This window comes from Megalobrama amblycephala, linkage group LG1, assembly GCF_018812025.1.
Source record: "Megalobrama amblycephala isolate DHTTF-2021 linkage group LG1, ASM1881202v1, whole genome shotgun sequence".
NCBI classification, from domain to species: domain Eukaryota; kingdom Metazoa; phylum Chordata; class Actinopteri; order Cypriniformes; family Xenocyprididae; genus Megalobrama; species Megalobrama amblycephala.
In genome coordinates this window covers 33220561-33292649 of record NC_063044.1, presented here as the reverse complement: position 1 = coordinate 33292649, position 72089 = coordinate 33220561, and the positions used below count along the sequence as shown (strand labels likewise).

The window sequence follows — 72089 nt, the reverse complement described above, 5'->3', positions numbered from 1 at the left end:
CGCTCACAGGAGCTGTAGCCAGTGTGACCTTTGATGCATTTCAAGTAGGCACGAGCAGGTGCATCACAAATAAATGCATCTGGAAGAGCAACATTGTAATGTCTTTCATTGTATTCTAGACCATCACGCATTAATACCTTCAACTCCTCAATGAAATCCTTCAGGTATTCATGAACCGATTGAGGCTTTGTTGGGCCTGCAAACAGACCAATGACACTAACATTAGCTCTGGGAAGTTCCTTGATCTTAGCCAGAATAGGCCATAACTCCTGTTTAGAGCTGCCTGAGAGGGGTATACCATCAATGTTAATGCGCAGTGTTATAGTGTCTACTGAGGAATGTGCTTCCTTTGACAGCGCTGAAATGATTAAGTTAGACACTCCAATATGGCAGTAGCATCCAGTTCCGATGTCTTTGATTTCGTAGGTTGTTGAGGTTGACAAAAGAGTTCTTGGATCTTTTGGTAACTCTAAGCCACACTGCACTAATAAGTGCAACAACTCTGACAGGGCACTATGTGAAATATTGTGATTTACTGCCCAGTCTCCCAATTTCCTACAAGGGTCTGATTTGTTACCTATGCTTTCCGAATCAGTCTGATCATTTGTGGCTTCAAAACTGTGTTTGGAAACAACTTCAGAATGTGAGTCATAACTTTGAGACCCCAACTCTTCACTATGATGTCCACAGATCTGTCTGTCATTTGAATTGTTACTTCCATGAGACTCCAACTCTTCCTCTGATGCAATTAAATCCATATTTGTTGGCACAATGTCCTCGTCATTATGGCAGTCTTCCAAAAACTTCAAGTGCTCCTGTACTTTCATTTTAACACGTCTTCGTTTAGTCCAACGACTGTCATCATAATTCATTTTTCTTTTTGATCTGTAACAGACAAAGCTTTTGTACTATATGAAACCGACAGACATATTGAGGTGTTTAAGTTAAAGACCTGCTGAAATTAATTGTGGCTCAGAGATAATATATTCCAATATCCAAAGATCGTGACACATCCCTAATCTGTGATGGTCTGTTTAAAGGAGTCATATGTAAGATTGTGGCTAGAACTGATACTACAATCATGTTTAATTGAGCAATATCAGGGTTTCTCCTTGGCCAAAAAATGAGAGTGGCGGTAACCCCTCGCGGAGCACGCAGCATGGTGAGATCATAGCTATGACGGTGGGGGGGTGCTAGCGTAACTGTAAGATCCAGAAATAGCATGGGTCACGCAGAATAATAAAAAAAACAGCGCACCCGACAGACAGCGCTTGAAGTATTTATTTTTGGATTTCCTCATCGTGAGGCGGTGGCGGCAAGAAATAACGTGGTGGCGGCCGCCACCGAAATCTCTATGGAGGAAAAACCCTTCATGTAAGAAATTGATAAAAATGGGCAAAATGGGTTAAATAAAATATCCACCCAAATTCTGAATACTTTAGAGCCCTCCTCTCCCTGATTGGGAACTTTCATCAAATATCAAATGTAAACAATATCAGTTGTGGGCTGCACCTCTGCTTTTGAAATGAGAATATCCCAGTTAAACTACTGTGATATAAGTCATAAGCATTTTAAATTAACATAATTTGTCAATGTCTTGTAACATATCAGGAGCATTTAAAGGAAACTTTAGGGTCGATGTATGGAGACTTACGCCATATTTATGAACAACAGGGTACACCTCCTCCTGTCTGGTTGGCTCCTGTCTTCTGGCTGGCAAGACCTTAATGAAATTAGACAAAAATTGAGCAAATCAGTGTTCAACAGGAGCTTTCAATAAAAAGATAAGTAACCATTTAACATCAAATAACCAGCTTACATGACACTAAGTGTGTGTGTGCGCGTGTGTCTGTGTGCATGTGTATGCGTGCAGAGCACACAGGGACATTAGTGTGTGCAAGCGTCCACGATGAGCAAGGCTCACGTGTCACTCAGCAATATGCGTATTAGGGCTGCAACGATTCATCAATGTTTTCGACAAAAATCGATAATAGAAATAGTCGACAATGAATTCCATTGTGGACAATTGTCGCCAGACATGTTTTTCCAACGCATCTCACTACAATCTTGCACATGCACAATAGCATCTCTGCCGAGCGGTAGCATACAGTAATGGCGGTGTCCTGTACAGCAGCTAAAGTTTGGGAGCTTTTTAGCCTGGATACAGCGAATAATTTCAGACTGGTGAGAATTGTAAAGTTCTTTTGCAACAGACTGTGCAGTTGTCCACTGAATGTACTTCACAAAATTCACTTAATATTTGTTGTGTTCACTGTTTAACTGCTGCTATGTGCCTGCCCTTGGTTTACAGGAAACATGTTCACTTGATTTTAATTTATTTATTTTTTTATAAAACACATTAGCCTGTCCTTAAAAAATGGATATGTTTATTTGTTTATGGATTTATGTCTATACTGACCGAACACTGTGCCTCATTGGTTTTAGATTTACATTTGTATTTACTTTTTGTATGAATCGGCCTATCTCTCCCTCCTCTCGGCCATGTTTTACCTACATAAAAAGGGGGATGAGCCCCGGTCTCCCTGTGCATCTTGCTGGCTTCTATCGTTAGTTGTAGTGTTGCAGTTACAACTGCACTAATACAAAATGAAGGATAAATATTGACTAAGGTTGAATTTTGTTTGCTTGCATAACCCAAAGAGAAAATATAGCTGCAGATATCTTATTATTAAAATATAATAATTATTAAAACTCATAAAATATTCTGACAAAGGAGCTAAATAAATGATAATTGTATAATAATAATAATAATATAATTACCTACATTTTAAGTATATGAAAGTAAAACAAGCACAACCAATTTGATGGAGCTTAAATTAATATCAGCCTTATGACTCCAAGGAACATCTGAGTGGTTTGGCATCATGAGCATCAACTGTGATGTTCCTGGGATAAGGCTGATATTAAAGGGATAGTTCACCCAAAAATGAAAATTTGATGTTTATCTGCTTACCCCCAGGGCATCCAAGATGTGGGTGAATTTGTTTCTTCAGTCAAACGCAAATTATGATTTTTAACTGCAACCGCTGCCGTCTGTCAGTCAAATAATAGCAGTGGATAGGAACTTCAACTATAACAGTAAATAAAACACGACAGACAAATCCAAATTAAACCCTGCGGCTCGTGACGACACATTGATGTCCTAAGACACGAAACGATCGGTTTGTGCGAGAAACTGAACAGTATTTATATCATTTTTTACCTCTAATACACCACTATGTCCAACTGCGTTCAGCTTCCTGTTAGTGAGGTCAAAAAACGCGTTCTGATGACGGAAGTGATGTCTCGCCCATATACTTCAATGAGCGCGAGACATCACTTCCGTTGTCAGAGCGCGATCAGACCTCACTAACCGGAAGCTGAACGGAGTTGGACATAGTGGTGTATTAGAGGTAAAAAATGATATAAATACTGTTCGGTTTCTCGCACAAACCGATCGTTTCGTGTCTTAGGACATCAATGTGTCGTCACGAGCCGCAGGGTTTAATTTGGATTTGTCTATGGAAGTTTTATTTACTGTTATAGTAGAAGTTCCCATCCACTTCTATTATTTGACTGACAGACGTCAGCGGTTGCAGTTAAAAATCATCATTTGTGTTCGACTGAAGAAAAAAAGTCACCTACATCTTGGATGCCCTGGGGGTAAGCAGATAAACATCAAATTTTCATTTTTGGGTGAACTATCCCTTTAATTCAGCTCCATCAAATTGGCTGTGCTTGTTTTACTTTCATATACTTAAAATGTAGGTAATTATATTATTATTATACAATTATCATTTATTTAGCTCCTTTGTCAGAATATTTTACGAGTTTTAATAATTCTTATATTTTTATAATAAGATATCTGCAGCTATATTTGCTCTTTGGGTTTTGCAAGCAAACAAAATTCAACCTTAGTCAATATTTATCCTTCATTTTGTATTAGCTGCTAGTGCAGTTGTAACTGCAACACTACAACTAACGATAGAAGCCAGCAAGATGCACAGGGAGACCGACATTATGATGTTTACAAGCCCAAAACATTTGAGACTGTTTGCTTACACATTTAGTTTGATTTGATTTGTTCCAATTTATTCTTAGAGCAAAAGGTGGGGACAGTGCAATATGTTGAAGTATGTGTTATGCAATATGTGCAATATGTTTTTTATGTTTAAAGTCGGCATGAAATCAAAATTGACAATTCTTATTTTTTTATGGAATATTGTAGTATTTATTATCAATAATTTATCCGTGAACTTAATTATTTTTTTAAAATTAATGTGCCCTCATAATCTTTAATCAAAATCATTAACCTCCCATCCCCCTTCAAAACGACTCATCGTCTCTTTCTGTCACATGCTATGGCGCAAGGGTGGAGCTATCTGGAATTGCAGTGACGTATGGGATAAATGCTGTGCTTCACTTTATAGAGATTAATGCATTAAACACCGCTCATGCCAGTCATTGGGGTGTACAGTAAACATGAAACGGAACCTGCAACACGCTCAGTCAGTCAGGCTGCGTGTCCACTGGAGCAGAGCAAGCGACCAGAGCATTTTTAGATTCATTCCTATGGAAGTTGAGCGTCACACTAAACTTACGTGCGGCTCAACTTCCATAAGAATGAACCGAAAACACTCGCTCGCTCCGCGCCGACACGCACCGTCAGTCAGTCAGTCAGTCTCTCTCGCTGTTTAGTGCCGTTAACCGTCCTCGTCATCCTCAATAAAGCTCTTGCAGTAACGTGAGTGCTCGGAGTGAGTAATTCATATCTGCCTCCATTTTGTTAGCAACGCCCAACTTCCAATCAATTCCCGAAGAATGAAATCAAGTCCCACCCTCTCATTTCAGATGCCGTTTGACTTGGATAGACCAGTACAGAAGAAAAGACAAAGAAAAGAGGAAGGGTTCGGGACGGAACCAAACTCTGAATCTGATATTGACTCAGATGAATTTGAAGTGAAATAATGATGAATATATTTTATAATATCACCGTTATTGAATAAAAGTATATTGTGATATATTGATACTGAATTATTGTCCAGCCCTATAGCTAAACCAAACCCGCTGTTTTTCCTTTTGGTTAGATTCTACATCAGATTAAACAGCACAAACCAAAAACACAGACTACTGTACAATCTGCAGTGTTATTTTTATGGCAACATAATATTTCAACTTACCTTAATTTTATGGAAATTCGGCGTTGGTCGGAAGAAATATGCGCTTCACCTCCAAGTCACAGCCAGCTTGCTTTCCGATTCCGAATGGACTGTTAACGTTTTGAGCGCGAAACGGCATACAGGCCCCAGAGATGTCCGAACTGCCTGACCAAATAACAATTTAATACAGTAAAATTCGTAAATTAAAGGATATGTGAGAGAATTAACAAACGACTTAACTGCTTCGCTGGCTTCATTATGAATGAGCCTAATTAGGTGTTGTTGTGCATAACAGGCAGTGGTGGAGAGTACTGAAAATCTAGTCAAGTACAATTGACCTTTCGCCGGGAGTTTGATTGACAAGCGATCTAACCAATCAGAACGCCGAATCCGCCATATTGTCGGACAAAGCAGCCAGTAGTTAAAAGATTAACCTTGGTGGAGTTAAACTTGAAAAATTGTGTGTACTGACGTCTTTCCGCGTTTGAAACAACATTCATTCTCATGTTCATTCATGTTTATTTGATGCTATAAATGGACTAATAGGAAGAGATGATCAGTTCACGAGCGGTTGAGCTGAGGATCTACTGCAATCTGTCACGACCATGGTCACGACAAATTAAAGAGCAACAAAACGGTTTTTATTGTTTGAATTTCTTTAATAACTACACTGTTTGAAAGCTGGGACTTTGTTTAATATCATAAGTAACCTGCTCTGTCTTGTCTGTCGATGTCAGTATCCTCTTTGTTCCGCGATGTATTTTTCACTGCGTGTGGGGTGACAGCGCCACGGCTTGTCGGACAAAGCAACAGTAACTAAGGGGGGCGGGTCTTTGCGAAGGGTCAATTAAGTGCATTGCTAAAATATTACTCAATTACGAGTAAAAGTACCGGTGTTAGAGAAATACTGAAGTAAAAGTACAGTTTGTAAAAAAAAAATTAAAAAAAAAAAATTAAAAAGAACATATTCAGAGTATTAGTTACTTTTAACCACTGATGTCACCGTCACTTCTCCAGACTAGGGCTGGAAATTATGTTTTCCTTTACCAGAAGTTAACATGCCAACAATCTATTAATCAATTGATAAGATGCAAAACAAGTGTTTTTCCCTCATTTTTTTCTCATTTAAGATTTATTTCCTTAGGGATACTTCAGGATTTAGCATTAAGCTTTGTATTAGTAGAATACCACTAGTATTTTCGAATTACCATGCTTTCCCACTTCATATCAGCCCGAGATGAGAGATTTATGCATTTTTATTCTGTAAAAAAGCCTCCGATGAAGCAAAAATCGTCATTTTGCGTCATCAGAGGCTTTTTTGGCCAGAGGCTTAAAACTACAGCCAGTAATAGCAGGTAGTTCAGCATTTTTTCGCCACGCCCATAACATATGCGCGTTTGAGGTTACTCATGGACATAGATCAAAGATTTTATCAAAAGTGGGTGTCAGTTATATTTTTAAGCTTACAGTAATTAACATTATTTTGTTGTAGTCTGCACTACATCAGTGGTTCATCTCGCAAATTTATCGGTCTCTGCAGTCATCTCAACCAATACAGCAACAGGCTTTTGTGGTAACGTTAGCATAAACAGATAAATAGACTAACTCAGTTTTACAGAACAGTGGCTTTACTTTGATAACAGTCAACTTATATGTAATTGTCTATCTAACGTTACTTTGCTAAGTTTGCAGTTTCACTGCTACCTACAACCCTACATATAGGCTACTGCGTTATCAGAAATAGAGTCTAGTATCAGCGAGTCTTACCTCTAGGCGAATACGCTTAGGCCGTGTGTCCACCAGAGCGTTTTTAGCCAGCTGAAAACGCTAGGCGCTCTGCTTAAAACGTCCGTCTGTGAGCGCTTGAGAGCGTTTCTGCTGCGCAGCGTTTTTTTTTCCGTTGAGACCTTGAGACGCTTTGTGCTATGATACGGAATATCCATGGCACTGTTTACTTGTAAATGATTTTGCAGGAATTTGTTTCAGCCTTAGGCCGTGTGTCAATTTAGCACCATTTCGCTGTAAATGTATGAACTAACTCACGATTGTGACCGATAGGCGTGGTTTGGGCGTGGCCTCGCAAGGGCAGCGAAACAAGTGCATTCTGGGAGTTGTTGTCTTTCATCCACATTAGTCAAAAATACATTTTCTGCCTTTTCTCAGTCTAGAAATTAAAAAATAATTTCACATTTCTACTACATAAATGACCAATTTTAAATACACATTCTTCTTTCCAGGGGTGAAGTACCCCTTTAAGCAAATGTCTCCGGCAGACAAAAAACTAAATTACATGAGGAGCCACGACTATTGATTAAATATCCATTAATACATTTTAACTGGTTAAATTCTTCATTCAGAATCAATGAAAGATCAGTCATTAACGTCCTTTTTTTGTTTTGTTTTGTTTTCCGTCCTCATGACCCAGTTTTCATCAGCTTGTTTGCTATCAAATCACCTTACTGGCTACAAAAATGCAGATAAAAGGTTTGGATATGAATTAAAATTGTACTCAGTACTTAACTATGATTTTTAAAGTAACTTAGTAGATTACATGGATTAATGAATATTACAAGTAAAAGTACAGGCTTGAAAATCTACTCATAAAAGTACAAGTACCCCAAAAAACTACTTAATTACAGTAATCTGAGTATTTGTTATTAATGACTTCCACCTCTGATACCAGAAACCACTCCCCAAGCGGGTCTTGAATCTGGGTATCCGGCGTGGTAGATGGATGTGCAAACTGACCAAAAGCCAATTGGGTAGCAAAATGGGTCCTATGAGGCATCAGGGAGGGATTTACCCAACATTCTACAGGCAACTATATGTTATAAGCAACTTATGCTAAATATTCATACAATATAAATATTGTAAATATTCAAATGCCAGCAGTAGCAATGCTGTCTCCTTTACACTTATCCCCATAAATCTGTCCCAATCTGGGTCACTGCACCAATGAAAGTGTTTATGTGAATGCTCCATGCACTGTCGGAAGGCTTTCTGCAGCTTTATTCTTTTACTTAAATTGAAAGGGCCTCTGTCCTTACAGGCCTACTTCTTTAACTACCTCAGCCCCTCCCTTTACCGTCTTAAACCATAAACCATGTATATGTCAATGCATCCTGAAGATCTTCAGATAGCCTAATCAAACAGATCTACTGTACCTTTTACAGCCAACACATCAGTCATTGTTGGTGTATGAGCTACACCTTGATAGAAACACATGCTACTCCTTGGTCCAAGGACATCTAACAACACAGAAGTGGCAGACAGATTGATGATGAGGCCTCCTGCAAGTCTTTTTTTTTCTTTTTTCCTCTTGTCCTGTCCAGCATCGAAGCAAGCAGAATGATGCTCTGTCTGCCATGTTGTGACGAGCAGATTTTGCTTTGCCAAGAGGAGCTTGCATGATAAGGCTCCCCTTGATATACAAAGTTAAAGGTGCCCTTGATTCAAAAATTGAATTTACCTCGGCATAGTTAAATAACAAGAGTTCAGTACATGGAAATGACATACAGTGAGTCTCAAACTCCATTGTTTCCTCCTCCTTATATAAATCTCATTTGTTTAAACGACCTCCGAAGAACAGGCGAATCTCAACATAACACTGACTGTTACGTAACAGTCGGGGGCTCCGCCCCCAATATTTGCATATGCCAGCTCATATTCAAGCCATTAGAAAGGGCAGAACGTCTGGATGTGCACAGCAGAATCAACAGACTAGGTAAGCAAGCGATGACAATAGCAACAAAGGGCAGATGGAGCAATAATAACTGACATGATCCATGATAACATGATATTTTTAGTGATATTTGTAAATTGTCTTTCTAAATGTTTCGTTAGCATGTTGCTAATGTACTGTTAAATGTGGTTAAAGTTACCATCGTTTCTTACTGTATTCACAGAGACAAGAGCCGTCGCTATTTTCATTTATAAACACTTGCAGTCTGTATAATGCATAAACACAACTTCATTCTTTATAAATCTCTCCAACAGTGTAGCATTAGCCATTAGCCACGGAGCACAGCCTCAAACTCACTCACAATAAAACGTTAACATCCAAATAAATCATTTACTCACATAATTCGAAGCGTGCATACAGCATGCATGACGAACATCTTGTAAAGATTCATTTGAGGGTTGTATTGAGTGCCCCAGGGATGACGCGTTTTTGTAGTGTTTTGCGGTGTGAATTTTGCTCTTAACACCTTTTAACCTTATTATTTATTATTCTCAGGTTAGGTAAAGTAAGTCGAGTCTGGCCTAAATTATAAGCATTTTAAATTACTTACAATTTGGTCAGAAGACTCCTCTGTGGTACGTTCTCGTTCCAAGTCTTAAACCACTATAAATCAAGCTAAGGTAGGCAGCTTTTGTAATCAATTAAACTTATTTTAATTGGTTACTTTTCTTTTATAATAAACAAAAATGTAAAAGCAAATAAAACTTCATCAATAAAGTATAAAATACAGTAATCACTCTTGAGTCAAAGGTGTAGTCAGCTCTGGGCTTCCCATCTTCAGCTTGGGGTTTCTTGTCCTCAGCTCTGGGTTCTAGGCATCGGGGGTACTGACGTATCAGTATCCGAAGAGGCAATCAGCTCATCAGTCTTTTATACTCGTGTTGTTTATTGCAGACGTTTGGTTATCTTCTTGATTGACGTACGTTGTAACTTTCCCAAAGTTTCCAGACACTTCTCAAGGCCTCGCAGATGCAAGCTGTCTGGCTTTTGTGTCCTTGGACTCCAGTAAACTCAGCCAAGATGGCTGATGTCCTTATAAGGTTCTAGGAGTGGAACCACAGTTCTCTGTGTCCTTGAGCACACACACATAGAACCACACAAACTTCTGTGTGCTGCAGTCCAACTCTGCTCCTCCTTCTCGTAAACAGGCACACACACATATCCAACAATAACTGTACATCTCTGGCCATACAGTATAATACATTTCTTATAAACAAACCAATATAAATAACAATAATATTGTAAGCAGTCCCTAATATTTAATACATTGGCCAAATGTGTAGCAACAGACATTCAAACCCTTAACAAGGAGGCAGGGTAATTGCATTTTCTTGATATAATACAACAGTAGGCAAAACCCGGAAGCGAGTTAGTCTATGGGTTTTTTGAATGGGTTTTTGCTAAATCGCCTGAAATAAGGTCTGTGGTTAACAACGCTTCTAAATATTTTCATGTTTTGATCTATGACATAAAACACACCAGTTATAACCCACTTGTGATTTTTTAAACCTTTATTGTGTCTTAAAATCGGCGGTTGTTAACAAATTGCTAAAAGGGACTACTTCCTTTGGCGGGGACTTTAGACGTCATCATTAAAAACGGGACATTTGGACAGCATTCCTCATGAAAAAGTGGATAAGTATCATACACAGCGCAGATCATAATCAGCGAGCATGTTTTTAAATAACGTTGTTTTCTAAATAAAGTTTGAGGAAGCTTGGTGGTGATGACGTTGATCCGCGACCATGGTGTGCTGTAGTCCGTTTATAGCCTTTTGTTAGCCTTTTATATCTGACAACTTTATTTTGGCTTCAAAATGTATAAATGTTGTGTTAACTTGTAAAGATTATCTTGATAGACAAAACGTGTAAGTGTCATAATCCTTTGTTAAACACAAAGCTTATTTTCTGCGATTTTCCAAAAGTCTATGGGAAAAATGAATAGGCTTTCAGTCGAGGGAACCCGTGCGCCGCTAACTTCTGGGTTGGCCTACAAAAACGCGTCATCCCTGGGGCACTCTATTAGCTGTGTGAACTTTGTAAATGTGCTGTAATATAGTCGAGAGCTCGTGTGGCAGGGAAGATGAGATTGAAGGGGGCGGGGTCGAGTGAAAATCAGTGCATTGTTAATGATGCCCCAAAATAGGCAGTTAAAAAATTTAATTAAAAAAAACTATGGGGTATTTTGAGCTGAAACTTCACAGACACATTCAGGAGACACTTTAGACTTATATTACATCTTTTAAAAACATGTTCAAGGGGACCTTTAAGCTTATTTTATTTTATTTTATTTTTGATGCTTGTTTGTAGATGATAATTACATAATATTGCTGGACCTGAACCAATCACCCAAACCCATGGCCACTTGGCCAATAAATATGCCATGCAGGACCCATATATGTGTTCCCAGATCAAAGCCATGCCCATTCGGCCCAGAAATATGCCATGCAGGACTGGTTTATATGTACGCAGTTCAAACCCATGGCCACTTGGCCCATAAATGTGCCATTCAAGACCCATATATGTGTTCCCAGATCAAACCCATGCCCACTTTGCCCATAAATATGTCATGCAAGACCCATTAATGTGTTCCCAGTTCAAACCCATGCCAACTTGGCCCATAAATATATCATGCAAGACCCATATATGTTTTCCCAGTTCAAACCCATGCCCACTTGACCCATAAAAATTCTATGCAGGATCCATATGTGCATTCCCAGTTCAAACCCATGCCCACTTGACCCGTAAATATGCCATTCAAGACCCATATGTGCATTCCCAGTTCAAACCCATGCCCACTTGGCCCATAAATATGCAATTCAAGACCCATATATGTGTTCCCAGATCAAACCCATGCCCACTTGGCCCATAAATATGCCATTCAAGACCCATATATGTGTTCCCAGATCAAACCCATGCCCACTTGGCCCATAAAAATTCTATGCAGGACCCATATGTGCATTCCCAGTTCAAACCCATGCCCACTTGACCCATAAATATGCCATCCAAGACCCATATATGTATTCCCAGTTCAAACCCATGCCCACTTGGCCCATAAATATGTCATGTAAGACCCATATATGTGTTCCCAGATCAAACCCATGCCCACTTGGCCCCTAAATATGCCATTCAAGACCCATATATGTGTTCCCAGATCAAACCCATGTCCACTTGGCCCATAAAATTTCTATACAGGACCCATATGTGCATTCCCAGTTCAAACCCATGCCCACTTGGCCCATAAATATGCAATTCAAGACCCATATATGTGTTCCCAGATCAAACCCATGCCCACTTGGCCCATAAATATGCCATTCAAGACCCATATATGTGTTCCCAGATCAAACCCATGCCCACTTGGCCCATAAAAATTCTATGCAGGACCCATATGTGCATTCCCAGTTCAAACCCATGCCCACTTGGCCCATAAATATGCCATTCAAGACCCATATATGTGTTCCCAGTTCAAACCCATGCCCACTTGGCCCATAAAAAATTCTATGCAGGACCCATATATGTGTTCCCAGTTCAAACCCATGCCCACTTGGCCCATAAATATGCCATGCAAGACCCATATATGTGTTCCCAGATCAAACCCATGCCCACTTGGCCCATGCCTGTCCCTTATGGGGCCCATGTAATCAGCTCATATGGGCATCCTATGTAGGACTCGTACTACAAAACCTACATGGGACCCACTGATTTCACCCAGCCAAAGCCCATGCCCACACAGTACCCATGGAACCCGTAGTTAACCCATTTGGGCCCCACATGTCATTGCTGGCTGGGCAAGTACATTATAGAAAGAGTATGATGCCAATAATGTTACTGTACTATACACCATCACTCAGGAAATTAAGGAGGATAATTTTGTTATAGTCATAGTTCTGCAAGATTGGACACATCAATCAATGCACATATATCATGATGTTGTGAGTTTATATATATGTGAGCATATATCAGAGTTTAATGTTACATTAAAGTGGTATATGACAGGTAAACATAAAAGATAGACAGTGTATTAAGTTTGTTCATTCTTTAATTGGAGAACACTGTTACATACCTCATTATAATGATCACAACTCTATATCACATGTAATGCAAACAAAAAACACAAGTGGAAAAACAAGAAAAATTAAAAACCTATTACCTATTAACCAAATACATTGAACAAACAAACAGTAGATTAGTTGAAGTCAGTACAGCTGTCATACATTGTAGATGTACATTTCAGCTCCATGGACAGTGGCAGTGCAGAATGAATTTTCTTTGTTCCTTGTTCAGGCCTAAAAATAAATTGTGTAACGTTTTAAATCAAGGCAAGGAGAGATTTTCAGCTGAAAAGAATCCTTAGAAGGTTGTCATTAAAGTATCATGTAGTTTGTAGACGGTCCCTCAGAGAGTTCATGACGTCACATCTTTCCATAGAAAACAATGTGTTTTTCAGCTTTTACAAACGTCGTCTTCTGCATAAAAATGTGTTGTAGTTTATAGTCATAATAGTCGGTAATGATAATTAACTGAAATGATTACGTTTTAATGCATAACAACAAAGTTATTGAACCTGAAAGACCGAATGTGCGAATATCAAACCAACTTTACCACGGTCCACAACCCGAGAGCTGTCGTTCCAACCACACAAGTTTGCGATGCAGTTCGCGTATGTTCGTTTGAACAATGGTTTCGGGAAACACCAAATCGTTGAACTATGTAAGTAATGACGGAACTTGCAATGATAGCTGGCTAACGATGCTTTTGGGAAACGCACCCCAGTTTAGTTTTGGCCATAATTCGGACGGTACAACAGGCTTGTACTAATATAGTGGATAAAAAAAGACAATATAAGTTATAACCATAATATAACTAAACTATACCTGTTCTATCTCCATGCAGCATATATTCGCAGTTTCTGACATTATAGTGCGTCATGACTGAATCCTGACAGGGGAAAACGAGCAAGTGAGCTCTTGAAGCTCTGCCCTCTTAGGCCGATCGCAGCAGCTCATTTGCATTTAAAGGGCCCACGCTGAAACGGCTTGTTTTTGCTCAACCACTAAAAGTGGCAATTTTAACATGTTATTAAAAAATTATCTGTAAGGTATTTTGAGCTAAAACTTTACATACACAGTCTGGGGACATCAGAGACTTATTACATCTTGTAAAATGGGGCATAATAGGTCCCCTTTAATACATGCCTGCAAAAGCTATATGCTAAATTTGAATATATTCTGCTCACGTTACGACTTAAATTATCCATAGATCCAAAGATCAAAAAAAAAAAAAAAAAAAAAATTGTTGCAGAATGTTGAACATATTTGCAATTTATTATTGATTCGGTGTATATAGAGGTCTATGTTTGTATGAATATTTTGATGTAGCTCAGCCCAACCTGCCTATACAGACAAGCTGCTGCCTACAGGAGTAATGTTTACTGACCACTGGAGGCTAAAATCCTCAGAGAATCAGAACTAAAGACTGGAAAGAGTGTGTGAGTGAAGGTGGTTGTGAATGTGTGTAGATGTGTGTTAGTTACAGGATCAGAGAATGACACCGTTCCTCTGTCATAGTCCAGATACACTCTCACACGATCAAGCTTCTGTTTGACACGAAAACCAGAACCTGAAGACCATCCATCCTGATTATAGTGCACACTCCAGACATCAGTGTTAAAGAAATCACATCCCTTCCTCTGGTTTGATGCTGTAGTTACTCCAAGAGTCCAGTATAAACTCTCTGTAACCTCCACATCCCAGCAGTGTGTTCCTGAGTTAAAACCCTCTGAACCCAGAACACAGTAATAACAGTCGAATCTCTCTGGATTATCAGGAACAGGTTGTTTTTTCCCGCTTTCTGTCAAACTGGTCAGATCATCAGACAGGACGAGATGTGGATTCGCAGTGTTTGGATCCAGAATCACAGGAGCTGATGAAACACAATCAACAGATGTTTTTATTATTATGTTCATATAATGATCAGGAGTGAACCGCTCACATATTATCATGAATTATGACACTTGTCCTGTTGATCAAACACATCATTTTCCTCTGAACACTTTCAGTGTTATTAGTTTCACACTCATTTTTATCATCAGTTTAACAAAATAAACTACAAACAATAAATGTGATTCAAACATTTGTGTTCCATCAAGAGAAAAGTTGAAATAACAATAAATATGTTAGATTTGTTGAGATGTATGCTGTAGATGAAAAAACTGTAGGTCTGTGTCTGATCATCTGTATATTGTTTTTTAAAGCTTATTGTTCCTGCCTGTTGTGTTTGACTTACAGCCCTAACAGCCACCAAACTCAGCTCAGACTCACCTCAGACTTTTCTGACTTCATATTCTATGTTCACACAGCAGTAAAATACAATTGTCAGACCTGTATTTGAGTCCCTAAAGGTGCAGTATGTAGGATTGACAGCAAGTGGTTGAAATAGGTACTGCAGTCCAAATTCTAAATATTGGAGATCGTTGTTTCCTAGCAAGTTGGGTTACACACTTTAACCCAGCAGGTTGGGTTGGACAGTTCAACCCAAATTCTGCTCATATTGATCAAATGCCGGACTAATTTTACCTCATTAATGGTTATTTCCTTGCAGCAAATGCTATTTATATATTTTATTTAGGCTATATGAATTATTTAATAAGGTTTTATAAACAACTTTATGTCTCCTCTGTCGGACATTTCAGTCTCTCCTTCTGTTCAGCACGTGGCACAAGTGTCGCTTGCATAATCAACAGAGATGTTCACGAGGTAAGTATGGAAGTGGTAGCTGATTTAAACCCTGGTTGAGTCTAAACATGTCGTAGCTGTTGTCATATCACTTGTTTAACTGGAGATGATACTTAAATATGGCCACGTTGCGTCTCTCACTGCAATGCAAGCGAACCTAGCAGACATGAAATGATGTTAGTGGAGCAAATGGTAAATGTAATTGTATAAAAATGTCAAAACTACAAATGTTTTTTAGATAGATCATATAATGACCGAAGTAAGCTTGTTTCAAGTTTATTTTATTTATTTTTATAAGACATTTTTTATAGACATATTTCATAATCTATTGCTCTAAATATGAACCAGCGCACATATTTCATCATGTATTTTCAAATTAAATATATTATGTGCAAATAAGGACACTGATTCAGCCTTATTTCTGATCATAATTACGATCACATGATGAATTACTCTGATACACATAAGACTATGTAGACCGAAAATTCAATGAACAATAGACAAAAAGTAATCCAGTCTCATAAATAACAGACACTGATGCCTCGATGAAGTATTATAGTCACAGACATGGTGTAGATTTTAAACCCAGAAGATGAAAATAGTGGGAAAAAAAAAATCACATTAACCACTTTCCCCCTACAATTAAATCTAACAGATGCTAAAATTGTTTTGAATGATGTACAACACACAATCCTCCACATCATGACCCCAAAAGGACATCCGGTACCTAAATCCAGGGTCCCCCTCGTCATCACCGCGACGAAGGGAGATATGCTTCTTACTATCTGTCCATGTGTGGAAAATTTCTAATCTTGTCTATTTTTCTTAGCCAATCAGAATCATCAGGAAGCTGTTTTATTATTTGGTTAGGGCTGTCTGAGTGGAAGAGATTGGGGCAGGAGAACGGCAAAGCTTCACTCAGACGTGAGTGAGGAGTACCGTTGAACCGGATTTGGAGGCCGGGGAGGTACACTAATTATACTAGCTTTATGATATTGATGATCATTGAATTTGGTAGTATAAGAAGTCGCTGAAGCCACGTGACGGCAGGCAGCGCATCGGACACACTCCAATACAGGGACACAAAGTGATTAAGACACTGCGTGGTGTACAGAGGTACCCCTACAGGGAGTGTAAGGCACTGGATTTGGAAGCTCCAGTGGCACCGTGAACCTAACTCTGTCTCTTCCACATCAGATAGGGGTACCCCGAACTTAGTGATTCAGACAGTTAGGGACTAAAACCATTAGTTAATTACAAAATAAAAATTAAATAGAGATAGGGTTTCTTGTTTGCCTGGGATGCATCTAGAACGATTCAGAGAAAAGTAAAAACTTTATGACCCTAATTGGATTGGACCAGTATGTAACTGTGATTTTGGAGTATACTTTGCAGATTCATCAAGCAGAAGCCAAAGCTGTGTTGTTTAAAGATCGCCGCCTCCATCTCTTTCAGGTGAGTATTAACTTTGACTAAAATATGGCTGACAAATTGAGTAACTTGATCAGTAACTTGATCAGTTCTGATACAGATAATGAGGTTGAAGAGAGCAAAATGCTGTAAGCAGCTCACTTCAAAAACATTTGCAGAGATTATTAAGAAAATGGTTAGTCAGGGTTTTGATTCTGATTGGAAAATTAAACAACAACCTGACTGGCTACAAACAGGAAAGAACCAGAAAAATTCACTTTTTAGCCATTTGTGCTTATTCACATATTTTTAAAATGGTCAGGGTGCCATTAACCCCTGATGGAAAAATCCCAGAAGTAACTGAGGGATGGTTCAATTTGATTACCCAATGGGATAAAGATGACAAGGAGTGTTTTAATTGTGGTGAGAAGGACCATCTCGCCCGCAATTGTAAAAATCCACCTAAAAGGTGTAGACAGTGTGGGAAACTTGGCCATATTGCAAAATATTGTAAACAAAAGAAAGAAAAGAAAGAAACAAAAAAAGAGACTTCCACTCTGTCTGAGAGCTTGTGAAATTGAGAAAGAACAAGAGATAACAATAAGGTCAAAAGATTGTAGTCTTAAGGAACTCCTTTTGAAGGGAAATCTATAATAATAAGTTTTATATTGAATGGACAAATGGTTAATGTAAAATTACAGACAATGAATCCAAAGCGTGAGTTAAAAAAAATATATAAAAAGTAAATAGAGGATGAAAATAGGGATGACTGAATGTTCTGAAAGAATGTTTCACTTTATGGAGAAATATTTGAACAGTCTCAAGTATGTTATCTTGTGATTAACACATCACTACTGTGAATGTGAATAACTAAATAATGTAGGACCTCTAAGTTCTAAATATTTGATTTTTGATGGTCAAAGTGACCGAAGGTTTAAATGGCAAGAATGAGACTGCCGGTGTCACAGAGACTCAACCTGATCGGAAGTTTGTAATGTCTCAGTTCCTTGATATATGGGTGAAAGACAAATATAAAAATGATGTTTTTTGAAAACAGATGTCAATTCTGGCAAAGTCTTAAGCTGGTCCAGAGTTATAAGACAGTAAGTAATGTCTGATGTTAAAAGTTATAAAAAGGCAGTGTACCAGTCCTGAAATCTTCAGAGTCTCTCTCTCACTCAAAGTCAGCTAAATGCTGCTATCTGAGCTTGTGTCATAAGTGATAACAAGCTGTTTATAGTGAAGCACAGTGTCTAAGTTGAAAATCATGGACACAGAGATGTTAAAAGAAACGATTGCCATAAAGAGGGCCATTTGTTGTTAAATGTGTCAAAGTAAAACTTTTACACTCAATGAGAGTAAAGATGTCTTTAAAATGGTAATACAACCCTTGAATGATAGAAGTGACTATTTTGATGAATTTTTTTCTATGACCAGTAACTTTTTGTCTGATCTTTGTCACCACCATGTGCAGGGCCGATGGCTCCAGTTACAGATGTGACAGAACATTACACTGAATGGACAGTGAGAATTAAATTCACTGAGAACAATCTCAGCACTAATATGTTACTGCTGAGAGAATGCAGTCTAATGATTTTAGTGATTAAATACTGCTGTTATTAAACTGTCTCCATGTTTTAACACTATTAGGCAGTCCAATGGCTCTGGTGGCTCTTGAATGCAACTTCCCTAAGCTCCAGAAAACACCTGATTCTGTTGAAGAAAACTGTCAAAGATCTGGAATGGGAAAGAGCAGGTACCAGTGTGCACGAGGTGATTTCTCAAAGACGGGTAAGATCCTCTTTGGCCATACAGAGGACAACCTAAGGCAGGGGGTTGCCGCCGCCACTGGGCATCTACCCTGGAGGGAGGTGTTTATGTGAGATGGGTATGAGAGTTGAGCGGATGTCTGTGAGGCCAGCAGCATCAAAAGGGGGGAGCTGTCAGAGGTACAGCAGTCTGCCCCAAAAATGTTCCTCTATACCACTCACCAAAAACCGCATTCCTAAGATGGCTTGTTTTTCATTGTGACAAGTCCACAACTATGCCAGGGGACAAGACCCTGAGGAGAAGAAGATTATTGATAAAAAGCTGATGGGAATGAGCTTTCAAGAGCCGACTGAGACCATGAGGTGATTGTCCGTAATTTCTGGGGAGACCAGAGTAAAGTTTAGTAACATGATGTTGGTTGCCCTATTGGCAAGGACTGTAGAAGTTTTAGATTCAACAGTACTGCGAATCCCTGAATTCATGAGGCTGTGTTGATTTTGAACTAATTGTCTGTATTATAGTTTTTACTCCTGCAGGTCATTGGACATGGCAGAGAATAATTCGTAGACATGGTGGTGGTTAAAGATAAAGACTGATTTTGAAGAGTCAAGAGACAGATAAGTGCATTCAGCATTTAAACTAAAGATAACCTCAAAAATGGCTACTAGCATAACATTTTAGATGGTGGTAATGGCTTTTATTTGGAAGTTAAAACAAAAAAAAGTACATTTTAACCTTTGTGAATGACCAAGGTTTCCATATAATAATTTAATATTAAATTCTGTCTAAGTTACAGACTTTTGATTCTGTTGAAAAGATTATTAGTGCAGTAAGAGAGAGAGACTGCTTGAGTGGAGGAAAAGGATGAAGCTCTGTCTGTCTGTTATCAGTCTGCTAAAGCTTAAACAAAACAATGAGATTAGAACCAAAACAACCCAGCTGACCTTTCTGAAAACAAATTATAGTGAAGAGACATAATTTGAGACTCAATAAGAGTAAAACCTACAGGAAAACTGTTAAGTTCAAATATGTTTTCAGAATTAAAACAAAAAGCTAACATTGACAATGAGCGGTTCATATTCATGTGTCTAGTGTGTGTGAGGCTGACTGAACTTTATGTTTTGTATGTGTTAGTTTGGGGAAATAATCTGTCCTCAGTGTGTGTATGTCATTAACCTCTGGAATGAGTGTTTTATCATTACAGATGGGTTAAGTGAAATGACAAATTTTGACAAGCCGATATTTCGGATTGAATCTTATGAAAAGACGATACAGAACATGGGACGAGCTTTAAGTGGATTGGATATCCAGCTCTGTCTGCTAATGGTAATTATGACTTTTGTCATTTATGATGTTGATTTTAATTATTCTCTGGATTAGTATTTTAAGAACATTTATATAAATTGGAATTGTGTAATTGAAGATTGCCGTCCATGGGTTAAAAACCCTTGTCTAAATTCAACTGAGGGTCTAAATTTAAACACTGTCTTATTTGTTTGATCAGAATGATAAACGTAAATGTTATAAGATTTGATGGCAGAGACAAAGTGACACATTGGCTAAGTCACTAGTAAATTATCCAGAGAAACCCCTCAAATTTATGTCAGGCCGGTGGGCAAACAAAGGAGGAGTGAATATAACTGATAAAAGTTTTATTTTTCATCCATTAAATGGATGCATGACATTAGATGCCTAGAGAAATATAATTTATGTAATAAGGGTTGAAGGTGAAAGAAGCTATCAGGCTGTTTGTGCAACCTAGGGATTTGAGAAAAACAATAATTTGGTTTCTGCAAAAAAAATAGAGATAAGTGGGACTGGAGACAGTAACGATAATATATTTTTAGATCTGCAGACTAACAATTCAATGGGATAGAGTGACAAAATTATAAGCAGTTGAAATTATGATGATAAAAAAAAGGAGAAACTGTTTCAAAATCAGCTTTAAAGAAATTGATAATGTCTTATAGTACAAATTTGTATAATTTATAAGTGTTATGGAAGAAAATCTGTCCATTTGTGTTTTTGTTTGACAATTTTGGGGTAGTGAGTAATAATGAAAAAGATCCCTGCCAAAGAAGAGGGTTAAGATTTTGGTCATTAAGATTTTGGTCAGCCTATGCAGTTATAATTGACAAGAAACTTGAGTTTAAAACTGACTTTAAAGGAAGTCTTAATTATTATTAAATTATTTTGAATGCTGTACTTTTGACAGTCTCAATACTGTGAAATGTTGTGAAAATTGAGTTTCAGATTAATAATAATTAGGTATTGAGTATTATTAACAGTGAATGTCATGATAAAGATATCAGTCAAGACAAAGAAATTGTTACTCTAACTAAATTTATATGTTTTGATGATTATTTCATTTTGATGAAAGGTTTTTAACGAAATGTTTTGAAATTCAAAGGTTTAGGTTTATGTTTATTTTTATTTATATTGTTTTTTTTTTTTGTGGGCTATAATGGATCTGTTGTGAAAAGAAATCTTAACAAAAGGATTATTAAGTAAAAGTAACAATTCTATGTTTTATTGAAAATGATAATTGAAACGGTCATGTAAATTTGTTTTCTTTTATTTCTATTTTTAAAGGTGTTTAAAAAAAAGAGATTTAAAAGATGTTCTTCAATTAAGGTGGTACATGTCTGTAAACTGAACAATGATTTAAGAAACTTACAATACTTAGATGGATTATGATGGTCTTAGTTATTTATTTATTTTTTGTTGTTTATTTTGAATTAGACCACAATTTTGTTTTTAATATAAAAATTATCTATAAAGGTATAGTGAAAGGAGTGGATTTGCGATCCATCACCTTGTAATATATAATGAATTGGAAATTATATTTTTCTAAACACCAGTGTATAGATCCTGGTGTTTATGATTACAGGCAATGTCTGTATTTAGTATCTGAGGAGTGACTGAGGGTCTGGCCCATGCCAGGAATGCAGTAACAGTGCTTGCTCATTTAGCCCGGCTTCCAGAGAATAAATATGTATTTGCTTTGTAGTCAAGGAATTTGATGATAAAACCGAATAACAAAGATTGATAAAGACGACTATGTGTAAGTACTGAAGATCAATAATGCACTATGTGCTCTGTAGAATATTCTGTTCTAGTTAAGCCCTTCGAGGGAAAACCTATTGTCTATTTTATACAATTGTAACATGCCAGGGGAGCATGGGTGAGCAATGTTAAATTTTGAAGCGGCCTAAATTGTTAAGACCAGATGTGGTGTTTAAGACTTCACATCGGCCTTTTAAGGGGGGACTGAAGGGGTGGATTCTGTAATCCACTGCCGCTTCAGTATATATCTTTTAAGTTATTAATCAACATTTATATTTCTGTTAAAATATTTGAATGACTTCTTCAATGTATGTTAAAGCGTCTATTTTCCTCTGTATCTCTCACTGAGAGAAAAGAACATGTTATCAGTATGTTTTGGGGAAAGTTTCCTGCTCAGAGCAGAGCTCAGATCAACTTCAGCCTTGAAGAAGCTGTGAATCATGTGTATCTGTGTATGTGTGCTAAGAGTTTTGTGCAGGTCCCTTTGTACTGGACAACTGGCATTCTGCTTGAGACCAGCAGACGCCACATCATGACCCCAAAAGGACATCCGGTACCTAAATCCAGGGTCCCCCTCGTCATCACCGCGACGAAGGGAGATATGCTTCTTACTATCTGTCCACGTGTGGAAAAATTTCTAATCTTGTCTATTTTTCTTAGCCAATCAGAATCATTCAACCTGAAGTAATGACGTAGTTAGTTGACTCTGTTAGAGTATAATTGTTGTGGAAATGTGAATGTACGCAGAGCGGCCTACGAACTCCTTGTGAGACTTGAAGCTGGCTTCTGCTGATGAAACTGCAAACTATTCTTCATTAAATTTTTCTTCAATTTATTATTTTTTTTAAACTTTGACTCCGGGTCTTTATTCAACATATCTGGTCTCAAGGGTCCTAAACTGTTAATCCCCAACACTGCAAAACAGGACGTTCATAATGTAATTTGAGAGAGATGCTGATGGTTATCGCCTGCTGGTTAAACATAGTAAATGCACCTCAAAAATATCTGCAGTGATGTGAACTGCAAACCTTATCTTTCTGTAGCTCTTTAGCAAAAAAAAAGAAGAAGAAGAAGAAGACGTTTGCAGTAACATCAGCAAAGTCCACTTTATCAACTTTTTTTAATCTTACAGTTAAATACCAGCTCATTGTTCAACCCTTCGTCGAAACCACTAAAATGTGATGAAATGGAGACGCTCGCGCGGCAGCACAAAAGTGAAACAAAAGTGTCGGAAGCAGTCCGCATTAGTTATGCTTAACGTACATGTATTAAATGCTATTTTATGTAAAACATGCAGTCAAATGATTTAACGTCAATTTCTATAACTGTTCAAGTGAGTGTTTTCGCTTTCAAACGCGATGGGTGTGTTTTGGGAACGACACTGTTAGTGTGCTCGTGTTTCTGCACGGACTGTGAAACTGGTGCACAGCCGGAAGTTTGTTCCACGCTTTGAGACGGTCAGGCGCGAGACTCCACAACAAACAGAAGATATCAAAGAATTTAATCGTTTTTACGACATACGAGACACTAATAATGTCTGACAACGAAGACAAGTGAGTTCCGAGTGCGTTACAGTCGTTTTGAGATGTTTACTAGTTTAAACTTCATCAGGGTAAACAGCTCTATGAGATGATTATAAATCTGTAGTTCATCTGTTTTACAGCTTAGAAAGTTTAACACTGGAGAGTGTTTAATGACACGAGTTACTTCATCGAGATTCAGGAAAGCCTTTAGGACATTAGCTCACACTGTGAGATTGATCGTGTGTGTGTGTGTGTGTGTGTGTGTGTGTGTGTGTGTGTGTTTGTTTGTTTGTTTATTCATTTCGATGTTTGTTTGTTCAGTTTTGATGATGGAGATTTCGATGATGTTGAAGATGAAGAGCCTCTGGATGATCTGGAGAATGTGGAGGATGTGAGAACAAACCTGCTGTTTTTAAACTGATTCCTGCTGATAGTTTTGTGTTCTGACTAGACATAGTAATATGCTAACTATATATGCAATATATTGTTGTAATAGAATAAAGTCTTCATATTCATGTAATCTATTTAAGCACCATTAAGATTTCATTTACTACACTGTGATATTATAGTATAAAAACTCCTGTTTTGTATTACTTTAATGCAAACTTAATAACACTCAAATTAGGGCTGGGCGATATATCGCATGAGATTGTCACGCGCATTTCGTCAGTAAAGCCGGTTCCCTGATTACCGCTAAATCGCCATCACCTGCTTTCAAATGGAGCGGCATTTAATAGACAGAGCCGTAGTTCACTGAAAAGCCACGCAATATCGCGTTCATTATCGAAGGCGATTCATCTATTATCTCAGTATCTATTATCTCTGTTGATTGCTGATGAAGCACGTCAGTTCCAGTCTGTCCTGACAGTTTTGTCTCCATTTGTTCAGGAGGATCAGGAGAATGTCCAGATCCTGCCGGCGGGAGAAGGACAGCAGGCCAATCAGAAGAGAATCACCACTCCTTACATGACCAAATACGAGCGCGCGCGAGTGCTGGGGACGCGAGCGCTGCAGATCGCGTGAGTGACCTCTGACCCCCGCACACAAGATATTTCTGATATATCACATCGAGCGCTATCCACCTGTTTCCGCGGGGCGCTACTGTAAAAGAGAACGTGGGTACAACTTCCTGTGAGGCAGCGGAAATGGCATACCAATGGTATTTGGTGTGCTAATCAGTGTGTTTTTTGGATCATTGTTTACTTTGTAAAGTTGCAAACCTTTATGAGAGATGTTGTTATGGCACTTAGGGACCACATTTCAGTCTAGTACAGTCTAGTATAGGTAATAATATCTCAATACAATAAACAGTTTTCGTGCCCTTATTTGTCCTTTATACTGACCTTCCTCAAAAGTGCTGCTGCATGACCAAAGCATCCTGACCCTGCAACACATGAACAACCCGCTGTCTGTACTTCACCTGTCACTGATGATAGCACCAAAGCCTTACGATGTGATATTTTACTCCTCCTGGTGTCGTGCGTGCCAGAGCCAGTTGCGTTTCCACCGTCATGCTAAAGGCTTATGTTAACCATTAATAAATACACACGTTTATGGAAAATATCAGAGACTGCTTGAGGAATGTAGACAATTCTTATATGATTATAATTGTGTATTTATTTGGTTTAATGTTTTATCTGTCTCTTCCTTGTGCCTTTGTTAATACCGGACAAATGCATATGCATATCTTTCGCAGATTCACACACTCGTATAACTCATTACTCCTGTTTTCCTCTCATGAGCTCCCTCTATTGCTCTGGCTGAAAGGATAACAGTAAAGTGAGACGGTCCTCGGTTTGCAATCATCGCATAATTTAAAGGGAAAATTAATAGAAAAGCTCAGAAAAGTGACGTAAACATAGGGTATGTTAACAATATATTTCTAAATGTGAAAGCCTTTGGACTTTAAAGCCTTAATGGAGTTGTTTTGTGCGTTCTTGTGATCGCAAATAAAGGGAAGCAGGTGAAACTGAATAGGTATGTTTTTTCTTTTTAAGTCAATATAAATATCAGTTAGATTTAGCATGATTGATGTGCACTCCTGACATAAATTAATAAATTACTGTTATTGTAACATTTTTTTATTGTAAAACATTCAAATATTGATGCTGGAATCCAGCCTGTTTACTTCAAACCGGAAGACACTCCCACTTTTGATGCAAGGGCTCATGGGGCGTAGGAAACTTGTGGATAGAGCTGAGATTTGCTATGCTAATGCTGCATTAATGATCAGTGACATCACTTCCTGTGTGACAGAATGTGTGCGCCGGTGATGGTGGAGCTGGAAGGAGAGACAGATCCGCTGCAGATCGCCATGAAAGAGCTCAAGTACGACGACACACATTTTTATCAGTGATTCTCAACATTTTTCACTCGAGGACCTTTTAACATATATTGCTTGTGGTATAAAAACATCAGCTGAATGAATTAATGTAAATGTGTTGGTCATGGATGAGAACAGCTGTCTGTCCATCTATCTCACAATATCTGAAATGAAATCTTGCTATCAACGTTCATATGTGGCAGCAACATGTTAATACATGCTAGCAAGATGTTAATTCATGTTAGCAGTGTGTGAAATCATACTAGCAATGTTTTAAATCATGATTGCAACATTTTAAATAATGCTAACATGTTAAATCATCTTAGCAACATGTTAAATCATGCTAGCTGCATGTTAAATCATCTTAGCAACATGTTAAATCATGCTAGCTGCATGTTATTTCATGTTAGCAAGATGCTAATTCAAGTTAGCAACATGCTAATTCAAGTTAGCAACATGCTAATTCAGGTTAGCAGCATGTTAAATCATAATAGAAATGTGTTAAATGCTGAATCCTACTACCTATGTGTTAAAGCATGTTAGCATCATGTTGAATCATGGCAAGTATGTGTTAAATCATATTAATTCATGCCATCAACATGTTAAACCATTTTTGCAGCATGTTAATCATTCTTCCACCCTTGTATGGATAAAAACAGACATTTCTCAGAGTAATTGTGTCCTAATATGTTGCTGTTATCGATGTGTGTTCCTCAGGAGCAGGAAGATCCCCATCATCATCCGCCGGTATCTTCCTGACGGCAGTTATGAGGACTGGGGCTGCGACGAGCTCATCATCACCGACTGACGTCCACACACTCGCTCTGATCACGTGATCGTCGCTGTCAGACGTCAGATCTGTGTGTTACAGCAGATCTCATCTGCTCTGCTCTGGTTTATAGTGTGGAGGTTTAACTTCATCCTGCAGTTCTGGTGTTTGTCCACATGAGGGCAGCACTAACACACCATAAACGCCCAGACTCTGAATCCTTATTTAATGTTTATTTGACTGTTTTATTCATGCGTAATTAAACCTTTTTGTAGTTAATGATATCCCTGTGTGTTTCTCTTTGCTGTTGTGAAAATACTGTGATGTCAGTCGATTCACACTGAATTGCTTCATTGTTTAAAGTGGAAACTGAGTGAAATATCACGAAGGGTTATAAATGAATTAAATACAGTTTAAACTCTATATATAACAGGCCTTGTCTTTATGATATTGAAATTAATCTTGATGCACTTGAAATTTTTAGGAAAGCAAACATTAAATTAAATGTTGCTGTTTTTGTTTCAGACTCTTTGCAGAAATGACAGTCATTAATAGACCTCTGTGAATCAGGAACAGGTTTAAGCTATTTAACCAGCAAGGATCAGCAATTCCTTTATACACAAGTTTGGTATTCATCAACATGAGTGGATTATATATATATATATATATATATATAATGTCAATAATTTATACCCTGTATAGCCACATACACACCTTAATTCGGTTGCCGATTCACCTTTGAGTGCTTAATCCGGTTCTGTTCACACACACTTCAGTAATTCCAGAGTGACAACCGCATTCTACAGCCGGATGAACCATATAATATGCCTTAAAGATCTGTTATGCACTCTCATGTGGTTAACTGGACTGATTTACCATAGTAAATACCTGCAGTTTTAAAGTAGCACTTTGGTTTCTGTTTTCTGATATTTCCTGAGAGACTGAAATGCTGATGCAAACATGAGTTCCTCTATGAGTGAAATACAGGTGAGGCACATATTAAACCTCAAACGCAGCTGTGTCGTGTTACTTCCTGTTTTATTATTATTATTATTATTGACTCTCTGATGTGATGTCTGAAGCAGAAGAACTCCAAATGTTACATTTTGTTGAAAGTGCAGTAGTAGCATTAGTCATTCATTATTATTATTATTATTATTATGCTGAGATAATCTTAAAAATCAATACATAAACCGTCTGTGCATTTTTTCTCTAGATACCTGCCCATAAAAATTGGGCCTATATAGGGTTAAGATGAGCCATTTTTTACTGGGGAAATGAGGCAGAAGTACGATGAAAGTATTTAAAGTTAATTTCAGGATGGGTTAAGATGAGCCATTTTTTACTGGGGAAACGAGGCAGAAGTACGATGAAAGTATTTAAAGTTAATTTCAGGATGTTTTCTATCATTTTAAATGATCAGAATACATCTAAGACAAAGGGTTATAAAAATATGGCTTCTTAAAAAAAAAAAGTGTTCCTCTGGCACAGTTTACCCCAGGTTAGGGGTAAGTTGAGCCAAGTCAGTAGGTCGGTGTAAACAGACCATCTGACTGAATCTGAATCAAATCCTTGTGAAATTTTAAAGTTAATGTACTTATTCTAAAAAGCAATTTAATAATCAAATTTCCTTTTACAAATATTCTTTGTAAAAATATTTTACAAATATTTATTTTTTAAAGTTAAATTTAACAACATAAAACCAACCAAATGAAGTTGAAATTTCAATATCTTTAATTGTTTGCATTTCTGAAACAATATGTTGAACATTAAAAATGTAAAATTCCCATAAACAGACTAAACTGAGAGTTTGTTGAGTAAAATTAAAACTAAGAAAGAATAAATGTCACTGAAACTAATAAACATTTTAGTCAAAATGTTCTTGACATGGTAGTTTTTCTGCAATGTCGACCATGTTAGGCCATTAGAGACTACAGGTGAAAAGATATATATGATTAAACATCCTCTGGTCCGTATCAGAGAAGGATTTGTTGTACTTGTACACTGTTCCTATCAAATAAACTCGAAAATAAAGATAAACTAAACCAGTTGTGTAATATTACATTGATATGACACTTCAGATTTAACTTAAATTCATTGCCATATATGGTGGGATAAGTTAAAACACTGGCTCAATTTACCCCACAGCATGTGGCTCACTTTGCCCCATAGCTGACATTTTAGGAAAAGCTAGCTAGCTAACCAATTCATAATAATATTTAGCTAAATGACTTGCATTGTTTTATATGTTTCTAAATCACTATTATGCATCATAAATATTTTTAGACCTGGACAAATTTGCTTTGATGAAACAGCCATTACATCTGTTAAAATTTTACTTTGACAAGCCAAAAACAATAACCGACTTCCACTCCTCACATGTGCTTCTCCTTTTCAGAATCTGGCAGAAAGGATGGGTGGTTCTAAAATATATGGTCACATGACAATAAAATGGAACAGTTGCCAAGATACAGGGGGTGGGTCAACTTACCCACTGGCTCATCTTACCCCACTCTCCCCCACTGCAGATCAGCGGAAAACCTCAAGACAGCCACAAAATGAAATTGATTAAAATCACTAAAATAAATTATAATTTAATATATGATTGGAATTGGAAAGAAACTATTCCACCTAATCAGTCAAAAAAAAAAAAAAAATCTTAAAGTCTCCACAAGGGGCCATAGTAGAGTTTCCTATGTGTGTAACGGGAGCACTTCAATCGTATTTGTACTTTCAATTTAGGAAATATCACCAACGCAGTGACAAATGGCGTACAGTTCAGGTAAGATTTTAATAAAATATGTTAATTTCTTTAATGATCCATATTAATATAGTCTTAAGCAACTAAGCGTCTCACTTGATCATGAAACGATGGAGATATTTCAGGGGGCCATTCAAAGGTAGCAAAGTAAATAAAACATAAGTCTACAATTTAGATGCATATAGTAAAAATCATAAAACATATGTACCGTTTTCTGTCATTACTATGAGTTCAGGGATCACAGCGAATTCTGAATATTTCATGATTCACCTTAACAGTTTGTGTTCTTCTGTGTTTTGTAGCGGGAAGAGAAAGTCCAGAGTTGGATCGCCCAGAAAGTAAGTCATTCAATTGTTTGGCAGCAACAGAAAAGTATTTTTTATTTAAAGTCCTAAGTGCTGTTAATGTTACTGTGACATATTTATCCTATATCAGTGTTATTTCATTGAAACATCTGGCTATTTAAAGCTGCAATTTAAAAGATTATTGCAGCAAAATATCCCAAAACAGTGTTATATATTTTGTTCCGTAGGCTTACAACATCCCAAATGTTTCCAAGTTCTATTTGTAAATCGTGAGAAAATGCTATTTTAAATGTTTGCTATTATAAAAGCTGTTTTAACCAAAGGCGTTTCTCAATACCAAGTTCAGACTTGTGTCCATTGTAGTTCGAGCTGCAAGCTCGTCTCAGGAGAACAGATTGCTGTGAACGGGAGGATTTGATAATGTCCGGTGATTGTGCAAATGGAACAGCAGCGTAGCCTGCTTGATAACGTCACTCAGCTCGCTCTGCATGGCTTGGTTATCTCTGTGTATATAAATTTTAGCCAACAATAAATCGAAATGTGTTATAAAACACCACTCCTCCTCTTTTCGTTTTATTTAAAAAAAAAAAAAAACTAACTAACCTTAGGCAACGCCCAGATAGCACAATACACTCGGGCCAGAGCTGTTTACCCCTCGGCCCGCTTCTGTCTGCTGCGATCGGGCCAGATGCTTCTGCACTCACGAATCAACCGGGCCAGACGCGACACTGCCGCAATCAAGCAGGTATCAGGCCGTCACTAATGCGCACAGCGCGCCCGACACGGGCCAGCCCCGTTTATAAATCTACTGTAGGCTACTGTTCATTCATTTTTCCATTCAAATTTGATACGCAGCGAAAACGTTTACTTACATTTGAATTATATAAGCTATAATACATAAATAACATTACTTACATTGTACTTAAAATAAAAACTTCTTATAGGCCTACTTATCCTTTCACTTCCCCTAATCCCTCTATTTGTAGTTTCTGAGCACTGACTGAAACTTGTATTTTGAGCACTTTTGTGTCTATTTGCCTCGTCATGACGACTCGCTTGCTGTATCCCTCACTTGTAAGTCGCTTTGGATAAAAGCATCTGCCAAATGAATAAATGTAAATGTACTTATATTACATAAATTTACAGTAGTTGTTATACAAATTGCAGTACTGTAAATAAAATATTTACCACATTTTGAAAAAAAATACACTTGTATTTACTTACAGACTGTAATAAGTATAGACAAACTTAAAAAGTGTTTTAAATAAACACATTGGCAATGGAGAAAGTTAATTTATTACTCACCCTCATGTCGTTCCACACCCGTAAGACCTTCGTTAATCTTCAGAACACAAATTAAGATATTTTTGATGAAATCCAATGGCTCAGTGAGGCCTCCATAGGGAGCAATAACATTTCCTCTCTCAAGATCCATTACTAAAAACATATTTAAATCAGTTCATGTGAGTACAGTGGTTCAATATTAATATTATAAAGCGACAAGAATATTTTTGGTGCACCAAAAACACAAAATAACGACTTATTTAATGATGGTCGATTTCAAAACACTGCTTCAGGAAGCTTCAGAGCATTATGAATCAGTGCGTCGAATCATGATTCGGATCAAGTGTCCAACCGGCAAACTGCTGAAATCACATGACTTTGGCGCTCCGAACTGCAGATTCAACACGCCGATTCATTATTCTGTGGCTAGACGAAGCTCTGTGAATGATTCCTCGTCGATGGTAGTGCCTGCACTCAGAACAGGTCAGCTTGGTGAGCCTGTAACACTGTCATAGTGTGCAGCGCAGCACCAGCCTGACCTGCAGATTGAAAAGCTTTGAAAAGCGCTGAGGTGGTTCTACAGGGCTTTGTGGGGAGGGGAGGGTTTTTTAAATGATGATCGTATACCCCTGTGCTTCAGCACCCACGATAGTCGAATAAATTGACGTTGAAGGCACAAAAACACGAGAGGTATATAGATTTCTCCATGACTTCGATAATTTGTCATGGAGGTCCTCAAAGAAGGGGAGAGACTGGCATTGTGACCTGTATAAATATAGGTCAATTTCACTGACGTTGTTTTACACACATTCACAGCTGGTTTCGACTGAAGATGTTCCCACAGCACTCAGCGCAGCTTGAGTTTAACTTTTGAAAGGAAACTCCTTTAGAGAATCATTAAAGGATTAGTTCACTTTCAAATTAAAATTTCCTGATAATTTACTCACCTCCATGTCATCCAAGATGTTCATGTCTTTCTTTCTTCAGTCGAAAAAAATGAAGGTTTTTGATGAAAACATTCCAGGACTTTTCTCCATATATTGGACTTCAACAAACTAACCTTTAATAACATTCTACTAACATTAAGAAAACTGTATTTTTATGTTCTTGGAAAGTTAGAAAAACTAGAATGTTGAATTTTAAATCAAAATTAAGTTGAAAGAACATTTGAGGAACATTATACCTTCTAAAAAACAATCCTCTTAAATCAAGAAACCTGGACATTTTTTACGTTCCCAGAACCAACAATGATTATTTAGAGAACGTTCTTATAACAAAATTCTGTTAGCTGGGATGTTGTTGTAGTTTGAAGGTAATGTAGGGAGGTGGACACCTACATCCTTTTTTCTCCTTTTGAGTGATAAGTAAGGGAGTAAGGATAGTAAGATCTATCCTTTCAACTCCAGTTAGAGGTTACATGTGTGTGTTATTTTTCTTGGGATCCTCCTCCTGAGGTAATGTTTTTTTTTTTCTTTGGTTCTAAAACTGTGTTCATTAGTAAATAATAAAATATTAATAATAACAATAATAATAATAATAAACCTTACAGGCTAAATTGAATTAAATGTGCAAAGTCTGGTTTTGTGTAACTCTGGGGCTGGAAGTTGGGAAATCCTCAGTGTCTCTCCAAAACCTTTCTGTGTCACTCCCTATTCCCCTAGAATACTGGGAAGTATTATCTTTATGAAACTTTTTAAAGTCATGTAGTGCACACATTAATGTCCTCCAGATTTACTGACGGTTTGTATTTTTGTATCTTGCAGTGCGCAGAGGTAGCTTTGATAACGTTTTCCCCAACAGTAAGTCAATTAAATGATTTAACATCAAAGTGTGAGAGCTGTGACTCTTGCTGTGTCTGTTTCAGTTTACTGATAAATCTGTTGAGCTATACAATGCTATTAATGCTAAACAAGACAACTCATACACTGACAAATTACGTGTGTGTGTCTTTGTGTGTGTTGTGTGTTTTAGTGAGTGATGTGAGGATTGTTCTTCTGGGGAAGAGCGTGTCAGAAAACAGTCGTGTGGGAAACTTCCTGTTGGGACGAGCAGCGTTTGACAGTGAAGCTCATCCAGATGTTGTAGAGAGACTCAGAGGAAGATTGAAGGACAGACATGTGATAGTCATCAACAGTCCTCAGTTGCTCCAGACAAACATCTCAGATGATCAGATCACACAGACAGTGAGAGAGTGTGTGTCTCTGTCTGATCCAGGACCTCATGTCTTCATACTCGTACTGCAGTATAATGACTTCACTAAGAAGCACCTGAAAAGAGTGAAAATTGTCCTGAAAGAATTCAGTAAAGACGCGATTAAACGCACCGTCATGATCACGACTGATGAAGCAACACGTAGTAAACGGGCATCTTGGAAAGTTACGTTGGAAAGTGAATTAATTCGATTATCTACAGATTGTGAAGGAAGACATGTTCAACTTAATAATGAGACAGAGAAATGGCTGTCTGACATAGATCAATGGATAGAGAAGATCCTCAGAGACAACAGTGAAGAATTTCTCAAGTGTGATTATGATTATGCAGAAGGATCATCAGTGGATGAAGATCCGAACACAACTTCTGCTTCTCCCAGAACAAAGGAAGATCCTGATTCAAAGGATGATGAACAACACCAAGACACTCATACAGAGATGAAGAAATCAAAAAGACTTTCTCGTTTTATGCCAATACTAGGTTCCTTTTGTAAGTTAAAACAAAACAACATATTCATAACCTTTTTACCAGGTTATTGAACATCTTCATAAAAACATTATGTTTTTACACAGCAAAAGAGTTTTTTTTTTAAACAAGCAAACTGAAAAGATTATTTTGCTTGATTTAAGCAAAAACTCACTTAGTTTTGAATTATTTTTCTGAAAACAAGAATTTTTTCTTTACTTGTCTTGAAAATGCTTCTTTTTATACATTTGGACTGGAAACAAGACAAAAAATTCATTTTTGGCAGTGTAATGTAAACAGTATACTTATAATTTCTCTCAGTTTAAATAATGGAAAAGCATGTCATATAAATAGACAGCTAAATTTCAGTCATTTTAAAGGATTAGTCCACTTTCAAATCAAAATGTCCTGATAATTTACTCACCGCCATGTCATCCAAGATGTTCCTGTCTTTCTTTCATCAGTCGAAAAGAAATTAAGGTTTTTAATGAAAACATTCCATTTGATTTTTTTTTTGATTTTTCTCCTTATAGTGGACTTCAATGGTCTCCAAACTGTTGAAGGTCAAAATTACAGTTTCAGTGCAGCTTCAAAGAGCTTTAAACGATACCAGATGAGGAATAACAGTCTTATCTAGAGAAACCACTCATTTTCTAAATAAATAAATAAATTATATACATTTTAACCATAAATGCTCATCTTGAACTAACTCTTCTTCTCTATTAGAATTCCAACAAAGATTAGTATTTATGGTTAAAATGTATATAATTTATTTATTTATTTAGAAAATAAGCAATGGTTTCTCTAGATAAGACCCTTATTCCTCATCTGGGATCATGTAGAACGCTTTGAAGCTGCAACTGAAACTGTAATTTTGACCTTCAACTGTTTGGAGACCATTGAAGTCCACTATATGGAAAAAATCCTGGAATGTTTTCATCAAAAACCTTAATTTCTTTTCGACTGAAGATAGAAAAGACATGAACATCTTGGTAAATTATCAGGAAATTTTAATTAGAAAGTGAACTAATCCTTTAATTTTTAGTGTGGTCTTATGCTCCTATGAGATGCTTGTCGATAGATATTGGACAGGAGTAAAAAGAAGGTTTCAGTCATGATGCCTTATTGTGTACTGAATCATGACATTTGTACTGCAGTGTTGTATACCATGAGTTTAAGATCATTAAATAGATTTTTTCTTTCTTTTCTTAATAACAGTGGGTTACACAGAACAAAGTCCAAAGCAAAATCAGCCAAGGGGTAAGTTCATAATCTATGGAAGTTTCCATTTGATTCTACAAATAATAAAATGTGATTCTTAAAAAGAGCAAGTAAAATACTTTGTTGTTGTTGTGTTTAAGGAGTTGTAAGTGACACAAGACAACAGAGGCTGAACATGGTGCTGTGTGGAAGTGATGAAACACTGAAGGCCTCTGTATCCAACTATATAAGAAAAGAAAAAAAGAAAAAACTTCGGATCAGTCTGGTGGAGCTTCCAGCTCTCAATCGGCTCTCAGAGGAGGAAGCGATGTCTCACGCTCATCGCTGTGTGTCTCGCTGTGATCCTGGAGTTCATGTTTTCCTCCTAGTTATTCCTGCTGGTCCACTTAATAATGAAGACAAAGCAGAAATGGAGAACATCCAGAAGATATTCAGCTCAAGAATCAACAAACACCTCATGGTTCTCATAATCCAAGAGGAGAGCATGATTAGCAATCTGAACATACTTCACACTTCAGTTACTAAGACATCTATCCAGACACTTGGAGGTCATCATTTTGTTCTGGAGAACAGCTCACAGGTTCCAGATCTACTGCAGGATGTAGAGAATATGGTACAGGAGAACAAAGGAAGTTCCTACACAACATTCATGTACCTTCAGGATCGAGTAGAACTGGAGAGAAACAAACACAGAGCTGAAATAGAGGAACTGAGAAAATATGTGATGAAGACTCAATCAACAGCAGGTATGAGTTCATAAAAGTGTGTGCTGTATTAACCCTTTGATCGGTACGGTCCCACATATGGGATTTCAAACGTTCAGCAACGTCACATAACTGCCAGATTCAAACTGCTTTCGCGCTCTGGCTACAAGATGGACGCGCTCAGCTCTTGTCATATATCACAGCTATGCAGTGTTTTCAGCCAAATAATGTTTTTTTTAAGGTTTAAGTACCAGTAAAACAATACATTTGGAGTTTATAAAATACACACTGATGTCAGACATCAGTGGAAGCAGCAATAACAGTGAATTCAAATATAATTTACCGACTTAATCATATCAGACACACACAATGGTAACTATAAAGTTTACTCTGTTATTCCTCCAGTTCACCAGCCACTTACTTGCATATATTTTATTAATTCTTATTATTCAGTGGAATGCTAGAAGTTTAATAGCTAATGGACAGTAATTCAAAGGATTTATTATGAGTTAGAAGCAAAGCCAGATATAATTTGCATACAGGAAACTTGGTTAAAACCATCATTAGATTTTATAATTACAGGTTATGATAGTATTCGGAGAGACAGAGACAACGGTAATAGTGGAGGTTGTGCAATATTTATTAAACAAGATATTCAGTATAGGGTAACAGCTAGAGGGAAAGAACTGGAATTTATTATAATGGAGGTATGGACAGAGGAGGGTAATATTTAAATAGCAAATTATTATAATCCATGCCAGAGATTAACCTTGGGGATTTTGGAGGAATTATTAATTCACTTAAAGGGTAAGGTTATTTGTTGTGGAGATTTCAATGGTCGTAATACATTGTGGGATACTTATAATGATATTAATGGAGAGGTTATAGAAGAATTTATGGATATAAAAAATGTAGTTTGTAGTAACAATGGAAATGGTACCAGAATAAATGTTATAAATGGGAAGGAGACAGCGGTGGATATTTCACTTATGTCTGAGTCAATAGCAGGGATATGTTGGTGGGAGGTTAAGAAAGAAAGCACGATGGGGAGTGACCATTATCTTATTTTTGTTGAAGTAGGGGCAAGAGTAGAAATGAATGAGATAAATAGATCAGGAGGGTGGGTTCAAAGTTCCTTTAAGACAAGTCATTTCACTCGGCGGCCATCTTTGAAACGCCTCTCGGGCATCCTGGGCATCATGCAGCTCTTTGAATGGGGAAACATCAAATTCTGCAAAAATTTCATATTTGTAATCACCAATCAAATCTAACAACAACAGTCTCATATTTTTTTTTCCAAACGCTCGAATCAAGACAAAAAAAAAAAAACTGTATTTTTTAGGCTGGATCAAGCTAATGCGCATACGCAGATGTAAATGCGCGTCTCCTGTGCCTCATTTCAGAGGCGCGCGTCTGACTGTTTGTATAGAAACCAGTGCTTCTAAAGCCCCGGGTATACTTCACTTTCCGCGCCCGGACACGTCACGCATGCAGTCACGTTTAAAGTATACTACACCATGGTTGCGCGCGGAGGACCGCGTTCATCACATGCGCAGTACAGTTTTTTTTCTATGCTCTACCAGACATCGGAGGGCAGCACTGAGTCGTGTCATCAACGTGACATTGACTGGGCATAATTGGAGAAGAAAAGAAGTGCATCCTTTCCCATATTTTTACTTATCTCCCTCCATGAACTTGCCGCCCTATACTTGCTTTGTACACTTTCAAACATGAATTGTACAAATGTGGGTACTTTCTAATCTCTTCGCACAAACGCTGGTCAAGTTCGCCGTCCATTGTCGTATTTTTTCCTTTTTTCAAGCGTGTTTTTAAACCGGTCTTTTCACACTCTACTTCGACGGCTGACCACATTGCTCAATACTTTGCGTATTGCCACCTAGTGGACTCTTCTATACTGCTTGCGCATGCGCTGTTGCACGCGGACTGTCCACGCGGTCTCGAAATTTGTCCTGCACTGGTGTTTGGCCAGGGTATGCGGCCGAAGTATACCCGGGGCTTAAATAAGGGCTAATCGCCAACTGGTAAAGTCGTCGCGTCACTGCAGCAGACCGAGGTATACTTCGGCCGTCCGCGTTCGTGCACCGTCCGCATGACGTAATTTTCGTCATGCGGAGGGAAGGATCGAGTAGAACTGGAGAGAAACAAACACAGAGCTGAAATAGAGGAACTGAGAAAATATGTGATGAAGACTCAATCAACAGCAGGTATGAGTTCATAAAAGTGTGTGCTGTATTAACCCTTTGATCGGTACGGTTCCACATATGGGATTTCAAACGTTCAGCGACGTCACATAACTGCCAGATTCAAACTGTGCTTTCGCGCTCTGGCTACGAGACGGACGTGCTCAGCTCTTGTCATATATCACAGCTATGCAGTGTTTTCAGCCAAATAATGTTTTTTTTAAGGTTTAAGTACCAGTAAAACAATACATTTGGAGTTTATAAAATACACACTGATGTCAGACATCAGTGGAAGCAGCAATAACAGTGAATTCAAATATAATTTACCGACTTAATCATATCAGACACACACAATGGTAACTATAAAGTTTACTCTGTTATTCCTCCAGTTCACCAGCCACTTACTTGCATATATTTTATTAATTCTTATTATTCAGTGGAATGCTAGAAGTTTAATAGCTAATGGACAGTAATTCAAAGGATTTATTAATGAGTTAGAAGCAAAGCCAGATATAATTTGCATACAGGAAACTTGGTTAAAACCATCATTAGATTTTATAATTACAGGTTATGATAGTATTCGGAGAGACAGAGACAACGGTAATAGTGGAGGTTGTGCAATATTTATTAAACAAGATATTCAGTATAGGGTAACAGCTAGAGGGAAAGAACTGGAATTTATTATAATGGAGGTATGGACAGAGGAGGGTAATATTTAAATAGCAAATTATTATAATCCATGCCAGAGATTAACCTTGGGGATTTTGGAGGAATTATTAATTCACTTAAAGGGTAAGGTTATTTGTTGTGGAGATTTCAATGGTCGTAATACATTGTGGGATACTTATAATGATATTAATGGAGAGGTTATAGAAGAATTTATGGATATAAAAAATGTAGTTTGTAGTAACAATGGAAATGGTACCAGAATAAATGTTATAAATGGGAAGGAGACAGCGGTGGATATTTCACTTATGTCTGAGTCAATAGCAGGGATATGTTGGTGGGAGGTTAAGAAAGAAAGCACGATGGGGAGTGACCATTATCTTATTTTTGTTGAAGTAGGGGCAAGAGTAGAAATGAATGAGATAAATAGATCAGGAGGGTGGGTTCAAAGTTCCTTTAAGACAAGTCATTTCACTCGGCGGCCATCTTTGAAACGCCTCTCGGGCATCCTGGGCATCATGCAGCTCTTTGAATGGGGAAACATCAAATTCTGCAAAAATTTCATATTTGTAATCACCAATCAAATCTAACAACAACAGTCTCATATTTTTTTTTCCAAACGCTCGAATCAAGACAAAAAAAAAAAAACTGTATTTTTTAGGCTGGATCAAGCTAATGCGCATACGCAGATGTAAATGCGCGTCTCCTGTGCCTCATTTCAGAGGCGCGCGTCTGACTGTTTGTATAGAAACCAGTGCTTCTAAAGCCCCGGGTATACTTCACTTTCCGCGCCCGGACACGTCACGCATGCAGTCACGTTTAAAGTATACTACACCATGGTTGCGCGCGGAGGACCGCGTTCATCACATGCGCAGTACAGTTTTTTTTCTATGCTCTACCAGACATCGGAGGGCAGCACTGAGTCGTGTCATCAACGTGACATTGACTGGGCATAATTGGAGAAGAAAAGAAGTGCATCCTTTCCCATATTTTTACTTATCTCCCTCCATGAACTTGCCGCCCTATACTTGCTTTGTACACTTTCAAACATGAATTGTACAAATGTGGGTACTTTCTAATCTCTTCGCACAAACGCTGGTCAAGTTCGCCGTCCATTGTCGTATTTTTTCCTTTTTTCAAGCGTGTTTTTAAACCGGTCTTTTCACACTCTACTTCGACGGCTGACCACATTGCTCAATACTTTGCGTATTGCCACCTAGTGGACTCTTCTATACTGCTTGCGCATGCGCTGTTGCACGCGGACTGTCCACGCGGTCTCGAAATTTGTCCTGCACTGGTGTTTGGCCAGGGTATGCGGCCGAAGTATACCCGGGGCTTAAATAAGGGCTAATCGCCAACTGGTAAAGTCGTCGCGTCACTGCAGCAGACCGAGGTATACTTCGGCCGTCCGCGTTCGTGCACCGTCCGCATGACGTAATTTTCGTCATGCGGAGGGCTTGCGGCTGGCCGCACACCCTGGCCATGTGCAGGCCAAATTTCGAGACCGCGTGGACAGTCCGCGTGCAACAGCGCATGCGCAAACAGTATAGAAGAGTCCACTAGGTTGCAATACGCACAGTATTGAGCACAGTGTTCAGCCGTCAAAGAAGAGTGTGAAAAGACTGGTTTAAAAACAACACACTTGAAAAAAGAGAAAAATATGACAATGGACAGCGAACTTGACCAGCGTTTGTGCAAAGAGATTAGAAAGTAACCACATTTGTACAATTCATGTTTGAAAGTGTACAATGCAAGTTTAGGGCGGCAAGTTCATGGAGGGGGATAAGTAAAATATGGGAAAGGATGCACTTCTTTTCTTCTCCAATTATGCCCAGTGAATGTCACGTTGATGACACGACTCAGTGCTGCCCTCCGAAAAAACTGTACTGCGCATGTGACGAACGCGGTCATCCATGCGCATCCATGGTGTAGTATACTTTAAAAGACGCGCGGACGTGACTGCGTGAGTGACGTGTCCGGGCACGGAAAGTGAAGTATACCCGGGGCTTTAGAAGGCGGGACTTATTCCGTCATATTGCGCGTTTCACTTTCTCCCATTCAAAACAATACGAGTGACACGTCTTGTGTTATTCTATAGTCTTTGGTGGGTTTTTGACAGAGCAGATCGGGATAAATTTAGAGAAGTATGGGAGGGGATAATGGGTGTAATTAATATTAATCAAGAGACAGAGGAGTTAAATCAGTGTATTAGTGGAGCTATAATTGAAGCTGCAGTCCAGTCAATTCCAAGGCGCACAGGAAGTAAGAAAAAGAGGATTCCATGGTGGACAGAAGAATGTGGAAGAGTAGTCAAAGAGAGAAACAAAGCATTTAAAAGACTTAAAAGAACACTTAATTTTGGGGACTTAATCAGGTACAGAAAGGAGCAAGCATGTGTTAGAAGAACAGTGAAAACAGCAAAAAAAAAGAATATTGGAGGATGATCTGTAATACAGTGGGTAGAGAAACGGATATTGATAAAGTCAAGGGGTATGGTAAGGAAAATGAACGGGATTAGAAGAGAGCATAGGTATCTAACATTAACAATTAATGGGAGTACAGCAATTACAGAGATAGAAAAGGCTGAAATGATTGTGGAAACATTTGTCAAAATTCATAGTTGAGACAATATCAGTGAAGAAGGGAGAAGAGGGCGAGAGGAAACAATATTAAAACACAGAGATTTTAATATAGATTTAGATTATGGAAATGTGGATGATGCATTGAATTTACCTTTTACTATAAATTAATTAAATAGTGCTTTAAGGAACACTAGAGTATCTGCACCAGGTAAAGATCAGGTATGCTATATAATGATGTCTAAATTTAAGTGATTAATCTAAAAATATACTTCTGGAATTATATAACAGGGTTTGGGAGAGTGGGAAATTACCTAACAAATGGAAAGAGGCTGTAATAGTACCAATACGTAAAGCAGGGAAGGAAGGAAACAGTCCAAGTGATTATAGACCAATTGCTTTGACTTCTCATATTTGTAAGGTTATGGAGAAAATGATTAATAAAAGATTAACATATTACTTGGAAACAAAAGGGTATATTTTAAATTATCAAAGTGGATTTAGGAAAGGAAGAAGTACAATGGATGCTACAGTATGTTTAGAGTATGAAATAAGGAGAGCGCAGATTAATAGAGAAAGTGTTGTGGCTATATTTTTAGACATTGAGAAAGCTTATGATATGATGTGGAGAGAAGGTCTGATAATTAAGAAAAGCAGGAGTTAATGGAAAAATGATAAGATGGATTAAGGATTTTCTATTTGGCAGAACTATTCAAGTCAAAGTTGGGCAAAACTTTTCTAAGACCATGATTGTAGGGAACGGTACACCACAAGGAAGCATAATTAGTCCCTTATTATTTATCATTATGATTAAGCATTTGTGATTAGGTTAAAATTTGGTAAATTTGGATAAGGGGACAAACCATGGGGAAATTTGAGCTGTGGTGCATGGTTAAGATATCTCTGGTTTACAGTCAGGACACTTTCAAAAGGGAAATTTCCAAAGGGGAAATTTGAACTGTGCTGCATAGATAAGATATCTCCGGAAGGGGGATTAGGGAAGTGTGGCTCAGTTTGAGGTGTCTTTGTTTATCAGTATTAAGTGCCTTAACAGGTTGCTAGACAGCGGTCCTGTCGTGTGAGGTTTAGATCCACTCTGATGGACAACAACAACAAAAAAAAAACTCCCTAAGACTTCCTAGCTCTTCTATCCAGATAGCAAAATTCTCTGTTTTTATTGTTATTCCTTATGTTTTATTTTTATCATTCTTCTTTATGTAAATCACTTTTAATTATCATTGGGTATGAAATGTGCTATACAAATAAACTTGCCTTGCCTTTAGATTTTCTGTTGAAAAAACAAGAACAGTGATTTTTCAAAACGGAGAGTTAACTGTGGGATAAAATTCAAATTATATGCCCAAGACAGAAAGAGTTTCTTGTTTTAAGTTTTTGGGGGTATGGTTTGATGAGAAACTTACATTTAAAATGCATATTGAGAAAATTAAGTATAAGTTCAATTTTTTCCTCATTAATGTACACACAGCACCCCATATTGACAGAAAAACAGAGAATTGTTGACATTTTTGCAGATTTATTAAAAAAGAAAAACTGAAATATCACATGGTCCTAAGTATTCAGACCCTTTGCTGTGACACTCATATATTTAACTCAGGTGCTGTCCATTTCTTCTGATCATCCTTGAGATGGTTCTACACCTTCATTTGAGTCCAGCTGTGTTTGATTATACTGACTGGACTTGATTAGGAAAGCCACACACCTGTCTATATAAGACCTTACAGCTCACAGTGCATGTCAGAGCAAATGAGAATCATGAGGTCAAATGAACTGCCTGAAGAGCTCAGAGACAGAATTGTGGCAAGGCACAGATCTGGCCAAAGTTACAAAAAAAATTCTGTTGCACTTAAGGTTCCTAAGAGCACAGTGGCCTCCATAATCCTTAAATGGAAGACGTTTGGGACGACCAGAACCCTTCCTAGAGCTGGCCGTCCGGCCAAACTGAGCTATCGGGGGAGAAGAGCCTCGGTGAGAGAGGTAAAGAAGAACCAAAAGATCACTGTGGCTGAGCTCCAGAGATGCAGTCGGGAGATGGGAGAAAGTTGTAGAAAGTCAACCATCACTGCAGCCCTCCACCAGTCGGGGCTTTATGGCAGAGTGGCCCGACGGAAGCCTCTCCTCAGTGCAAGACACATGAAAGCCAGGCACTGCTCATCACCTGTCCAATACAGTCCCAACAGTGAAGCATGGTGGTGGCAGCATCATGCTGTGGGGGTGTTTTTCAGCTGCAGGGACAGGATGACTGTTGCAAGTACAGGGATATGCTGGACGAAAACCTTCTCCAGAGTGCTCAGGACCTCAGACTGGGCTGAAGGTTTAACTTCCAACAAGACAGTGACCCTAAGCACACAGCTAAAATAACGAAGGGGTGGCTTCACAACAACTCTGTGACTGTTCTTGAATGGCCCAGCCCTGACTTAAACCAAATTGAGCATCTCTGGAGAGACCTAAAAATGGCTGTCCACCAACGTTTACCATCCAACCTGACAGAACTGGAGATGATCTGCAAGGAGGAATGGAAGAGGATCCCCAAATCCAGGTGTGAAAAACTTGTTGCATCTTTCCCAAAAAGACTCATGGCTGTACTAGATCAAAAGGGTGCTTCTACTAAATACTGAGCAAAGGGTCTGAATACTTAGGACCAAGTGATATTTCAGTTTTTCTTTTTTAAATAAATCTGCAAAAATGTCAACAATTCTATGTTTTTCTGTCAATATGGGGTCCTGTGTGTACATTAATGAGGAAAAAAAATGAACTTAAATGATTTTAGTAAATGGCTGCAATATAACAAAGAGTGAAAAATTTAGGGGGTCTGAATACGTTCCGTACCCACGTATTGATTTTGTAATACTATATTTAAAAATGTCTGATTTAGATAAAAAATTATAGGTGTTTAGAAGGTGTTAGATAAAGGTCCTTGCGTTCTTGGTCCACACTCCTAACCAGCAGGTGGCGGTAATGCACCTTGAAGTTGTTTGCCAACCACCATAAAAATCAAGAAGAAGACAACGTTTGACTTCCTGTGTATATGATGAGACAAATGTCGATAGTTTTATCAAATTAAATGGTGAAATGTTCATAAAATGACTAAGAGCAGCTTTGTAGATGAAGTTCATGTATAGCCTAGTGAGTGATACAGCAGACACTGAAATCATCACGAGTACGCGTGCGTCAGTATCAGGAGCGGTTTCTTCATTAGGGCAATAGGAGGATCTTTGTTGACATCTTTGTACGCATGCGCGAGTGGTTGTGTGGCAACAAAACAAACAGTATGGCGGGCTATAAAGACGCGACGAGCACTTTCAAGAGAGTTAGCGGGCGAAATCCACAATATATAAGCACTTTAACATCTGAAGACGTTCCTGAGGAGGTTTGGAGAGAAGCTCAAAATTTGTATTGGTGACAAAATTGAAGTTATTCAAAGCCCATATGAGATCTGGGATGACAAAAAACGTTGGTCCGCGAAAACATATGACTTGGTTGATTTGACTCAGTTTTATTTATTTTTTATTTAATCTTCTATAAATACATAGTCACTAAGACTTACCATGAACAAAATGTGCCTCACAAACTCGATCAGAAGCTGCAGGAATCCAGGCTTTCTTCGGAGCGTCCAGGTTCAATCGCCTAATTGCACGCAACCATTTTTTTCGTTTTTCGCTATCCTTTTCGGAGGGAATTCGAAAAAACTTTTTATCAGGCCCCCAACGAGCCGTACAATCGACCACACAGCAAGAGTGAACCATCCTCTTCTCTAAATCCTCCTCCAAACGTGCAAAACAATCAAATTACAGGTATCTAGCGGTGTTTCTTGCCACACGACTCCCATGATGCAACGCGACAAACATAAACAATGACGTCACAAAAGATCCGCCTATAGGGCGACGCACCACCAAAGTGAGAAAGGGACGGATTTTTCAATCACATTCAACCACAGAGTTACGCTAGCTGTCACTGCTAGGCTGTTTGTTCTGCCTCTGGATATAGTCCAATCAGCGTCGAGTCACGCTCTGTGGAGTACCGCCTCTTTTTGGGCATTTCAGTCTGGCAGAGATTTGCCCCGACTGCTCCCATAGACTTCCATTCAAAGAACTTTTTTTTCGAACTGCAGGCACTGCAATGCAATCTCTATGGGTTCCGGGAGGGCTCGCACTAACGTGCTTTCGTCATCATACGTAACCTTAACCTGTGCAGCAATTGGTGGAAACAAACAGACCTCTATTAATATTTTTTTTAAGCTGAAGTGACATCCAATAATTTCCTCAGTGCATATTTACATTTCACAGGTATATTCTCCATCTGCAAATGTTAGAAAGTCGAGAAAATATTTCCATTTTGCAGCCAGGCGTGGACGAGCCTTCAGCAAGACAAACTTCCGTGAACGAGCACCGCCGCGAGCATGCGCGCCAAACAGATGGCGTTCAATCTGAGTCAAATACATTTTGCTAAAAATATTTGTTGTTGAAAATTTGTTTTTGTTGGAAAACATAATTATGCCATATGTAGAATTTCGAAAATACAACTAAGTGTATTTGTATGATAGCAGTAACTGTGTAAAGTGACTGTTAATAGGGTAATCAAAATAATAATAATTAGTTTCTTTTGTTTTTATTTATTTTCATTTTTAGTTTAGTGTATTTAACTTCTGCTTTAAAAACATTTTGTTTTTAGATTGTAAAGTTACAATTTTAGAATGTAGCCTAGGCCTAATGTGATTTGACCCCTTTTTTTTGCACATAATATAGCGTATACTACACAGTTACATTCATGTTTGTTTTTTATAGCCTTCAATATGAACATTGTTTCTAGGACAATATTGGGCAGAATGTGAAATATATATTTTTTTAATTAAAAACAGATATATTCTTTTTAGATCCCAGCCCTATGGCATGCTTTAAATACTGAATTTTCCATTTTTTAGATAAGCAGTAATGATACATTATTATATCACTTGTTAAATGATTATTTAACAATTAGCCTATTCATTCCTGCATTTCTTTAAAAAAAAAAAAAATTGCGCCCCACCAAAAATTTTTTGCACCAGCCGCCACTGGTCAGTATGTGTAGTAGTAGATGAAAATGCGGTGCTCTTTCATACAGACTTCAGATTTCAATAGCAGTCATTTTTAGCTTTAATATTCACAGACACTAGTCTGTATCAATATCTGATTCATTGTACAGCCCGACTTTTGATTTATTCATCCAAAAATTGCTAAATTCTGTGATGTTCTGCTTTATACAGAACGTTTGTAACTAGATTCCGTGATTTCATCCGTGATTTTTCTGCATCGCAGAAATCATTGGCTCTACATGGTATTTGCATATAGCGGTTTTTGAAAAATTCATATCGGTCTCGAAATTGAACTGGTATACTATATGAACCGGTATACTGCCCAGCACTAATTCAAAGTGATTTTCATATAAAAGAAATTAAAAACAAATATATAGCTGCAAGCAGCGATGACGGGCCAAAGCCTGGTGGCAAAGCCATACTGGCTTCAGGGCAACTGTGCACAGCAGGCAATAGGCATTTAAAATGGGTAAACATAACAGCCACTTTTATAAAATGAAGTGAAATTTACTTATAGGGATAATAGGGATTTTTAATAAATTTGACACACACACACAAAGACTGGAGGAGTGAGAGAGGGACAGAGAGGGTTTAAAAAATCCACATTCAAACCAAAATATCTGACTTCCTGTTGGTCAGAGCTAATGACTGTAAATGAGAAAGTTGTTTGGCAGAATGAAAACAATATGTACCGAGTTTGGTGACTGTAAGTTAAACTAACCCTCCACTTTTGTCAAAAGATGGCGCTATTTTATATAAATTATATACAATTTTCCTGATAATTTACTCACCCCCATGTCATCCAAGATGCCCATGTCTTTCTTTCTTCAGTTAAAAAGAAATTAAGGTTTTTGATGAAAACATTCCAGGATTATTCTCCTTATAGTGGACTTGAATGGCCTCCAAACGGTTGAAGGTCAAAATTACAGTTTCAGTGCAGCTTCAAAGGGCTTTAAACAATACCAGACGAGGAATAAGGGTCTTATCTAGCGAAACGATCAGTCATTTAAAAAAAAAAAAAATTAAATGTATATGCTTTATATAAACAAATGATCGCCTTCCAAGTGGTTCCTTGTAGGTCCAAATTGCTTCTACTATTCTCATTTCTAAGTCGTTTTGGATAAAAGCGTCTGCTAAATGACTAAATGTAAATGTAATGACAGTTTCTTTTGTGGTTAGCAGGTGTAAGACATGATGAAGATCTGAGGATTGTGCTGCTGGGAAAGACGGGTGTGGGGAAAAGTGCAACAGGAAACACCATACTGAGAAGAGACATGTTTGAATCAATACCTAATCCATCCTCAGTGACCAGAGAGTGTCAGAAAGAAACATCTGAGTTCAACAGAAGACGAATAACTGTGATTGACACTCCAGGACTGTTTGATACTGGAGTTGATAATGATGAGATCTGGAAGGAGATTGTGAAGTGCGTCTCAATGGCAGGCACCTGGTCCACATGTGTTTCTGCTGGTGCTTCAACTGGGACGATTCACTCAAGAGGAGAAAGATGCAGTGAAGATGATCCTGGAGACTTTTGGAGACAAATCCAGAATGTACACCATAGTACTGTTCACCAGAGGAGATGAACTTAGAGGAACAACAATTGAAGATTATGTTCAACGAAATGACAGCTTAAAGAACCTCGTCCATCAGTTTGGAGACAGATACCATGTGTTCAATAACATGGAGAATAAAGATTACACACAAGTTTCTGATCTTCTGGATAAGATTGACTGGATGTTGACAGTAAATGGAGGGAGTTTCTACACCAATGTGATGTTCCAGCAGGTGGAGAAGAACATCAAAGATGAACAAGAGAGAATCATGAAAGAGAAAGAAGAAGAGATCAAGAGAAATGAAGAAGAGCTGAAAACCAAATATGAAGCTGAAATGGAACACATGAAGAAAGAAAAAGAGAGAGAAAGACAAGAGATGCAGAATGAACTGAGAAGAACTGAAGAGGAATTCAAAAAGAGAGAGGAGGAGATCAAGAAAGAGACCAATGAAACCCTTCGAGACGAGATGAAGAGAAAACTGGAGGAGCACAAGAAACAAATTGAAGAGGAGAATGAAAGAAAGGAAAAATCTTTAGGAGAAATGCAACAGAGCTTCATTAAACTCCTGGAAGAAAAACATGAGAAGGACAAGCACAAACTTCAGGAGAAAATTCAATGTGAAGCTAGAGAACAAGCAGAATGTGAATTTAGTGAAAAACTTATGAAAGAAGTGAATAAAGCTTTAGAAGACGCTGAAGCGAAACTACCATATACAGCCAAACGAGCTCGTGACTGGAATCGCTATGTTCCTATTCTTGGAGGAGCTGCTGGAGGAGCTGTTGGTGGTGTTGAAGACATTGTGCAGTTCTTTGGCAAAATTAAATTTAAACGTCAAGCCCAAAGTCAAACTGAAGGTTGAATCAGGTAAATCTTTTGAAGCACATAAGTACTGATGGTGTGAGGACCCTATTGTAATTGCACAGCCAAATATTCTTGTCTGAAATTAATCGCATTTTTGAGGGCCTAAATATGCTTGAAAACTCATGAAACTTTGCACACACGTCAGAAGTGGTGAAAGTTTCTGATATGGCCTTCGCACTACGTTTCATGTACAGTTATGAAATTCAGTATACACATGTAACAGCCCCTGGGTTCAAAATCTGTAAACCCAACAGGAAGTGAAATATTTAGGTTTTTCTCTGCAAAATTTTGGCATTTTTGCCATTTTCAGATGTTGTACTTTAACAAATTCCTCCAAAAGCTTTAATCAGATCAACATCATATTTGGTCAGTCTAATCTAAAGGCCTTAGTGACGTTAAATTGCGAAGATCTTGAGTTTTCGCTGAAGGGCGTGTGTACATGTCAGTATTCAGTTATAGTCATATCGCCGCCTGCGGGCAACAGGAAATGACATGTTTTACACTGTGATTAAATCCTCATAGAGATTTAACAAGAAGCACATCATATTTGGTCAGTCTAATCTTAAGGCCTTCGGGATGTTAAATTGCAAAGATCTTGAGTTTTCATTGAAGGACGTGTAGGTGGCGACTGACAAAGTCTGATGTTTCGCCAAGAAAAGGGAATCACATTTTGAGGGCCTAAACATGCTCAAAACTCATGAAACTCTGCAGATGCATCAGAAGTGGTGAAAGTTTACATCTGTTATTGTTTTCAGAATTAGGTGTGGCAAAATGGCTCAATTGCGCCACCTACAAAACTTCAACGAAGTGCCCCAGATGCTACGTCTCACGTACATGTATGAAATTTGGTAAACACATCTAACAGTCTAATACCTACAAAAAAGCATAATCTGAAAAACGACAGGAAGTCAGATATTTTTAATTAACTTTGCAAAACTTGTGCAATTTTTGCCATTTCCAGACGTACTATAACAAACTCCTCCAAGAGCTTTAATCAGATCAATGTCATATTTGGTCAGTCTAATTTAAAGGCCTTTGCAAAGTTATATAGATCTAGAGTTTTTCGCTGAAGGGCGTGTCTGTGGTGGCCTGACAAAATTTTATGTTTCACCATGAAACAGGAAGATGTTATAACTCAATGTCCGATCTGGTCTAAACTTCACATGTTTTATTAGAGTCCTGATCTGATCACATCTACATGCCAGTATTCAGTTACAGTAATAGCGCTACCTATAGGTAACAGAAAATGACATGTTTTACACTGTGATTAACTCCTTGTAGAGATTTGAGCAGATCACCATCATATTTGGTCAGTCTGATCTTAATGATGATGTTAAATTGCGATGCCATGAACGATGAAGCTGTTGTAACTCAGACATTCAATGTCCAATCTGCCCCAAACTTCACATGTGTGATAAGAGTCCTGGCCTAAAGACATATTCAGTTAGTCATAGCGCCACCTGCTGGCAACAGGAAATGGTATGCTTTACACTGTAATTCACTACCTGAAACACATTTCAATATGCCAAACCTACTAGAAACACGTTAAATCATGAAACACTTGGCTAAGTGCTAATGTTTCACATCAAACTTTACATGTTCGATAATAGTCCAGGCCTGAAGACATCTACATGGCAATATTCAGTTACAGTCAAAGCGCCACCTGTTGGCAGCAGGAAGTGTGGCACTTTGAAATGACTGCCACATGTTCACTGTTTTCCTAAGGCTGTTGCCTTGTATCAGTTAATGCATCTTCATGTATTTCTAAACCCAATATATAGCTGCCCTTTTAATGCAATTAATTTTTTGACAGGAACTTTCATTAATAAGCCTTTATCTGACCGAGTTCTGCTGTGCTCTAAATCACTCACAAATCTTATAATTTGTAATAATCTCCATTCAGTTTCACACAATATTAGTTGTTTTCATGCCTTTTGCACAACATTGCACCATTCCATGCTTTTCATCTTCAGAAAGATCTTTCTTCCTCCCCATATTGCATGAGAACTGTGACTTGCTTAATAATGTGGAACAACCTCTAAGTAGGGTTTCCATAAACTTGGCAAATTATTTTGTCTGAGATTGATACCAGTTATCTAAAAAGACATGGATAAATAAACATTTTCTTAGAAAAACTAAAATCTGATTGTTTATTGTACTGAAATCTTACTGATATGTCACTTGCATAATAATTTGGAACACGGTGTATATGTAGACCTATAAGTAAGTCAATGACACAGTATTTTTTTGTTATTTAAACAGCGCATCAATAACATGCACCTATGCGAGTGCACAACACATATACACTCTGCTTGTTACACACAGCAGCACACAAACATGCCAAATATTACAAATAAAAGGATTACAATGTAAAAGATTATTATTGTGCATAAAGTTAAAAATGCCTATACATCTCATAATGGATTGTCATTGCATGTATCAGAATTACCTATTTGCAGTAATGACAAATGGAACAATCGTGGCAATACACATATGTATTGAAACTGACTCATCCAGTTGAGGGTGTCACAACCAGGGTTAGAACCCAGAATGTGTTGCTGGTAGCCATATGCTCTAGCCACTACACCACAGAGCAGTGTAGACCCAAATTGCAGAGAACCACACAAGCCAGGATTGGAGAAAAACAAACAGTCTTTACTTAGTGTCCTTCTTGAATAAACATAAAAATTAACATCAGAAGCAAGGCTGAAGAACAGATCCACAAGGCAAAAAGGTCAAAAAACATAAAGTAAAGCTTCCAAATAAGCAGGTCAAAGTTCTGAGTAAAAAGTCTCTCAAAGTAATCCAAACATAGGTGAAAGATCTGTCTGAACAAAAGAACTTCAACGCTGTGCAAGGATACAAATAAATGCAGATCTTATATATATCCACACACACACACACACACTAACACTAACAAGCCAGGCACAGGTGATATCATTGAACTAATAATGAACAGGAAATCAGGAGGAAGTTGTGGAAGGTCTTGTGCTCTCAAGATGGCGCTCTGAGCAGCAACATTTTCCAGAGCTCTTCAATCCATCCCTCAAAAATCATGTAAAAAAGCAAGTTAAATCTCATTTGTTTACGTTAAAATAATTAATAGGAGTTTCAAAAATAAATATAGACATTTATTTCTGTTTGATGAACAACGATCATAGTTATATCTAAGCGAGAAACCGAGCAACATGAACAAATGCAGTGCCCCACCACCTACGCCGGACAAATTACAAAACATGAAAAAAAAACAGAGCAGTGGAAGAGAAAGAACCTCCGGATGATATCGCTACTAATACAAAAATATTGGAAGTTGTTAACAAGTTGGCGGACAGATTTGACATCCAACAGAGAAGGATGGAAGATCTCTCCCGTAAAATGGAGGAGAATTCCAGCCTGATTGCCGTGATGAGAGAAGAGGTAACCGATTACAAAAACAAAACGGTGGAGTTAGAACGGCAAGTCGGTAAACTGCATGACGAAATGAAGGCGCTGACAGAAAAGTGTAATGAACAGGAAAGCTACAAAAGGAGATGGAACTTACGTATTAAAGGCCTAAAAGAAAAAGAAAGCGAGGATGTCAGGGCAACGGTGGTTTCTCTCCTTTCAAAAATCGCGCCGGGAGTGCCGTGGAACGTAGATGACATGGTGGACACTGTTCATCATATCGGTAGTAAGGAGCAGAGTCGTACGAGACAAGTCATCGTCCAGTTTGTTAAACGGGAATACAGAAATGAGATCTGGAAGCTTTCCAAAGAGTGTGATGTATGCAAACAGGCTGGCGTTCGATTTGCTGAGGATCTAACCAAAGAAGACAAGATGGCTCGGGAGCTGTTATGGCCAAAGATTAAAGAGGCAAGAGATCAGAAGAAAAGGGCATATTTTCGTGGGCCTTTTGGGTTCATAGAAAATGTGCAGATTTTCCCATAAGAATGCAAAGTGCGTATTCTCTGAGATTTATTAATGTGAACAAATGAGACACGTGAGGTTATGCTTCGAGGGACCATTATGTGACGTTACTTTTTTCACACATTTATTGTGGTGTGTTATTGTTAGCTTGTTCTAGCTAATTGTAGTACTACTGAATACTATGTTTACATTTTGTTCTAAGTTTTCTTTTATTTCGTTAAATACCAGGGGGCTTAAAGACAGTATTAAGAGAAAGGCTATATTTTTATTTTGTAAAAGGCAACAGGCACAGTGTATTTTCTTGCGAGAAACTCATTCCAGTACAGAAGACTCAATTTTTTGGAGAAACCAATGGGGGGATACCATTTTGTTTAGCCATGGAACTAATAGATCTGCTGGCGTTGCCATATGTTTGAACAACTTCCCCGGGAAAGTTATTGAAGTTAAAAGAGATAAAGATGGACACTGGATTGCTGCGGTTTTGATCGTTGAAGGAACTCCACTGATTTTTCTGAATGTTTATGGTTATAATGGACAATCAAGGAACAAAATATTGCTGGAACAAATTTCAGAGACTATTAGTGATTTGAAAGCACTTTTCCCAACTGATAATATTTTAGTGGGAGGAGACTTTAATTGCGTCCCTGACGAATGGATGGATAGATTCCCGACAAAGTATGTTGATTATGAACACAATCAAAATATTACTAATTTTTGCCTTAATAATTCCCTAATAGATGTCTGGAGACATGTTAATCCTGAATTAAGACAATATTCATGGATGAGACCCAATGGAAGTTGTAAATCAAGAATAGATTTTTGGTTGATAACACAGGAACTCTTCAAATATGTTTCACAAGCTAAAATTTCTGCAGCTCCTATTACTGATCATCGTATAGTTACTGTCACATTGATGCCTGATACAGGAATAATATGTAGACAAAAATATTAGAAGTTTAATGCAAATTTTCTAAATGATGAGCAGTTTTGTAATATGATAAGAAAAATCTTATATTCAGTCAAGACAAATGAAGGGATTGACTCATGTGGAAAGAAGTGGGATTTTTTTAAATATAAAGTGAGAAAGTACTCAATTGATTATGGTAAAAAACTGTGTAAAAAGCAGAAAGAATTTGAGAGACAGCTTATTAAGGACATTAATGATTGTTGTAAGAAGAATCTATCATTAGATATTAATAAGGAAGAAATGATTAGATTACAATCTAAATTAGATGATTTGTACCTGAAAAAGGCACAAGGGGCATACATACGATCCAGAGCAAAATGGATTGAAGATGGTGAGAAAAACAGTTCCTATTTCAGTAGATTAGAAAAAACAAGACAAGAAAGAAATGCACTTACTACTTTAAATATAAATAATAAAATTGTAACTGATCCAAAAGAAATAGATAATGAAGTATATACATTTTATCAAAACCTGTATTCGTCATCCTTTTCTGAGGCAAACTCTCAAAATTTCTTCAAAAAAGTAGATCCTTTTATTCCTAAAATTGACCTGGATTTTAAAATGACTTGTGACTCTGATTTAAAAATTGAAGAAATTGATACAGCTATAAAGAAAATGGCTTTAGGGAAGTCACCAGGGCAGGATGGTCTTACAACTAAGTTTTATCGGTTTTTCTGGTCTGATATAAGAGAAATGCTCTATGGAGCGCTGAAAGAATGCTTAGAAAGTAATACATTATTAATAACAATGAAACAAGCTATAATTGTCTTAATACCAAAACCAAAAAAAGATAAAACTGTTATTGATAATTTAAGGCCAATTACGTTGCTTAATGTTGACTACAAAATATTTACTAATGCTTTAGCTAGTAGACTTAAAAGTGGTATAGGTAAAATTATTAGTGATACACAATCTGGATTTCTTCCAAATCGATTAATACACAATAACATTCGGCTGGTTTTGGATTTAATAGATTATTCACATTTGCTAGAGGATGATGGAATAATACTATTTCTAGACTTCTTTAAAGCTTTTGACAAACTTGAACACCGTTTTATTTTACAGTCTCTGCAACATTTTGGCTTTGGGAGAAAATTCATTAATATAATTTCAATGTTATACAAACAAATTACAAGTGCTGTCTTCAGTCAGGCACTACAAGGAGATTTGATATTAATAGGGGAATTCGTCAGGGTGACCCAGTTAGCCCACTTCTTTTCTTACTGGCTGTTGAGTTACTAGCATTGTATATTAAAAATAATGAAAGTATAAAACCTTTAAATGTTTTGGGTAGATCCTTGGTAATTACACAACTAGCCGATGATACAACCTTATTTTAAAAAAAACTATGATCAAATACCAAATGCCTTAAAAACTGTATCTTTTTTTTCTGATGCTTCAGGGTTATATTTAAACTTGAAAAAAATGTGAGATCTTGACTATACATGACAATACACAAAATGTAATTTATAATATTCCAGTCAAAAGTGAGATCACATACTTGGGAATAACTATTACAAAAGATTCAAGGGACAGGGAAGAAAATAATATTCAAGTTGTGCAAAAAAATTAAAAAATATTGAATAGCTGGTTACAACGAAATATTTCCATTTTTGGAAGAATTTTATTAACAAAGATGGAAGGGATATCAAGGTTAATTTACCCGGCATATTCATTAGCAGTACCAGAAAGGTGCATCAAGGAAATAAACCGAATTAATTATAATTTTATTTGGAATAATAAGCAACATATGATTCGAAAAGGTGATATGGTAAAATTGGCTGAAGAAGGAGGGATGAATGTAATTGATTTTGGGGCAATGAATGGAGTTATTAAGTCAAGATGGCTACAAACATTTGTAAAAGATGAAAAATCTTTATGGTTTAGTCTTCCTTTTCATCTTTTCCAACGGGTATAGGGGAATTTGAACCATTAAAACTGCCTTTTAAGTGATCTAATTTTCATATGCAGGCGTTACTATACTGGAAAATGCTATACAAGCATAATTTTACTCCACATAAGGCTATAATTTGGAATAACAGATGTATTTTACATAAGAGGAAATCTTTATTTTATAAAGACTGGATGGAAAAAGGAGTTTGGGCTGTAATACATTTAATGGATGAAGATGGTAATATGTTAAGTTATGATAATCTTAAGACAAAGTTTAATTTGGATTGTTCATATAGGCAATATTCTATAGTTGTCAAAGCTATTCCTGTAGCTTTGAGAAATCTAATTAAAGGTATATTACAATATTCTTCTGTAATACCCACATCTTTGGATTTGTTTATTGACAAGTATAATTTTTTGGATGAAAAATGTAATAACAAGGTTTTGAGATCACTTATCACAAAAGAGTATTTTCCTCTTCCTGTTAAAAGGAAAAATCTATCTCCAAGTTTTTCCAAAATTGACACTATCAAAGTTAGAACCAGATACTTGTCATTTCCTTTGTTTCCTAAAATGAAAGAAGTACATTTCAAAACAATTAACGACATTTATCCATGTAACGAATTTCTAAGAATGAGGTTTAATTTGGATTGCAATGTGTGTACATTTTGTCGAAAAGATATTGAATCTCAGGAACATCTTTTTATAATTGTACGATTGTTAACTCTTTTTGGAACAGATTGTATGAGTGGTTGGAGACAAAAAATGTAATACCTGCCTTTGACTATCATATTGTTAAATTTGGTGTCTTTTTGGACAACAAAGACATTGAATTTTTGTGTAATAATGTGTTGATTGTAGCCAAATTTTACCTACACAAATGTAGATTTGTTAAAGTTTCTCCATGTTTTGAGGCATTTAAAAATGACTTTAAAATTTTATTTAAATCCTTAAAACAGCTAAAAATGAGGAGTGCCTTAAAGCTTTCTAAATTACTGGCAATATATATGGATTAACTCCCTTGAATTTGCTTTTCATGTTTGTTTGTTGTTGTTTTTTTGTTTGTTTAGTTTTTTGTTTGTTTGTTTGTTTGTGTTACTATTATCTTGTTTACAGTATGCTGCTTGGTCTTATTGTTAATGTCTATCATTGATAATATGTTAATGCCTGTTTGTTATTTGAAATGACTTAATAAAAAAAAATAAAATAAAAAAAAAAGGTCTTGTGCTCTCTGTCCCCCTCTGCTGGACAGACCGTGGTGTGACAGAGGTTGTCTATATTCCTCCATGTAAATAGCAATAGCATGTCTTTTAAAGGGAATTAGAGATGATACACAAGATATGTTGTAATCTACTGTAAACATAATGCTTTGTTCTGATTGTATTGTGATGTTTTTGTTTTTTTTATCTTTGTACATATTTGTTTTTTTATGTACAACTATGAAAATAAGTTAGTCAGTGTGTATGATTCATTTCCAAAAACTAATGATGATTTTCTCATGTAACACAAGTTTTCGTTTCTGAAATACCAGAAACAAAATAGTTTATCATGCAATTCAACCAGAACTGCAGATAATATTATGAATATTGAATAGACTTTTTATGCTTTTGTCTCTGTATGTAAGGGCAATTTTAGGGTTTGACATACAAAGAACCAATCATATTGTAGAATGCTTTGCCTTTCTCCTATATAAACTGTTGTATTGTTTTTGCCGGTGGGATTCTCTGTGATTGTAATCCTCCAGCCATGATTAAAGCATATTCTGAGGCATTGTCTGGTTATTTCTGAGCAGAAAGTTAAGGAACACTAAAGACCTTATTGCCAAGTGATAGTGTTCAAAAGGGTCAAGACCTTGACCGACTCAGTCGACGTCAATTAGGAGACGGAGTATAAATTATTTAAGTGTCGATTAGGAGAAGTATTAGGTGTGTCGATTGGAAGTTGACCCAGGTAAATTTAAGTCAGGTGCATAGGGAAAATCTTCCACAAGCTATACTTTCAAATGTAAGTACAAAGGATAATGGGAATTGAAGTTCATAACAGCATGGCAATTGTGAGGGAAGGAGTGCCCTCTAGTGGTAACTCTGGGCACTAGTCCCAAGGAAAACAACTAAATACTGTAATGTATGTACATGGAGAGTATTTGGTTATATTAATGAAGACAGCATGTGGTGTTTGAGGGTGTGCAGATGAAAAATTAATTTTGCTGCAGTTGATGGGTGTTGTCCTTCCTCATATCTGCATTTGACCTGTTTCTGAAGAACTAGAGTTTTAAGTTTTTCTCCATAATTTACATTTTTAAACGTCATAAATGTTATAATTATGTTTTGGTTGTTATGATATCAAGTAATCAAGTTGTCAAGTAATTGTGGTGTCTATTGGTATACAGATTCACTTCTGACCACAGATTAAGTTCTTTAAATTACATTTTCAAAATAAATTGGCTTCATCAATATTTGAAAAATCAAAATTTCATCTGCAATATTTTCCCAAAACAAGCTTTTTCATATATTGGAGATATACAATTTTTATTGATGTGCAAATACAACTTATCAAAAATTCCTATCAAACTTTTAAATTTCCACCAACAGGTACTTTTGGCATGGCCTTTAATATATAAACATAATTTCACTCCCCATAAATTATTTATTTGGAACAATCAAAATATTTAATACAAAAATAGAACTTTATTTTTTGATCAGTGGTTTAATAATGGTTTATTTTAGTTTGTCAGCTATTTAACAACAAAGGTTTACTAATGACTTACACATAATTTCTTTCAGAATACAATATTACTGCCAAAGAATTTACTATAGTTATGGAAGCGATACCAATGGGTATCTGTATGCTTTTTAAAAATTACGTTCACCCTCCAAATATAAACACTACTTTCCCTGAGCCAATAGACACTCCAAAATATGTTTTTCACAGAGAAAAAGAAATAAAGGATAGTAGAAACAATAAAGTTAGATCATTGTTTCTTGAAGATATTATCTTGATATCTCCTGCAATCTTTTACTGGAATAATTTATTAAAAAATTTAAATTGGAATAAGATTTGGTCCTTACAAAAAAAATATTTTCTTACTAATAAAGTTAAAGAAGTGTCTTTCAAAACATTAAATACATTTTACCCTGTTAAATATTTTATGATTAAATATAAAACAAATATTGATACAAGATGCTCATTCTGCCAAGTTCACACAGAAACTCATTTGTCGACTGTCAGCTGTCAATTTTGGTCATGTTTCTACTAAACATCTATAGAAAAATATTGAAACATTTATTAAAAATAATATCCAACAAGATATAAGTTTAACTTTTAAAGATTTTATTTTGATTCTGACCCTATTAAAAACAAAGCTTGCTTTGTTATAAATTTAATTTATTTCCTTGGCAAATTGTATATCTATAAATGTAAATTCACCAACAACAAACCAATTATTATTATTATTATTATTATTATTATTATTATTATTTTAAAGAATTTAAAATGTACCTTAACACTATTTCATCCTCCGTAATAAGAAAGTGAGAATAACAACCTAAATTTGTAATGACTTTAATTTGCACACTCTAATTGAAATGTAAATTAATATCTTACCCTCATGTTTTAACTATTTTACTCTTCTTGATCTTTCTCTTTCAGCAATTACTGTTTTTTTTTTTTCTGTTCTGTATGTTCAGATGACAGAAGACATATTGTTGATATATGTTGTGTACTCTATACAAAACTGTATAATGTTATTGTCATCTTTGTAAAGTTTGCAATCATAATTAAAAAATAAATAAATAAACAAACTTCTGACCACAGATTCGCAGTGGCTGATGGGAAATGAGTCCTGCCCTCATGATACGTGTAGACACAGTCGTATGGTGATACAGAGACAGAAAACTAACCATGTTTTCAGATGTCTCTCTCTCTCTCTCATGCACACTGTTTAGGAATGTGCAAATCCTGTTGCAGTGAGACCTGCAGTGTGTGTGTGTGTGTGTGTGTGTGTGTGTGAGTCTCTTTGTATCCAGTGAAACTGCAGGCCAGACCCCCTCCCTCCCTTCGCTCAGCCGGAGCTGAATGAGTCTCTTTGTTTAACCAAAGTATCACACAGATGATTAAATCAGGGGAATTAGAAATCAGCTTCAGCTCTCAGCACACACACACACACATGCAGATATGCAGGGCAGCATTCACACACACACACACATATATATTAATGCAGAGGATGTAGAGATGTGCGCTGTCATGATAATGGTTTCAGCCAATCAGAATGAACCTACAAGCTCAGATACACATCAAAAAAACATACTGGTTTCTTTAGGGATAATAAGCATAGTGAATATTTTAAACATTAATACTAGGCTATATTGTTGTCACATGTCCAAGTATGGAAAAGTCAAATATTGCATTATTATATCACAATATCTTATGCAGTGTGTACTGGAGTTTAACAAATGTACGGCTAGCGAATTTTGGTTCCCAGAATGTTCTCAGAACGTTCCCAAAACATGCATTTATGACGTTAGTTTTAACCAGGAAAGTTTTATTTACAAAAAGATAATGTTCTTTTTTAGAACTAAAGAACGTTCCACTAACATTCGCCTAACGTTCCCAGAATGTTCCCTCAACTTCTTTATTCCGATATCATTTACCCTGCTGTTCATCATATATTGAGTGTAGAAAATGAATATATTGTGGGTGATATGTTAAGATCTGGTATAGAGCAGATCAGAAGAAGAGGAAGATTAATAATCAGGTGATTGTGTATGAAGACGAGGACTCGTTTGTACAGACTGCAGCTTTATTTAGAGTGAGGGAAGTTAGTCACTGCTCTCTTCTATTTACACTGATAAAGTAAAACAACAACACTTTTACCCACCACAGAATTACACGACAAAAGTTTCCAAAGTCAGAATAAAACGCTACTGATAAAAAAACGAACAAAAACAACAAATATAAATAATATTTTGTAATATATAACAAGAATGTTGTTTGTTTCCGTTGTTTCAGAATAGTTCTAATAAAAAGGGCGAAAACTATAACAAAGGGAGAAAAACGGTGAACAACTAAACGTCTTTTAACTAGACTCTCTTTACGAAATAAAACCAAGGGTAATGTTCTGAAACGGACATTATTTCCACAAAATATAAATCGGCACTATTTCAAACTCGTATATGTTGGGCAAAAAATCGAATTGGCAAACGGCTGAAAGTTCGCGCCCTGAAAAGAGTTCACGTGATTTAATTTGAATTTATCAGCGATTACGAACCGTTTCCGATGGACTGAGGCACTAGCGGTGTTAGCTAAAACAATAAAAAAAGAAGGTAATTTTATACCAGAAACTCATAATCACGTTAATTCCGATGTGACGGAAACATATTGCATTACAGTACTCCGTTTGTGTGTTTGGAGTAATAAGACGCGTTTATTGCGCCCTGGCACTGATATTTACACACGCTGAAAGTCATAAAACACAAATGTCATTAACAAACACTAGACAGTGGTGAAGACTTTTCAGTGTAGTTATGGCAACACAAGAGTAACAACAATAGAAAAGATTACAACAATAAAAACACGTCATTATTTTTCCAAGATAAAAACAATATGGCCTTATTTTGGTTAATAAAAAGAGATTATTCATACATACAAATAAAAATAAAAAAAACATGTGGATGTACAGGTAATAACATCAGGTGTAAGTTTGTGTGAATGTGTTGGAAGAAGTTTGCCAAACCATACAGAGTTCAGAAACTACGCCCATTTTGCTCATTTTAATGTTTTGGTCTCAGTACTTTGGTAATAAGTCTCATGAAATACCACTTGTGTCAAATTGGCGGACGAGCAGATCTCTGTGAAACGGGTCGCGATGGATTTTATCAGCCTGAGAGGCAACGTGAGAATATTTTCCCTGCAGATCTCCACACACCCTTTCTCGCAGATTTATGTCTGTGTAGATTGTGGTGCAGGCGAGTGTTTTGATGATTTTCGGTCACCTTCAGTGACTGGAAATGAAACGAGAGCATCGCGTCACCTCCGTAACGCATGTCACGGTCGAGATAAGGTGGTGTAGACGGGCTGCTCCCAGTGAGTCGGGCTGTGCGACTGCGGCACAGAACCGGGATCCGGAATGGCTGTGTACAGGGGCCTCTGCGAGGGGCCCATGTAGGAGAAGGCGGAGTAGAGGCCGGAGGTTTGGCTGGAGTGGGCGTAGTACGAGCCGGACGCCTGGTGCTCGGCGTATTCTGCGAACTGTGCACGTGACGCCAGTGAGGGGAAGGCGGAGCTGTAGTGCGGCAGGCTGAGAGGCGTGTACGTGACGTGTGACCCGCTAGCCGCAGCGGCCGCGTCGCTGGAGAAGTGCGTCTCACTCTTAATCTGTGTTTTCCCGCCATCCGAGCCCAAGTGCTGCTGGGACGGCAGCTGTTGCTTGGAAAGCCAGGCGGTTGAGTGACCACTAGCGGCCGCCAGAGCGCTGGAGATGCCGTAAGCATACGGAGAAGCCGAAGACCCGGCACTTGCGCCGCCCGACGCCTGCGGGTGCCCGTTGGGTGGAAGGTACTGGTCGAACTCGTTCACGTCGAACGGCTCCATGTTGGCCATTACATCATGGCTGATCTCGCCAATGTCCACGTTACCGAAGTCGATGTGCGGTTTACCGCTGGCGGATGAGGAAGCGGAGCTTCCATCTGCTCCCACCCCCAAACCGCTCCTGGAGGCTCCGCCCTCACGCTTCCCCTCCCCAGATTTCCCCCCTGCAGTTCCGTCTTAGGAGTGGTAGGGGGCGTCGGAGGACTGTGACTCTGACCTGAGGGAACAAATGGAAGAGTTTTAGAGGACATTTGTGGTCATTTTTGAAAGAAGACCGCGTTTATTTGACCAAATATACAGTAAAAATAGTGAAATATTATTATAATTTAAAATAGCTGTTTTCCATGTGCATATACTTTAAAATGGAATTTATTCCTGTGATGGCAATGCTGAATTTTTTGCAGTCTTCAGTGTCACATGATCCTTCAGAAATCAATCTAAAATGCTGATTGCTTCTCAAAAAACATTTGAAACATGCAGTTGTACTTCATATTTTTGTGTTAACAAAATTTGGTTTATCAAGGATTCCCTGATGAATAGAAGGTTCAATTTGAAATGAAAATCTTTATAAATGACTTCAGATGAATCCTGTCCTCTCTAAATAAACATTAATTTCTTTCAAAATAAGTTCTTAGTGTAGGCAGGTGTAACTCACCTGTAGCGTGAGGGTGGTGTCCGTCGGCCAATGGCGACCCTGCGGCCCCGCCGTGCGCCACCTCCAGGTGCAGGCTCTTGTAATGTGATTGGCTGTGACTGACCTCGCCCTCGGAGTGGGCGTCGGCCTCAGAGTTGGATCCAGGTTTGCCGTTCTTGCGTCGACGTGGCTGGTATTTGTACTCAGGATAGTCTTTCTTATGCTGCTTCCTCAAACGCTCAGCTTCCTCGATGAACGGCCTCTTATCCGTCTCGTTCAGCAGCCTGAAACACACATGCAAAAAAATTTAATCTTCTGCACAATATGATATGCAAAATGTGTAAAATACCAAAATATTTAATACTGAAACAAATGTGACAGATAGAGAGAAGTAGGTCCTGTAACCTAATCACTGGACAAATAACAAACATACCATCAATATGACAATAAAATCTTATTTAAATCTAGAGAATATCTGCAGTTTATCAAGTTAAGTGTCGAATGAACTATGATTATTGAACTGTTAAATACTGAGACTGGCTCAGATTTCTCCTCTGAGAGTTTAACACGAGCAGACGATCAGTTTCCAGCTGGTGTATGAACCAACTCTGCGGTTTTATTCTCCACCTGTTATATATGCAGTCATCTGTAGACCAAGACGCTTTCATTAGTTTATTTGAGCATCTAGAAACCCAGCAGAACCAAACACTCACTCCCTCATGAAAATAAACCTTTTTAGATAAATGCACTACGTAATAGCTGCTGTTGGCATACTAGCTCAGGTTAATGGTGCTGTTTACAGCATGTCTTTTCCACAGCAGCTCCTGAAGGGATTTGTCCCTCTAATCTGGCATGTTGAAGGAATGATTATTCTCAGCTAAAGCCCTTGAGAAACTCAAAGCCAGAGGCCGAGTGAGCAGTGTGCAGTTAATATGAAGGTTACAGTGAGGTGTGGCCATCAGATTTGACTAGATCTACAGCAGAACACATTAAACTGGAGCATCAATTATTAACTAATAGAATTACAGTAATGAATTGATGGTGGCTGTTTCTTGAGTGGTTTATGATTGGAAATGCTCAGTTTGATCGCCATGGTTTAATGGAGATGCAATTATTCTGATTTTTCTTCAATCTGTAGCCTATAAATAAAGCTTTGGCCTATTTGTGACTATATGATATTAATTAGAGCATGACATGGCAAATTTGTAGTGCCATGGCATCTGATATGCACAGCTGGTGGCGCCAGTAGACGTTAAATTATTTTTTTGCTCTCACCTCCAGAGTTTTCCAAGTGTTTTACTGAGCTCGGCGTTGTGCAGGTGCGGATATTGATCCGCCAGTTTCCTGCGCGCGGCCTGCGCCCACACCATAAACGCGTTCATCGGCCGCTTCACGTGCGGCTTGCTCTTACTGCCCGAGTTCACGCGCACGGGCATAGGCACGAGAGTCCAGTCGTAGCCGTTGAGCACCTGACTAACCGCCTCGCGGATGCCGATGGGAAACCGGTCGTCGTCGTCGTCGGACTTCACCGAAACACCTGCAGAGACTCCGGCTCCATCATCACCGACGCCGGGAATCTGAGACGGCTGACCGGGAAGAGGGGAGTCCGGCCCGCCGGGAGCTCCGGACGAATGCCCGGGGGACATAGAGTGACCGTCATCCGAGACCCCAGGACTCATTTCCACCTCCGACATACTGTGCTCCTCCGCCGACATCGATGCTCTCGCTCTTCGGCCACAGGTGTCTTGGGTAGGTGAGTTTTTCCTCACAGGACCTCTTTGTTCTCTAAAAACTATTTTATGTTCTCTAAAACAATTGCCAGTGTGTTTTTTTTTTTTTTTTTTTTTTTTAATTATAGGTCATCAAGTGAAACTTTAAGTTTCTTTTCATGCGCGCTCTGTTCTGTCAGAATGAATCCATCCGCCGTCTTCCTCTGGATATAGATCTGCTGAAAAACCTGCAAAAAAAGTAGACACAAAGGTAATTTTATTCAATATTATAGGTGGTCTGGAGTTTGTGTGTTACATTTGCATGTTTCTGTAAAGCATTTCTTCTCAGTGTTCAATAATAGGCTATTATTTTTACGTTTTAATAGGCTATATCCCAGCTAATAAATTGTTCTAAAAACGTGGAAACAGTGATTTGCAATGTTTCTTAAACGTCCAGCTTTCTTGTCGAGATTAGAACGTTATGTAAAAGGTTACTTTAGTAGCCATTGTCCTATAACTTAGTTTTACTCAAAATATATTTTTAATTTATAATTATCTGTAATATTCCAAGAATGTCAACGTTAACATTCATTAAATACAAATAACAAGGATTTTCGAAAAATATTTTCTCAACTTTATGAGAACGTTCATCATAAAGACGTTCCAAGAACATTCTGAGAACGTTCTAAATATGTTATTTATTGTAAATTTTACTTTAACATTTACCAAACATTACTGAAAGTTGTGGGAACGTTCCCTACCGCACAACCTCTTCGCTGTTCACTCAAACGCCTCGCGAACAACACAAACCTGTTCAGGAAAAACGGCTACAAACACTGAGGCTTTGACTTTATTTAGAATTCGTCTTTTTTCCAGGCCAATCATACGGTGGCGTCAGTTCGCCTCGGTCTGCGTGTGTGTTATTTTAGCTTCACTCCTGCTAACAAGCTACTGTTGAAGGTTTGGCGGTTTGTTCAAGCTCCCGGGAGAGAGAGTGCTGGAATAATACCGGCTTCATTCCGCCCTGCTGCTGGATAAACACGGAGCGGCGCTGCTGTGGGCAGCTGAATTACACAGTGTTTGTTGGTGAAAGCACAAGCGACGACTCATAACCAGCAGGAAAATACAGAAAGTCAGAGCAGTGTGTTTATGAAAACTCAAGCAACCGGCACAGTGAATATACGCGAAATAATTCATTTTGCGTATATGGCTTACTACAGGCCTAATTACAGAAGATCAACACCAGATATTGATTTATATATACGGCAAAAAGTCTGTAGCCAGAGCTGAGCTTGAATTACTGCGGATCGAATCTCAGAAGAACAACCCATCCGACACCAGTATTAATTAAGATAAGACACAGGTGACTTCACTTCAACAGTACCAGAATGATTTAATATTCAGTCCCATTTGTTAGGGTCACGGGAATACAAATGTTTAATCATTTGTGTCTTATTTACTTTTCTATGAAGTAGTTTCGTTGGGACAAAAATATAAAGCAATTTGTTTTTAGCAACACGGTCCATTTCATAGCAGGCTAATTGCGCTTCTGAGTTTGCTGTTTTCCATTCAACACATTTCTCGTACAAAGTAAGAGAACTTAAGAAACTTTCTGTTCATTATTATCAACCACTCAACTATTTACTGCAGATCGGTTTTATTTCCGCCACTTATTTGCTCAAATTTGATTCAGTTCGTCTTTGGCTAGAGTAGGGCGGATCATAACGCCTGGTTTGGCAATAATTTGCCCCTAATTCACTCATGCCAAAAACATTTCCTAAATGGCACAATTAAACAAATGTGACAAAAAAATTAGATTCGAACTTCCACTAATTTGAAACGCCATTGATTTGATTCGTTTATACGGAATCGTTTGATCAATAAACGTGTTTTCTTCAGAATTTTCAATATTGTTGGAATATAACAGACTTAAAGGATTTTGTACTTAAGTGCTTGTATTACGAGCATTTTGGCCAAAGATTGCAATTATTGCTCACAAACACGCAAGTAAAACAGAATAAAAACAAAACAAACAAACAAACAAAAACATTGATAATATAACTGCAAATACATAAAATAGGCTACTGGACAAAGATTATGCACACGTATCAAATCAAAGTATTCAAATCCAGCCGTAATTTTACTAAAATATCGAAGTGTATATATTTCGATTAGGATAGATTAAGCCGTTTTACCAAGTTAAGACAGATTAACCCAACACTGATCTACACATTAACGCAAATCTCGAAATGTACACCCCGTGACACCAACTTAGTTTTAAAGGTTTTTTAAATAATCGCGTGTATTTTAATCTATTTCGATGAGAAACTTTCTTTTTTACAATTATCCCTCAAACTACAGCAGACATGAACCGAACAGAAAACGAATTCAAATGAGTATACAGCGAATAAGTTCAATTCGATGTATATTTATTGTTTCCAAAAATAGTAATAAGTAGAAGAATTTCTCCGTTTAGACATTGCAATGCCGTATATTCCCATGCACACAGAGTAAGTGATAGACAGAGAGAGGTAATAATGTCAAGCGTCTTACTGCACTGAAAGCAGGTCGCCCGCCCAGCGCGAGAGTCCGTCGGTTCAGCCCCCTCGCTCGCGCTCTGAATGCCTGCTCTGTGTCGCGCGCCGGGGCTTAAAGAGCCTCGTTGTGTGAAGAGCGAGAAAAAAATCAATTCATGGAAAAAAATCTCTTAAAGGAGCAGCAGAGGCCCATCGGGTCCTTCTCTGATTGGCTGCTGGATTTCGCCCTGAAGTTTCTCTGCAGAGGGCGGCGATTTCTGCTGCAAATCAACGGCAGTAATATTCGGCCTCCTTTATTTGTGATTTTAAACTTTTTTTTATATACATGTATCTATATATTTAAAACTTAATATTCTTGATTTAGTTCTGTATGTCTTTGCCATTATATAATAAACCAAATTCTAGGTGGAATCTATCTGTCACTTTAAAATTGTTATTAATCTATCCTTATTATTCAGACAGTTTATTTCAAGATATTTACTTTCTGACATACAATAATGTGCGATCACATTAATTATTTTGTATTTCAATTAAGGGGCTGAGTTAATTACTAGCTGATTACATCGTAAAAAGGTGAGATTAAAATACATAACTAATTGAAAAAAACAAAAACAAAAAAAACAAAAATTAAAACTCTTAGGCCTATGGAAAATACTAAGCCTATTTTATTTGTTTATCTGCATCTCACGTGAGCATTAACGTCATCAGAGAACCTTGAACATGTTAAATTATTGAAATATTAACTAAAGATTTCAGGGAGACGTCAAAAATATTTTGTCTCAAAGTTTTTTGGTAAGCACTGCAATAGTATAAGTAGCCTAGATCTCACATTAGTTATACTAATTTGTAATATTTCAATACCATTACGTTCGTCTATATTTGATGCAATTTCATGATTTTAAACTACTTTCACAGGTGGTTGTTCATTAGTGTCGTCGTGTCCCGGGGGTTTCTTTCACCTCTTTCCGATCACACTGCCCTGTTTGTTGGCCTGGTTGTGCCTCAGGGTGAATCAGAGGTCCTTCCACCCCGCCGCGCGCCACCGGACCCGTCAGCAGCTCGCGCACCATAGCCTGACGGGATTCTGCGCACCTGCTGTGCGCAATAACGTCTTCCTTCTTACTTCAGCGCGTGGCGCGGTCAAGGGTTGTGCAGAATAGCCGATCTATTATGATTTTCATGTACGTCGAATTCATGTATGTGTAAGCTGCCACCGGGGGCGGTACCCCTTCAAAATATGTAGAGGTGAATTAAGGTTAATTGGGAAACTTTTTCCACCTCATCTCAAAGGCAAAATATGTCCCAATTAACGGAATTTACTATATACATACATTCGTGTACTAATATAGGTAGCTACATGGAACCTACAAAAAATAAAGGCTCCAATGCGATGCCAAATAATAGTCCTTTTTGGTTCCCCAAAGAACAGTTCTTTCTTAGTGTGAAGAACATTTAAACATCTTTTCCCTAAAAATAAAGGCTCTTCATTGGCACAAATGGCTCAGTGAAGAACGTTTTTACATCCATGGAACCACAAAAAGTTCTTTATTGTGGGAAAAAAAAAAGGTTCTAAACGTTCTTTAGAATATTAAAATGTTCTCCACATTAAGAAAAAATGGTTCTTATTGGAACTGATGACTGAAATGTTCTTTGGGGAACCAAAAATGGTTCTTCTGTGGCATCACTGAGAAAAAACCCTTTATTTTACACTCTATAAAAATACTGGGTTAAAAACAACCCAAGATGGACAAACTCAACGATTGGGTTAAATGTTTGCCCAACCTGCTGGGTAGTTTTATTTGACTCAATTATTGTTTAAAAATGATTGTATTGGTTGCTTAAAATGAACCCAAAATATGTTGGGAATGAACATGTATTAATGTTTAATAAATTAACATTTATTACATTTAATGGATAATTAAACAATAAACATTTATTAAATTTCTTATTAATACATTTTCACGTTTTGATTATTAATGTTGCCTCTAAAAATTGTGTCTGATTTTTAGTTCATTTTAAGCCAGTCATATAGGAATTTTAAAATAATAGTTGAGTTGAAACTACCCAACAGGTTGGGCACACATTTAACCTAACTGCTGGGTTTGTCAATTTTCAACCCAACTTGGGTTGTTTTTATCCCAGGATTTTTTTAGAGTGTAGGTTCTTCACCATAGATGTCAATAAAGAACCTTTATTTGTATGGCTAAAATGGTAAAAATATATTTCAAATAGCCTAAAAAAACTAAAGATTTCCTCTGTGAGCTAATTTTATACAGCATTAAGCCTTAGTTTCATTTATATGTAGTTTAATATTGTAGAATAGTGTGTAGCATGGTGCGCGCGCAGGCCCACAGTCCTGACCGCGCGCGCGCGCGCAGCGCTGGAATGAGCTCCTGCCGCATCGTGTCGTGCTATGCGTTAGTTTTATAATTGCATCAGCGGCCCGTCACATAAACACACAGAGAGCGCATTTAACACGTTTAAACAGAAAATATAGCAAGACGAGAAGCGAGGCAAACGGCGGGCCAAACGCACACAAACACACGCGCTGTTCTGGTCAACAATAACCTCTTGTATTTCCATCTCGCGACGCCCCCCCACCCAAGCCAAAAAATCATTGCCTTTTTCATTATCCATGAATGTTGACTCTGATAAGGGGATCCTGACCATGAGAGCATCTCTCTGTCTCGGTCTCCGGCGCTCCCGCTCCTTTCTTTGCGTCCTTTGTTTTATCTCAGGTGAATTGTAATCATGTGATCAAACGAACACCCCCCTTCCATTACCCTCTTAAATGAAAAAATGAAGGAACAAAAAGCAGTTCTGTGTATATAAAAAAAGAAAAGAAAAGAGAAAAGACGTGTGTCTCCCTTTAGAGCGTCTTTTTCTCCGTGTCCCTTCAAACGTACACATATAGAGGGAAAGCCTCGCGCGGCTCTGTGGATGTACGCGGGCGGGCGGGCGGACGCGCGCGGATCTGAGGCCTGCGCCACACTTTGATGTGAGTTTCTCCCTGTTGCTCTTAGGAAAGGTTTGGGAAGCGAGGAGACAGACCAACTCGTTTAGAGAAATATGACTGTCTCCAAGCGTTTAAAACATGAACGCGCAGAGCTGGAGATGTGTTTATCCTCAAGGAACGTTTCAAAGGAAATTGTATTGAATTGAAGTGAAGTGTAGCTGTTAAACTGTTTTGTTATTATTCTTTATCGTGCTTGATTAAGCGAGTGATTTGTTATTTTTGATGATCGTGACTGAGAACAGGACGGGTTTATTGTTTTGCGTGTTTGTTCTGCGTTTCTGCATCGTTTTAAATTGACACTTCTTTACGGCTTTTGCCTCTATAAATTAATTTGCGCTAATGTCGATTGTTTTGTTTCACTTAATAATTTTACATGATCATAAATGAGCAGTTTATTGTTATACAGTCGTTCTCAGCAAGGACTTCCGTTTTAATTATAAATAAGAAACAGATCGATTAATAATAATAATTAATTAATTGACATAGTTCAGAAATTGAATTTATAATATATTATCTGTTATTCAAATCGAAATAAGCTAAAGTGTGCGAGATGCTGGTCAAAGGCTACCTAGGCTAATTAATAATAATTAACGCGCGCCTTGATTTTCTTGCATTCGGATTTATTACAAATTACAGCTAAAATATGGACAAAATTGTTATCGAATAATATGTATAATATTACAATTATCCTGTTTTTCCATTTCAAATTCTTACTAAACATCCAATGGTAGTAATAATAATAATAATTATTATTTTAGTTGTTGTTTTTTTATTTTCACTCTCTCATCGACTCACGATTTTATTAACGTTTGTTCAAATTAGCTGATTTTGTTTCACTTCGTTTTTACATTTTATAAAACGTCGCTGCGTCAAGACAAACAGAAATAATTTCGAAGCAATTTCGATATTGTCGGAATGAATAGCTTGTTTATTATTAATTCGCGCGATAATGCGATTATATATTTAACCACGAGTTTTATTATAATTCGCATTACTGCGAGAGTAAATATTGCGCGCGCGTGAATGTTTGAATCTGAGAACCGTTAAAATTGCGCGCGCGTGAGTGATTTAGGCTGAGAAACCGAACTAAATAACGATTTGGATCAATCCATATTTGTGAAAACGTTTTGTATGCAGCAATTAATAATCTGTCATACAACAGCGTTTTTTAAATGAGCCCCAAACTGAAGTTAATGAACAGATTCAGCGTTTCAACTGTTCATTCTGGGTGAAACTGATGTTCTCAGCAAACTAGCACATTTCTGGCTGTTATTTCATTCTGAGCACATTTAATTGGTTAATGTGTGTGTGTGATTGTATGTTTGTGTGTGATTGTGTGTGTGTGTTAGTGCAGTCATGCAGCATGTGACAGTGATGATGCGCTGGTTGCCGTTGGAGATGGTGGCTGGGATGTCAGGAGAAGATGATTGTGAGAGTAGAGGTCAAAAGGTCAATATGAGTACATGATTGTCTCATGACCAGCTTCCACACACACACACACACACACACACACTGATGGCATTCTGCATGTGTGCGAGTTTCTGGCACAACAGGAAGTGAAGCGAACAAAAGCCATGGGGAGAGAGCGAGAGTGGGTGGAGCATTTATCATTTTCCCTCTGAGAACGAAAGGTTTTGCCCTTTTGTCCGTTTTGGTAATGATGGCGAAGATTCCTGGGGGAATTCCTGCATGCGGATGAAGTTGTGCTTCAGGAAAGGTCAGACGCTGATGGGATGATCTCATGCGTCCAGGGTTGTTGTTTTCTCGCTGGTCGAGGTGGAACTGGTGAAAATCCCCGCAGGTCTGAGTTCCTGTGGGCGGAGCCTCGTCTTCACCTGTACGAGACTCACCTGTCTGACACTTTACACTCTGAAGGGCCTGAGAAACGACTCTGACACAGAAACACACACGTTTAGTGGACGCTTGTGCTTCAGCTTTCATATGTGCTGAACTTCAGGCACTTTCATGCTGCAGTGTGTAACATATAGTCAGGATTCGGTTCACTTCCATTTTTCTATTAACAAACGGCTGCAAAGAGGATTGTCTTCTTCATTTATATATATATATATATATACATACAGAGAGAGAGAGAGAGAGATTTACCTTGATTTATCTAGGACTTTTCCCAAAAATGACAATGAAAAAAGTGTGTGTGTGTGTGTGTGTGTGTGTATATATATATATATAAACAAATAATAATTTTCTTTTTTAATGTAATAAATTATTAAATTTAAAATAGTAAAAATAACATTTAAAAGTTAATAAAAAATTAAATAAAGTAAATGAAAAATCCTTTATTTTATTTCATTTTTATTAACTTTTAAATGTTATTTTTGCTGTTTTAAATAATTAATCTTTTAATCTATTTAATTATTATAATCTTTTAATTACTATGAGTATGATGAAAGTAATATATATATATATATATATATATATATATATAT

The 72089-nt window shown here is 37.6% G+C and overlaps 3 protein-coding genes and 1 pseudogene across 3 annotated transcripts in view; 2 read left to right on the top strand and 2 right to left on the bottom strand.

Moving 5' to 3' along the window:
* Nucleotides 1-5306, bottom strand: part of LOC125268115 (serine/arginine repetitive matrix protein 2-like) — a 17105-nt gene extending 11799 nt beyond the window's left edge. Inside the window, exons 1-2 of the mRNA XM_048190226.1 lie at nt 5181-5306; nt 1655-1723 (exon numbers count right to left, since the gene is read on the bottom strand). Of these exons, the coding sequence (XP_048046183.1) occupies nt 1655-1659 (5 nt within the window). The 5' untranslated portion in view covers nt 1660-1723; nt 5181-5306. The remainder of the gene's footprint in view (nt 1-1654; nt 1724-5180) is intronic.
* A 17958-nt stretch (nt 5307-23264) lies between these two features.
* Nucleotides 23265-26779, top strand: LOC125268203 (DNA-directed RNA polymerases I, II, and III subunit RPABC2-like). Its single transcript, XM_048190286.1, has 5 exons — nt 23265-23433; nt 23725-23794; nt 24292-24422; nt 25660-25731; nt 26444-26779. The coding sequence occupies exons 1-5, from the start codon at nt 23414-23416 to the stop codon at nt 26532-26534; spliced, it is 384 nt and encodes a 127-aa protein (XP_048046243.1). The 5' UTR covers nt 23265-23413; the 3' UTR covers nt 26535-26779.
* Nucleotides 26780-32616: 5837 nt separating this feature from the next.
* Nucleotides 32617-48638, top strand: LOC125268085 (annotated as a pseudogene).
* Nucleotides 48639-59948: 11310 nt separating this feature from the next.
* LOC125268132 (transcription factor Sox-10-like) lies at nt 59949-64782 on the bottom strand. Its single transcript, XM_048190244.1, is given in 4 exon segments — nt 59949-61899; nt 61902-61966; nt 62405-62667; nt 63659-64782. Coding segments are annotated over 4 exon segments (1461 nt in total). The 5' UTR covers nt 64099-64782; the 3' UTR covers nt 59949-61206.
* Nucleotides 64783-72089: the final 7307 nt, after the last annotated feature.

Excerpts from the sequence above, each read along its gene's own strand:
- LOC125268203 (XM_048190286.1), top strand. The coding sequence starts at position 23,414 with ATGTCTGACAACGAAGACAA. Across the intron at positions 23,434-23,724 it reads ATGTCTGACAACGAAGACAA|TTTTGATGATGGAGATTTCG; the intron begins GTGAGTTCCGAG and ends TTGTTTGTTCAG. Across the intron at positions 24,423-25,659 it reads ACGCGAGCGCTGCAGATCGC|AATGTGTGCGCCGGTGATGG; the intron begins GTGAGTGACCTC and ends CCTGTGTGACAG.